The following is a 72,089-nucleotide window of genomic DNA, read 5'->3' on the forward strand; positions in this document are numbered from 1 at the left end:
GAATGCTGTCTAAATATTCATGTCCAGGGGTGCCTGGCTGGCTCAGTCAATTGAATGTCCGACTCTTGATTTCAACTCAGGTCATGATCTCAGGGTCCTGGGATCGAGCCCCGCATTGGGCTCTGTGCTCAGTTGGGAGCGTGCTTGAGATTCTCTCTCCCTCTCCCATTCCTCCACACCACCCACTCTCTCTCTCTAAAATAATAAATAAATAAATCTTAAAAAAATATTCAAGTCCATCTAGACCAAAGTTCAGAAAGTCTTCTTATCTACCTGAGAACCCAAACTATATACCCTCACAAATAGCCTGGGCACTAAGAACTGGAACCATATTTCCTACTCACGTTAACATGACTTTGTATTATGCCCCTGTCTTCATTAGCCTGACTTTATTTTTCCAGAAGTCTCCTGTCCAGGCAAATGTTTAACACAGGATCTGCCCAAAAGGTCCTTCCCAACTCCTTAGTGGAAATCATCAACATTTTGTGCCCTAAGAGTCTTTGAATCTCTTGCCTCAAAATTCTCACCTTGCCATTTCCCTCAATTCTGGACTGTTGTATCATGATCCTTATCCAGTTCTAACAAATTCTCTCCTTTGGAAGACCCATCTCAAATCAAATGTCTAATTCTCAATAAATTCTTACCTTATTTATTCCCTTGGAAACACTGCCAAACCTTTGCAAGGTGATCACCCTTGCTCACCTCTTGTGTGGTGATAAACTCAGCTTTGTCTTATCAACAGGTTTTGTTGGAAATGTTCGGGGAGCCAGCTTTTGACATACTTCTGCTAGTTGCTTGCCCCTTAAGAAAGCATAATGAGCTCTATGGAGCTTCCAAAAAGCAGTTTTCCTGGTTTTGGGTGTGTGAGTCCTGAACCTAGAGCTCCCAAGGGGTGGCTCGGGAAATAATGTTTGGTAAAGCAAAGGGTTCCGTGGGTCTCTGTCACTTTCAGAAGCTTGTTCTCTACTCATTCACTCACTTACCAGACCCATATCTTTTTCCAATATCATAGTCAGGAATTTTAGTAAGAGACATGAATTCATCCAATTGCTTTATTGAAAATATGGGGTAGGGGTGCCTGGGTGGCTTAGTCGGTTAAGCGTCTGCCTTTGGCTCAGGTCATGATCCCAGGGTCCTTGGGTCAGGCTCTCATCAGGCTCTCCCTGCATCGGGCTCTCCCCGCTCACTGGGGAGCCTGCTTCTCCCTCTCCTGCTCCCCCTTGTGCTCTCTCTCTCCCTCTCTCTCTGTCAAATACATAATAAAATCTTTAGAAAAAAAAAAGAAAATATGGGGCAAAGGGATCTCTTGAAAACCAAAATCAAGAAATACAGCCTTAGGGACCTGAAAAATTACTGAAGAGGCATTCAGGCCATATCTCACTCCCTGTGACCACGTGGTCTTTGGATTTTTCTTCTCTTGGTGCATATGTTCCATCCTTCCTCCACCCTCTTTTAGTTCTGGGGCAATTGCCGGTAGTTTTATCTTGCCATGATGCTGACTTTGGCCCTGACCCTACATGACTTCAGGGGACCAGTGTCTACTGCGGTCTGGCTCTCCTCTCCGTGTTTTTGGTTCATATTCATGAGAACCTCTGATTAGTCATTGACCATCTAGTAGAGGCTGGCTGGAAAGGGATTGGGTCCAAAAATATCTGAACAGGGGTTTAGAGTCACCTCACCTTTCACCCTTAAGGCAAGGGTTGCAGGAAGCAGTGAATTATGAAAGTTTTATGGTTTGGTAGTCAAATTTGCTTGTGTAACAGAGATTCTACCTGTCGAAATATATGAATGTGCTTGTGTTCTCCTCACCCCTTGCATGGGACCTTCCCCAGAAGCACTGTAGCAGGAATCCAAAAATAAAGAATCAGTGTTCAGCTCTGACTTTAAAACAGGGTCTTAAATTTCAAAATGAAAGAATAGTCTTGAAAGGCAGCCTTCAGTGAGAGAAACAAAGGATTTGTCAATTCCAACAGCTCTTTTTACATGTCAAGAAGAGAAAGGGGAATGCATTGGAATTGGTGCCCTGAACAGAGTTTTATGTTCAACCATAGACAGAAACTGCTCAGGATATGCTGTAAAGAAAACCCTTACCAGCATTTGGGGGCAGGGCGCAAATGAGGGACTTGAGAAAAGTGAGGGAGAAGTTTGAGATCACAGGGAGGGTCCTGGCTCCCCTCCCCAGGAGAGGGACAACGAAGAGGCAAGGGGTGTAAAGTCCAGAGAGGAATATGGGGTCCCACCTTAGCAGGGCTTATCCCTTGTATCTCAGGGACAGCACAGAAGTTGCCAGATCCTTAGGGAAGTGCTGTGTTTAGCACGGAGCTGGAGCCTCATGGAACCACTTTGAAATAGTTCGGTAAAGCAAAGGATCTGAAAATGGCTGAGAAGCCAGGGGAAATGTCCAGGCTCTCTGTAAGGCCTTGGAAGCTGGGGCAGAGGGAAGAATGAAAAGAGGAGTCAGGGACGCCTGGGTGGCTCGGTCACCTAAGCATCTGCCTTCGGCTCAGGTCATGATCCCAGGGTCCTGGGATGGAGTCCCACATCGGGCTCCCTGCTCAGCGGGAAGCCTGCTTCTCCCTCTGCCGGCCGCTCCCCCTGCTTGTGCTGTCTCTCTCAAATAAAAAAAAAGTCTTAAAAAAAAAAACAAGAATAGTGGATTCAGAATGCGCCCGCAGCTGTGGGGGTTCACATGGTGCTCAAGATGCCAGCTGGGACTTGCTCTGCCTCCGTGAAAACCCGAGTGGGACCCACAGAGGCAGAGCCGGCCAGCCACATGACAGCAGGGGCCAGCAGGGGCCATGGGGACAGGATCTATATGAGCTTCCCCGGGCACTCACAAGGGACCTTTTGGAGAAGGGAAATGGCCCTGGAGGAAATTCGATCTTTGAATCAAGTGAACATTTATTCGGAGAAGACGGATTTAGACCAAAAGATCTGTTTTAAATTAGAAGAGATTGAGTCATCTTTAATTTGCAAGTTTAACTTTCTCTTTACAGTTAACAGGAATGGGGCTAAAGATCGTGATGTGAACAGTTCTAGCGACAAAATAGCTTTTGTAAAAAATACCTGAATCACTGTATATAAACTTAGCTCTAATCACAGTGTTGGGTGTACTAAACCCAGATCCATCCACCCATCATTATTCCAGTTATATAATGTGATAGGCAAGGAGTGTGTGTTTAACTTATTTGTTCCATCAGTATTTGTTGAACAAGTATTATTTACGAGTTATAGGGGTGTAGCATGGAATGAGGCAGGTGTGATCCCTAACTCAAACAACTGGATAATCTTTGGAGTAGAAGGAGGGGCGGGCTATTTTTCTGTCTGACTGTTTTGTCCTTGTTGTTCACTGTGGTCTGTGGCCACTTGCAGGTTTTTTTCTGCCCACACTATCTCATAAGTTAGTACAATTTATGTATTGGGCAATGTGGGCCGGCACAGAGTTAAAACTCTGATTTCAAATTCATTCCCTTTTCTCAAAGTTTCCCAACACTGACTGCTTTCTGAATCATTCCAACATGTATTACATGTATTTGTTGATTGGTCATTAATTATATACACAGCAGATATTTATTCTGTTCCACATTATAGGCGTTCTCTTAGTTGCCCCAGATGCAAAGATAGATGAGGCTCTTTCTGCCTTCAGTTGTTGACTGTCTATTTGGGGATATGAATAAATCAGTAGCCACCGACATGGAATGCAGCAAACTCTGCCTGAGTTGTGTGATGGGGAGAAGGCAGGTCTGCAGTGTATGTTGTGCAGGGTGAGCACTGCACAAGGGTGCCAGGTCAGGGAGACAGAGATCCGGCCTATGGGTTCTGGTGCAGGGCTGCATACACCGGGAGAAGGGTCGCATCTTTATCCATACAAGCTGCCATTTGCTCACCAAGTACTGTGGCCCTCCATCCACTGGACTGTGGTTATCAGAGGAAGGAAAACTCTTTCGAATTTGCATGAGGGTGCTGTAAAATTGATCAAGCAGTCATGAGAGAAGAGGAGGGGGGATATTTAAACTGAGTTTAAAAGACTGGATAGAAATTGCCCCAAAGGCAGAAGTAAAGGTGAGGTCTCTAGGCGGAGGGAGCAGCATGGCAGACGCACTGGGGAGGGAGAGCCCATGGCGTGTTTGAAGAACAACAATCAGTTCGGGAGACTTCTGGGCTATTAGAACACAAGGACGGAAGGAGGCCAATCATGGGGGCAGGTGTGCAGCGAAGTTCACCACGTGTCCTGCAGCTCTGGGAGCCTTTGAAGGATCTTAAGTATCACCTCAGATCAGGGATTCAGTGTGGATCCATCTTTCCTCACCAGGTGGCCCTTCTGTGCCCCACCAGCTTCCCTGTGTCCCCGACCTCTCCTCTTTTTTCCTGCCGGGGCCACACACTTTGGGATTTGATTATTGTCTGCCTTGTTTCCACCTGTCCACTTGTGGTGAAATCTTCTCCCTTGATCTCTCACCTCGCAGAATGCTTTGTGACAACGCAACCAATGCCTTCTACCCCTCAAGAAAATCTCTGTTAGCAGCCTTTCTCAAGGTGTGCTAGCCGTGTCATCTGTGCTAAGTGAGGCGATTTTAAGTAGCATGCTAACAAATGTTTGTCTTCGGATATATTTATTTTATAGTATTCTAAGTTTTATAAATACATTTATTTTCATGTGTAATAAGGAAAAACTACCACAGGCACATCAACTTCATGGTTTCACTGATGTGTCTGTTTAGGATGAGGCTAAAACAAAGTCTAAGTTAAAGAATGAGTCGATTGATTGATTTGAAAGATTTTATTTATTTATTTGAGAGAGGGAACACGAGGGGGGAGGGGCAGGGGGAGAGGGAGAAGCGGACTCTCTGCTGGGCCACAGGGCTCGATCCCAGGACCCAGAGACCATGACCTGAGCCGAAGGCAGATGCTTCACCGACTGAGCCACCCAGGCACCCCTGGAATGAGTCAATTTAAAGGAAACATATTCTGGGGGCGCGCGGACACGGGAAACGTCGTCGAGGTGGTGTGCACATGACGTATTTGAGACCTAGCTCGGGGTTATATCTGCCAGTGATGGCTTCACAAATAGCTATTGGGAAATGGACTTCTGTTAATTAGGTGAGCACTACGTATTTGGGATGGTTTGCCTAATAGGTAGCAGTCAGGATAGGAACTTGGAAGGAAGAAGGCAGGGTCGAGAAAGGGAAGGAAGGAGGGAGGAGGAGAAGGGTAGGGAAGAGCAAGGCCAGTGGTGGGCCTCACAGCCTGAAGACGTTTCAGGGGTCCCCTCTGCTGGGGTGAGGGATAGCAAGAGGGGCTCAGGATCGTGTGTTGTAAGGGGATCAACAGGTGGCCAGGAAAAGGTGGTGTTTCCTTCCTCACCAATGAGAAGGTCACCCAGGGCAAGGAGGTGGAGTTGTATGTTCATCTGGTGGTTTTGCCCACATCCAGCTCTGCTCTGATGGCGTGTTGTGTCCTCAGTGGGGACTGTTCCCTCGTCCTCTGCAACACACCCAGTAGTGGTGACCCATCCATCTTCCCTATGATGAGCGTATCTGTTCTTCCATTCACTTGTCCATTCATTTCCATTTATGAAACACCTTTTACATCCCAGATTCTGAATTCACTCTCACCATCCGGCGTGCATCTGTTTTAGTGCAAACTCTTTCCTCATTCTCCTTACACTCCCCGCTCCACCGCCTTCACTTCCCTGACTGACCCATGCCGCCTTTCATCTCAGGGCCTTTACAAAACTCCTCTCATCCCCCGCTCTTCTCTCTGAGCGAATTCCTACTCACCCTTCAACTAAAGAATCCTTCCCTGATCCTCAAAGACTGTCTTTGGCTCTTGAGGCAATTTAAACCTAAGGCTGCAGAGTTTTTGGCACTCGTCCCACAGAGAGGTGGGGACCGTGTCACCTCCCAGGGGAGTTTGGGTGCTCTTCTGACTGCTTCAACTGCTAGAATATGGTAGAAGTGAAATTGTGTGGCTTCTAAAACTAGGTCATAAAAGGTCATGCGACTCCCATCTTATTTGCTGGAACACTTGCTCTCGGAGCCCCGAGCTGCCGTGTGAGAAGCCAAGGACCCAAGGCCTCCATGCTGAGAAGCCACGGGTAGGTGCTTCCGTGGACAGGCTCGGCTGGGCCCAGCCTTCTAGCCAGCTCTGCAAAAGTGCCAGACATGTGACTGGGCTGTCGTGTACCCTCCAGACCAGCCCACGCACCAAATGTGTCCCCGTGAGTCCTCCACTGATGCTGTGATTAACAGTTGTGCAACAGACCCCTGTCTGCATGGGTGACCCACAAAACCATAAGCTATAATAAATGGTTGTCATTTCAAGCCACTGTGTTATGCAGGCCATAGATCTCTGCAACCACGCTTTCTATCGCTGCTTCCATAGCATTCTATTTTGTCCCCTCTGTAGAGGCTGATGGCACTGAGGTTTAATTTCCTAATATCTACCTGTCTGACCCAGTAGAAAATATCAGGGTAGGTAATGGTTTTGCTGACCATTATATTTCAAATATCTAGCATCAGTTCTGCAAAAAAATATGGGCAAATTATTTTTGAAAATTTGGGTTGAATTGAGTTAAATGGAAGGGAACAAAGCTGATTGCAGGTAAGGTGTCCATACAACTGTGTTTGCCTGGGACCTATTGCCCTAACATTAATTAATTTTTTTTTGCCCTAATGTTAATTATTGATAAAATCCTCTTTCACTCTAAAATTTAAAGGATAAATTATATGAACATCCTAATTAGAGGGGTCTATGTGGGACCAGGGAAGTTTCCTGACCATTATCCATAAGGTTCATTAAAGTTTAGATTTGGCTCTGGTTGGATAAGAATGTTGGGTTTTTATTTTTATTTTTTAAAGATTATTTATTTATTTATTTATTTAAAGCGTGTGTGGGGGGGGAGGGGCAGAGGGAGAGGGAGAGGGAGAGAGAGAATCTCAAGCACTGAGCGCAAGCCTGACACAGGGCTTGGCCCGACACGGGGCTTGATCTCATGACCCCGAGGTCATGATCTGAGCCAAAACCAAGAGCCGGCCACTCAACAGACTGAGCCACCCAGGTGCCCTAATAATGTTGGAATTTTAGATGGAACTTTGAAGAGGGACTGTTTTTACCCCCATTGCCACTATATTTTGACTATGTGCTCTATAATTAGATGTTGAAAATGCTAATGCATATTAATACTTGATTGATTTGATTACCCATCCTAATTACACTTTGATAGTTTTTGATAAATATATTGATTCATCTTATTTACTTCACAGAATTCTTTGTATAACTATGCTTTGATAATATCTGATTACATCTTAATATTTGATTGTTTTGAGTAGCTCTTATTTTAACCATTGGGAAGTTGGATCATATTAGCTAAGAGGTACCTGACCAGTAGTTATAAACAAATGTTGCAGTAAAACATGCCTGGGTGTGATATTCCCTGCTACTTACCACTGTGTGACATTTGGTTGGTCACTTAACCTCTCTGGCCTTTAGTTTCTTCATCTGTAAAATGGAAATAATAATAAAAGTTACTCAGAAGGGTGCCAGGTAGATAATATATATTAATAGGGTATCCTGGCTGGGTGCTAACTGACTAGATAATTCTAATGTGTAGGGGATATTCCCTACTCCCACCCACCTATCTATCTGCATCTGCATGAGCTGATATGGATTAAAGCTTTCTGTTGTTGATGTTGTTTCAGGAGGGGGTTCAGGGAGAGAGGAGGAGGAGTTTGGGGTAGGGTGCTGGTGAGGGGAGAAGAGAGGAGAAGAATAAAGGGGATGGTGTGGAGTGGTCTCCATCCCCCTATTCAGTCCACAGGGCACAGGTGTTCACATAAAGAGGGCTGGAAAAGGGCGAGTGGGGTGGAGATCCATGCCTGGCCATGGGGCTGCACTGGTTCCAGGGAGGGCTGGCTGTCTTGTCTAATTCACAAGAAGGGTCCTAAGAGCTACTCAGAGGAGCCATATGAGCCAGGGCCTTGTGCCCACTGGTTTGAGATTCAGTAGAAAGAGAGCAAACAGGCGAAGGACCTGTGTGCATGGAAGACATTATGTAACTCTGGCACAAGAAGAGCTGTTTTAGGGTCCAGGAAAATATCTCTCAATCTACCTCCCAATGCTGAAGCATTCTGCCCTGCATCCCAGGGTTCCTGCTGGAAGAGGGCTGAGCCTGGCAGATCAGTGTTCTTCTGAAGCTCAGAGTCATTGGTGAGTATGTGTACTGGGGGGGAGGGGAACGTGGAATGTGTGTGTGTGTGTGTGTCTGTCTGTGTGTGTGTGTGTAGGGAGGAGTGCCCTTTAATTACTGTAATAGCTAGAAATCATAGGTTCCAGGGACTCTGCCAACACTTTACATACGTCATTACTTTTAATGGTCACAACAACCATGTGACAATAACCAGTGGTGCTTTTTTTAAGATTCCAGTATAATTAGGGGCTCCTGGGTGGCTCAGTCGGTTAAGCGTCTGCTTTCAGCTCAGGTCATAATCCCAGGGTCCTGGGATCAAGCCCCACATCGGGCTCCTTGCTCAATGGGGAGCCTGCTTCTCTCTCTCCCTCTGTCTGCCACTCCCCTTGCTTGTTCGCTCACATGCTCTCTTTTTCTCTCTCTCTCTGTCAAATAAATAAATAAAATCTTTTTAAAATTTTATTTATTTGAGAGAGAGAAAGCACGAACGGGGAGGAGAGGGAGAAGCAGGCTCCCTGATGAGCAGAGGCCCAACGCCGGACTCGATCTCAGGACCCTGAGATCACAACCCGAGCTGAAGGTTGACACCCAACTGACTGAGCCACCCAGGTGCCCTAAATAAATAAAATCTTAAAAAAAAAAGATTCCAGTATAATTAACATACAGTGTTATATTTGTTTCAGGTGTACAATATTGTGATTTCAACAATTCTACACATCACAGTGCTCATCAAGATAAGTGTATTCTTAATCATCTACGTATTTCCCCCATCCCCCTACCTCCCCTCTGGTAACCATCAGTTTGTTCTCCAAAATCAAGAGTCTGTTTTTTGTTTGTCTCTTTTTTTCTTTGTTCATTTGTTTTTTGCTTAAAGTCCACATGTGAGTGAAATCATCTGGTTATTTGTCTTTCTTTGACTGACTTATTATTATACTGTCTAGGTCCATCCATGTGTTGCAAATGGCAAGATTTCATTCTTTTTTATGGCTGAGTAATATTCCATCACACACACACACACACACACACACACACACACACACACATCTTCTTTATCCATTTATCTATTGATGGACACCTGGGTTGCTTTCATAATTTGGCTATTGTAAATAATGCTGCAATACACATGGGGTACATGTATCTTTGCGAATGAACAACCATTAGTACGTTCATCTTCCTCATTTTCCAGTGGGAAACCGAAGCAAAGAAGGATTAAGTAACTTTCCCCAGTGTGACAGAGTGGCTGGCAGATCCAGGATTTGAATCCAGGCCTTTAGGTGCCAGAGCCAATGCTCTTGGCCATCATCCCAGTTACCTTCTCAACAGAGACACTGGCGTGCTTCCTGAGGACAGGTGAGCCTCCTCCCCCTACACGTGGGGTCCCTGGAAGGGGGAGAAGCTGAATTCCAGCATAAACCTGTGAACCGCAAACTCACTGAGATCTGGCCATCCCTGTTAATCTCTTCCCCCAGCCCAGGGACACTCTGCACTTGCCCAGGACCTGGCCCACGCTTAGAACTCAGTCCAGGGGTGTGTTTTTAGTGTTATGGATGATTGGCTTTGCAGCCCCTTTCTTCGTTACTACTTTTAGTGATGAGAACAGGGAAACCCCCTTAAGCAAACCAGCCCCCCTTTCACCTCATGTTGAGCCTGTCCTTTCCTCTGATCAGGCTGAGGTCTACAGGGCACTGGAAAGAGAACCTGGAGTGGGTGATTGGCATTGGGCATCGGAGAAGGCCGTTGGCTGCCCATTGCATGAAGTCACTGACTGCTTTCCAGAAGATCCAGAGGCCCTGGGAACGTGCAAAGCAATGACCAGACACAGTGCAGGTGCACGGGGCACCGGAAGGACCACCCCAGTGCTTCAAGGACAGTTTTACAGAATCCCATATGCATAACCACAAAGAAGCCAGCACCTATTTTCTCTTCCTCCACGAAAAACCAATTTTCCCATGTCCCTCGCATTGAGATGTTATCTTTCTTTTCCATTATTCTATTTTATAACTTTTTGAGTATAGCATAGTGTTATTTTTAATGTTCAGTATTTTCAAAATTAAAATGTTACTTTTTTTCTTACATAGGATGTTAAAAACTTTTTTGTCATGCATGGATTTAAAGGGGGAAAAAAAACCCTTGAAGGGAATATTGTAAAATGCGGGTGATGTGATTATGGGTTATTTTAATTTTCTTCTCTAGCCTTCTCAGTAAGCATGTTCTGCTTTTATAATATGAGAGGAAGTGGATTTTGTTTATATGTGTGGGTGGCTTTTTTTTGTTTTGTTTTTTTGAGATTAGCTGTCTGTTCCAGTGCAGTTTTATTCTATCTAGTGCAGACAACTTTTATTTCGAGTAGTAATGAGGTTTTTTGTTTCTACTTCATTTTACTCCCTGAAATTCCTCCACGACAGACCTGTGCAGCTGAGAGGGAGGTAAGTTAATGACCAAGAGCACAGACCCAGCCAACGTCTCATCGGAGAGGAGAACGGAAGGAACTTTGAACCGGGAGTCTGAAGGGTGGGTGAGTTCTGGTCCGATGCCACCAAACATCAAGTGCCTCAGTCTCCTTGCGTGGTCTGCTGCCCCTTCCAGGGTAACGTTCAGTGACTCTTTGATGCCTTCTGGAAATCATTGGGGAAACAGGGCGACAATTAGCCTGCAGCTCACTTTGTTGGATTCTAACAATTTAATTACCTGAAGATCCTGGTAGTTCAAACTAAGTGTAAGAATGGCTCTTTCCACTTCTGAGTAAAGGCAGAAAGTTCCAGTAGTGGCAATCTGACAGCATTTCCTGGAATTGGTAGTGGAGCTATGATATATTTGAGGCAGTGAAGGGCAAGGATGGGATATGGAGGAAGAAGGACAGTCTGGCACTTATGGGCAAAGGTGTAGAGGCGGAAGCAAGCCCATCACGGGCGGATGATGAATGGGAGACCAAAAGGCAAAACCACAAAAAGAAAGCTTGACGTGTCCCCAGTTGTGGAAAGCACAAAGTCTTGGGTGTCTCTCTTCTCATTCGTGGTGCCCTGCAGTAGCCACCCAATAGCACCCTCCATATATTCTGTGACAGTTACCCAATCACTTCTGTTTTTCTTTAATTTAGCTGTTAGTTTAAAGTAAATATTGATGTTTTCTAAGATATAAAACCAGTCACTCATCACAATGCCTTTCAACAAAACCAAATAGTTTGGTGCCCTCCGTTTACAGAGGTTTCTCCTAATTGGATAAAACGATGAGGTCTGGGCTTTCTCATTTGCCTGATTAATTACTGCCCTAAAACCCTTGAAAACAGACATGGTCTGTAAGCGGTATCTGTTGTTTAATCGAGGACAGATGTTTTGGGGCCCGGAGAGTTACTCTTAAGTGAAGTGAATCATTGAACTGTATGTTTTAAAAGCGACTGTCCCATGCCAGCAAAAAACAAAAACAAAAAAAAACAATTTTTACCAATATTCAAATTATGGTCATTGTAAATGTGGTTTGTCCTAAATCCACCAGCACCAAGAAGCAACACCAAGGTAATGGTAGTAAATGGCATCGCCATCCCACCAGGGGTCTAGGCTAAAACCCAGCAGTTTCCCACAACTTTTTCTTACCTGGGCTTCCCTCCCGGTCCCTGCTGTGTCCAAGTTCTGTGGTCAAGCTCACCTCCTAAGTATCTCTCCAGCTGTCTCCTTTTGTCTATTCCTACCATCATTGCCCAAGTTAGAGCAACTGTATCAGTTGATCCTGGGAGGAAACTAAATTCACCCCAGATGGTTTGAATAAACACTGTTCTGGGCGTGTGGTCAAGGCTAGGGGAACACACAAGGGCGATGAGGCCCCCAGAGAGCAGGGATACCGGTATGCATGTACCCCTCCTAGGCTGGGGACCATGGAGGACACTGTGTTCCGAAAGCCCGAGAGAGAGTGAGGGGGGAGGCTGCTGTGTCAGGGAGGGGATGTGGCAGAGAGCTGGGGCTGTGGAGTGCCATGATGGGGGTGGGGAGGTAAATACCTTCAACCTCTCCTCCCGTCCTCCAGTCCAGTTACACCTCCTCTTGGCCAAACCCAACTGAAGCCCAGTGGTGAGGGAGCCCCAGAGAAGCAGTCATCAGGGGCCAGGCTTCTCGAGCACAAAGCAGGGCAGAGACAGGTGCAGAGTGCGGAGCTGGAGGCTCGAATGAAGGATCACCAGCACAGTAGCCAGCGCCCCACACTTGAGCTCCTGCGACAGCCTCTTCAAGGGGCCTCCCTGCTTGCAGGCTTCTTTTCCTCTCCTAATGGCTCTCCAGAAAGTGACAAGAATGGCTTCTGAAGGCAGAAATCACTGAGTCGCTCCCGCGCTTGCGGCCCTCCAGTGACTCCCCCTGGCTCTCAGGATAACATTAAGAGTCCCCACCATGGTGCCACGGACGGAAGGGAATGTTTGTGCCTCCCCCCACCCATTCAAATGTTGAAACCTATCCCCGAGTGATGGTGGTTAGAAGTGGGCCTTTGGGAGGTGATCAGACCACGAGGGTGGAGCCCTCGTGCCTGGGCTAAGTGCCTCTGTCAGAAATCTCCCTCTTCCTCCTGTGTGTGTCCCCTTTACTCTCACACTGCCACCACACTCAAAACTCCTGACACCAGATGTGTGTTTCCCCCACACCCAACAATTCTGCAGCACCAGCTGGGTGTCCTGCAATTCAGCTCAATCCTGACACCTAACCCTCACCCTAACCCTGACCCTGAGGTAGCATCCGTTCCCACAGGTTAAGGGTTCAGTCTTAAGGGACTGCCTCTCCCCACCCCCCCCCCGCCCCCCAGACACCAGTAGTCAGCCCAGGTTGTTAACTGTACTTCTGACCGCTCGTTGTAAATCAAGGTTCCCACGACCCCCTCCTTCCTTGGGTCTGATTAATTTGCTAGAATAGCTCACAGAGCTCAGAGAAACATTTTCCTTATTAGATCACTGGTTTAGTATGAACGGATGTTAACACCAGGACAGACAGATATAAGAGTCGAGTAAGCTTTGTGGGAAAGGGCGCAGAGCCCCCCTCTTGCCCGAGCTCATCACTCTCTGAAACTCCAGGTCTTCGGCCACACAGAAGCTCTCCAAACCCTGTCCTTTTTGGGTTGTTGTGGAAGCTTCATTACCTAGGCACAATTGATTAAGTCATTGGCCATTGGTGACTGAATTCAACCTCCAGCCCCTCTCCCTTCCCTGAGGTTGGGGTGGGACTAAAAGTTCCAACTCTCTAACCACATGGTTGGTTCCCTTGGTGACCAGCCCCCACCTTTAGGTTACATAGGGGTTTTCCAAAAGTCACCTCATAATGAAAGACACCTCTGTGACTTTGTCATTTTGGAAATTCCAAGGGCTTTCCAAACTCTGTGCCAGGACCTGGGATGAAGACAAATACGTATTTCTTCTTATTAATCACCATATCAAAATGCCCTCATATGGGAGGCCCCTGAGAGTTCACTGTCTCCTTCTACCATGTGAGGACATAGTGAAAAGAGTCTTCTATGAACTAGGAAGCGGGCTTTCACCAGGCCCCGAATCTGCTGCTACCTTGATCTTGAACTTAGCCTTCATAATTGTCAGAAATAAATTCCTGTTTATAAGCCACCCAGTGTGAAATATTCTGTTAGAGTAGCCTGAATGGATTAATATACACAGCTTACAATGTCCTGTGAGGCACTTTTTTATTTACGTCCCTACCCCCCTCACTGTATGCAGTTCTGAGACCATGAAATGTTCTCTCTCAACACCCAGCCTTTGTCTACACTACCCTCTCCTATGATAGTCTTTGATTCCATTGTGCCTTACTCTCCATGGCTCAATTCTGTTCCAGTTGTTTTGTTTGTTTGTTTGTTTGTTTTTCCAGACTATCCGGGGTTCTTCCTACTTTTTTTGAGTTTTTAAAAATAGACCTTATTTTTTAGAAGAGGTTTAGGTTTGCAGAAAACTTGAACAGGAAGTTCAGAGAGTTCTCCATCGACTTCCTTTCTACTCCCTTCCAGTTTCACCCATTAGTAACATCTTATACTAGCATGGTACATTTGTTACCATTGATCAACCAATATTGGTATGTTATTATAAACTAAAGTCCATAGTTTACATTAGGGTTCACTTTTATGTTGTATGTTCTAGGTTTTGACAAATGCATGATGTCATGTACCCACCATTACAGTATTGCACAGAATAGTTTCACTGCCCTAAAAATCCCCTATGCTCCACCTTTTCCTCCCTCCTTCTCTCCCCCTGAACCTCTGGCACTCCTGGTCTTTATACTGTCTCCGTAAGTTTTGCTTTTACCAGAACATCATCTAGCTGGAGTCATGCAGTATGCAGACTTTGCAGGTTGGCTGCTTTCATTTAATGATTTGCATGTAAGTTTCCTGCATGTTTCTTCGTGGCTTGATAGCTTATTTCATTATAGGGGCTGTACCACAGTCTGCTTAGCCATTCACATAAGGAAGGACATCTTGGTTGCTTCCAAGTTTGGACAGTTATGGAAAAAGCTGCTGTAAACATCTGTATACAAATTTTTGTGTGGCTATCACTTATTTGGATAAACACCAAGGAGTGCGATAGCTAGATTATCCAGTAGGACTATGTTCAGCTTTGTAAGAAATTGGCAAACTGTTTCCCAAAGTGGCTGTACCGTTTTGCATTCCCACCAACAATGAAAGAGAATTCCTATTGCTCCACATCCTCACCAGCATTTGGTGTTGTCAGTGTTTTGGTTTTTATTCATTATGATGGGTGTGTAGTGGTATCTTATTATGGTTTTAATTTGCATTTCCTTAATGACAAATGATCTTGAGCATTTTTGCATATGCTTATTTGCTATTTCTGCTCCTGTTTGAATTGTCAGCTTCTTTGGTGCCTCCTGCAGGAAGGCTTCTTTCCTCCATTGTGTGTTCGCCTTCACTGTATAACAAGCCACTCTACAACTCAGCAGCTTCAGACAGCAAACATGCACCTGCTGGTCATGTGGGGTTCAGCTGATTTAGGCTGGGTCGGGCTGGGTGGTTGTGCGTCAGGTTGCAGTGGCTAGAGCTGTTCTGCTTTCCCCTGTAGCCTTATGCATCTGCTGGAGCGGCTCTGCTCCACGTTTTACAACTGCTTTTGGACTAGTGGTAAAGCCAGCATATATTTTCATGGCAAAGGCAGAGGTATAAGAAGGTGAGTGGAAACGTGTGAAATTTCTTAGAGCCTAGGCTCACTGGTATATAGCCAAAGGAAATCACATGGCCAAGCCCAAAGTCAAAAGCCAGGATAAGGCCCTAGCAAGGGTAAGGATGCATGGGGGAGGAGTAAAGAATTGGGAAACCATTGGGACACACGTACCACAGTCTATCCTTTTGGTCAGAATTACTCACTTTCCTTCAACATGTAAAATATCCTTAGCCCTATTCCAGAGCTTCAAAGAGTGTCATTCAATCACGACATTGCTCAAGATCAAGATGTCAATCTAGATTTGGTCCAGACATACCAGAGACTTATAGACAAAAATGACAAGTTATCTTCTATACCTCTCATGGACCCAACTCACAGAGGTGGGAAAACGGGACGAAAATAATGAAAATAAATACTTCCATTTGAAACACTCCTATTTCTGCCCACATCTTATTGGCCATATCAAGTCACATGATCAAGTCCAAAGTCAAAGGGCACCCATAATGAAGCCATGGCAAGGGAGAGAGAAAGAATTGGGGACAATACTTGAGCCCAATGCAAATGGCAGCGGAAGAACGGTTGTCCTTCATTTCTATCATCTCTCTTGTCACTCTGAAAAGGGCTTGAGAAAATATGTCCTTTTTGGCATCTGAGCAAATTTCTCAGAATGCTTCCAACCTGGAGAAAGTTGGGGGCTCACAGGTCATTTTACATTTCACACAGTTGCAGTCCTTTTTTGGTCAAGGCTAGAAGTGCTTTTGCCAATAATACTCTCAAAAAACCTTTCTGAGTTTACAAATAAAAACAAGCAACAGGGGCACCCAGGTGGCCCAGTCAGCTAAGTGTCCTACTCTCGATCTCAGCTCAGGTCTTTATCTCAGGGTCATGAGTTCAAGGTTAGTCCTACCCCAAAAAACAAAACAGAACAAGCAACAAACGAAAAAGTGGAAAGGAAGCACACTTTCTCTTAGAAAGGTGAGGTTTATCTTTGGTAATAAATTTTCTCAAATGACTAAATAAAAGAATGTTGAAGATATGGTCAAAAAGACCAACTAAGATTTTATTCCATGAATATTTCCTTATGCATCGTTTTAGGGGTTTCAGTAATTCAAGTTTTGGACCAAAAAATATATTTAATAAACTAATTTATAACAAATATTATCTTAGTAGTAGTATGTTGAAGTTGATATTTTAATTTCCCCCAGATCTTACCAAAAATGTCAGATTAAACAAGGTGAAAACATTTATGTAATTAGTATAATTTGTGTAATTAGTGGTTAACATATAAATCCAAGAAAGTCTCTTTAGAAGATGTCACAAGCACTGAGAAAATGAAGGACTAATGTCTGGGTATAAGCTTTATGCAAGTCTGATGGTTCCTAATTGTTTTCATTTAAGAAAATTGCAATAGGATTTAATTGGGTTTTCAGTTGATAGAACTTTTACATTTAGCTTTGATAAATGCTTACTCTGTGATTTTAGCATTTACCCCAGAAGTTCAAAGCATTGAATGACATGGCTCCAACCAAATTCCTTCCAGTCCCATTAAATATCGTTTAAGGGCACAATTTCTCAGCACATAGATCTGTTATAAACAAGAAAATAAAAGGAATATAATGGGTAAAACATCCTTATGAGTTTTTTAAATGTATTTTATTTTAGTCTGCCCATGTGTCAAAATTCATCTGGGACATGCTTCTCTATCCCCATCACTGTTTTTCTCTCTGTCTGTCTCTCTCCATAGTTGCTGTCAATCCAGGCACATCGGGCTGTTGTGGGATGAGGCCTTTACATCTTCTAGGAACCAGGTGGTCTGGCTGAGAGGACCTCCTCATAGACCAGGGTGACTCAAACATGCAGCGTCAGCATCACCTGGGAGCCTGTTCAAACTACAAGTTCTTGGGCCCCTCACAGATCTCTTGACTCAGAATCTCAGGGGGTGGGGCCAAAGTATCTGTGTGAGCAAGCCCTCCAGGTGATTCTGAAACACGTGTTAACGTTTGAGAACACTGTACTGGATGCCACCTTGTTTCTTTGAGGGTTTGGTTACGACCTCGAGGACTTGGCCTCACTGGCAGTGCCCAGCATAGGTCTTGGTTTCTAAGCCATATCTTGCTGGCCATACCCTTGACTTGATCTTTGTCTCCAGGTTGTATCTTATTTGAGAATCTTTTACTGGCTGGAAAGTCTGGGAATAAAAAATAATCTTATCTCCCAAACCAGGTGGTTCTAGATTCTCTGTGTGCCCTCTAAATTCTGCTGACAACCTGACCAGGTCTTCCCTGAGTAGATGCAGCAGAAAGCAACCAGCTTCCAGTTGTGATCTCCTGGCAGTCTTGCCCAGGTCTCGGGCTCATTAGATACATGTTCTATCTTCCAAATTAACTCCAGTGTAACCAACCATTCCAAAAATTCGTGAGTGGCTTAACACAATAATTATTTATTATTGCTCACATGCCCATGGGTTGACTGAGGTTCAGCTGATAGGCTGGGTCCACTGGGTGGCTCTCTCTCTCTCTGCAGGCAGATGGAAGTAGGTAGGTAATGCTTCTTAAGTCCTGGGTTTTCAACTGCCATACTATCATTTCTACCCACATGCCACTGGCCAAAGCAAGTCACATGGTCAAACCCAAAGCCAAGGGCAACTGTGACGAAATCATGACAAGAGAACAAATACAGGGAAGGGTAAGGAGCTGCGGACAGTACTCCAATCTGGCACCCCCCCCCCCCCCCAGGATAAAAGTGGGAATCTCTCCTATGTGCTGCCATAGCTTAAAGAATTTATCCTTTCAGAGCCTTTGTGTGATTGTTTTTTGTTTCCTTCTACCACCAATTAGACTAGGTTCCAGAAGAGCAGGGGTCATGTCACCATTATGCTTTTAGAGCCCAGACAGTGCCTGGCACATAGTAAATGCTCAGTAAGTACTTGTGGACCAAGCAAATGACTAGATAAATGGATGAGTGTTTTCCTGCTGGGCAGCTGGCCAAGTGAGATCTGCAGGGACTGAGAACAAAGTGCTGATTTGGAACCTTGTCTGGCCATTTAATTTGAACCTTCAAGATTGTCATCAGTATGTCTTCTTAGGAAAATAAAAGCTTACCTTTGCGTTTGAATTTCAGAGGAGTAAAGTGATGCTTGGCATTTGGGAGACACCACGGACCAAAAAAGGGTAATAAAAAGAAAAAAAATGGAAGCAAAGGGAAATTGTTGAGTGGGAAGAGCTGATGAAATACCTGTGTGGGTTTTCATGCTGCTTTCTCTCTTTTTCTCAAACTTTTTCTTTCAGAAAGGATGAGTGGAGGAGTTCTAAGTAGTTGTCCCCGGGGTGCGCAGCCTGTCACTGCCTGTGTTTGTAGTCAGAGCCAAGAATCAATGGGGGAGGAGGCTCTTGGTGTAGCCAAACCGCCCTGTGAAATCTTTTTGGGGGGCTGTATGACCATCTCGGGGAGCCATGTGGGACGGACTGATGTCTCCTGAACCTGTTCACGCCGTCCTTCTGTCTGGCGGGGGGCTGCGGATAACGGGGGCAACATTGCAAAATCTCTCCCCTTCCTGACCCACTCTTCTCCCCTCTACTCTGGCACACTTTTTTTAGCCTTGCAAACATGTTGCAGTGCTTGGGGCTGAAAGGAGAGAGAAATATTTAAATTCCACCTGACTTTAAGGTTGTTGAAAGGAGGATGACTCCCTCTCTCTGGACAGCCTAAACCTTCTCTACTTTTCCAGACAGCCCTTTACTTTGGCTAAGTCTCATGATTTTGCTCATGCTGTGTCACCCCTACCCGCCTGCCCTTATTGCCCACGTTCAAGGGGCCTCACCCCGTCCAGCCTGCATGCAGGGAAGCATCCTAAGGAGCACAGGCAAGGGGAGGACACTCATGTGGATTCAGACGCCAGCTACTTACTAAAGGTGTCACCTGGGAGGATATTTAACCTCTCTGAGCTCTCACTTTCTCATTTATAAACTGGGGAGAAGCAGAGTGTTGTTGGGGATGGGGGGCGGTTTAGACACAGGATATAGAGCACAGAAGATGCTCAGTGACATGTAAATATTGAGGTTATAGGGTGTGTTAATTAACTTCATGGTGGGAAGCCATTCACAATGTGTACCTATATCAAATCATCATCATATTGTACAAGTTAAGGATCTTACGATTTTATTTGTCAATTATACCTCAGTTAGGCAGGGGGAGGGAAGTGCTCAGTGTACAACTTATTAAAAAAGAGACCCATTTAAGGGCTTCACCTTCTTCAGACTTCTCAGGCAGAATTTGTTCTCTCTCTCTCTCTTTTTTTTTTTTTTAAGATTTTATTTATTTGAGAGACAGAGTGAGAGAGAGAGAGAGAGCATAAGTAGGCAGAGGGAGAAGCAGGCACCCCGCGGAGCAGGGAGCCTGACGTGGGTCTTGATCCCAGGACCCTGGGATCATGACCTGAGCTGAAGGCAGACGCTTAGCCACCCAGGCACTCCAGAATTTGCTCTCGTGTATGATCTTCTGTTATTCTATGGATTTATTCTTGCTTCCCCCACCAAATTAAATTCCACAGTGAATAGAAATCATTTATTTTATTTCTTTTGTATCCCTTATAGTGTTTGGTGTATGGTAGGTGTTGATTAACTATATAATGCACCAAGATTAAATCTCTGTTTTAAAAATCCTACCTATTTTATCTTATTTATTTATTTTATTTTTTAAAAACTTACCTATTTTAAATGTTGTACAAAATGTTCTATTTTGTGTTCAGTTTCCAGGTATTTGAGGATACAGGATAGAGTTTCAAAGATCTCTTTTAAGATGTCTTACAGTGACATGTGACATTGGGATTAAGAAAAATATTTAAGGAGCCTGGGATTCTGACAGAGTTTGTTTACTCAACACATTTTTTAAAAAAGATTTTGTTTATTTATTTGACAGAGAGACACAGCGAGAGAGGGAACACAAGCAGGGGGAATGGGAGAGGGAGAAGCAGGCTTCCCGCCGAGAAGGGAGCCCGATGTGGGGCTTGATCCCAGGACCCTGGGATCACGACCTGAGCCGAAGGCAGACGCTTAACGACTGAGCCATCCAGGCACGCCTATTTGACACATTTTTATTGAATGCCTACTGTATGCCAGGCTGGCTGTGCCAGGTACTGAAACCTGATGAACAAGACAGAAAAATAAAAATCAAGCAAACAGGCAAAAACCACTCTGCCTACATGGAGCCCCATGTTCTAGTGGTTACTCGTATTGGAAGATAGCACAACATCTCTTGGACTTGAATTGAGAAAGAAGCACTGAGAGATCGAGTTTCTGAAAGTAAAGGATTTTTAAATCTAGACTTATTTGACTACCCCTCTGGTCTTTGCATGGTATCGTGTATGATAATGCAGGCACAGGAGGGATGGGGTTTAAGAAAGCCTTGAGTGCTCTGTTGGTGGGGACGTACAAAGGTGTAGCTACTGTGGAAAAACACTATGGTAGTCCATCAAAAAATTAAACAGAATTGCTGTATGAGTCAGCCATTCTGCTTCTGGATATATGACCAAGAGAATTGAAAGCAGGGACTTGAACAGACATTTGCACACTGCTGTTCATAGCAGTATTGTTCACCGTAACCAGAAGGTGGAAGCAATTGTAATGTCTATCGATGACGAATCAACCATGAATGAATGGAAGAACAAAATGTAGCATACATGTTCAATGGAATATTATTCAACCTTTGTAAGGAAGGTAATTCTGACACCTTGCTAATTCTTGCTACCACATGGATGAACCTGGAGGATATTATTCTAAGTGAAATGAACCAGGCACAAGAAGACAAATACATATGATTATTCTCATATGAGGTACTTAGAGTCATCAAATTCATGGAAACAGAAAGCAGAATGGTGGTTTGCCAAGGGCTGAGAGGGAGAGAAGAATGGGGGGTTATCATTTACTGGGTACCAGGTTTTTGCTGGGAAGGAGGAAAAGAATTCTGGAGATGGATGATGGTGATGGTTGCACAATAATGTGAATGTATTTAATGCCATAGAATTGTACACTTAGAAATGGTTAAAATAGTCAATTTTAGGCTCTGTGTTTTACCACAATTAAAAAAAAAAAAACATCTTGAGGAAGAGCTCTGGGAGATAAGTCCTTTAAACCAGGAATTCTGGGGGTAGTAATCTGCCCTTTTCTTTCCCCTGTGCATGAGCGGCTCAGGTCGTACACAGATCTGGGGTCACGCCTGAGAAGATTCATTCTGGGCCCTGGTGATTGCTGTCAAACTTAATTTGAAGAAATTCTTTGCCTCACAACCTATGCCCGTTCACAAGCGGAAATGGGTTTTCTTTTCCCTCCTGAATTTCAGCACCGTTGGAACCAGTTCTCGGTTTGTAGACTCCCATCTCCACAGTGGAGCAGTGTTCAAGGTGGGAGGGTGATGAGAAGGAGTTAATCTAAGGCAGTGACCTTTTTCTGCAAAAGTGTAGAAAGGCTCATTTGCCACCTGCTTGGGATAAGGCTTCCCAGGGGCTCCACACAGGGGCCCCAGAACCTACCCCCCCATCCCAGGCAGTCCCTGAAACCATAGCTTCCAAGGCCACCGGGGTTTGAGTCTCTTGAGTTTTCCCTCAGGATAAGATGCGCTTTGTGGGGCTTAGAATGAGGGGGTGCTTGGGAGGAGCCAACCCCTTGGAATATCCCAGCAGTGTTGAGAGATGTGAATTGACTGCTTGACCCACAGAAGAGGCAGGCTTCACCTGGGCTGCATTTCACGAGGCTGAGAAGGTTGGTGAAAGAGCTTCTGCTTCTGTGGATGCCAATTCTGGACTATGCCCTTGAGGACTGTCTAGGACTGAAGAGGGTTCTTGACAACAGATTGACGTACTCCAAGAGTTAAAAGATACATTACTGTAGCCACTTGTCCCAGGTCGAGTGCTTTATAAATGTTACCCTGTATAATCCTCCTAACTTTTATGACGTATCATTGCAGACATGAGGAAGCTGAGGCACAGAGAGGTTCAGTAACTTGCTGAAGGTGACCCAGCCTGTAAGAAATGGAGCCAGGCTACCAGGTGTCAAATCTATCTCTGGCTCTGTCTGGAGAAGACGTGCAACCTTTGGTGCCGTCTGACATGTCTGCTAGGCTTTACAGAGCAGCCACAGCTTGAGCACTGGAGACTCACTCGTTCTAAGTCTTCCTTCTGAGAAGAGGGGAGCCAGCACATTCTATATTGGGTCAGCCTTTGGGGGAGCAAACACCTAAGCTTCTTGGAGTCGATCGATTGTATCTGCAGGGACGCGTGGTGTGGAGACAAGCACAAACCTGAAACACCATACCCCAGATGGCAAATCCATGATGAATGCCCATGAAAGAGACCATCTGCTCAAAGGGATTCCTCTTTTTTTTTTTTTTTTTTGCAGGAGTGGAATGATCTGATGGAAAGAACAAAGTTTTAGAGACAGAGGTCCGGCTGTGTGACCTTGAGTAAGTCACTTTATCTTCATGAGCCTAGTTTCCTTATTGCAAAATGGAGCCAATACTACCTTCTCATAGGGTGTTTATATGGAATGAATGAGGTAATATAGGGCTGGTGGGATGATCAGTCAGTGGGGAGAGGTGACATTCCTAGAGGATGTCCAGGATGGAGGTTGGGAATCTGGCGCTGTGCTCTGGGATGGGAACCCTGTAAGAGCAGGAGATGTGTTTCCTAGCTGGGTGGAGCAGCTGAAAGATCAGGGACTTGGGAGTCAGCCCCTTCTGGGTTCAGCTCCTAGCTCTGTTGCCTGCTGGCTCTGTGACCTTGGAAAACCACCCAAGTTTTCTAAATTCAGTTTTCTCATTAATACAATCAGCATATTGATACACATCTTCAGGACTGTCAGTTTTTATAAAATAATAAATGTAGAGGGCGTTAAAAAATGCTGCTTGTCCCCCAATCCCATAGTTTATAGCTTCATCTGTAAAACAGCAGTGATAATATCCATTTCTGAAGGTTTATAGCAGAAAAACATCATCCCAGTGTTTATTGCACCTGTAATGGTTATTTTTCGCCGTAAACCTTGTCAAATCACCATAACTGCAAAAGGAGGGACGGAATCATGGTGACTGGACCTCATTCGGGAGGCACTCTAGTAGCCAGACAAGGGGGAAATTCTTCAATTTCTCTTCTGTCAAAGTCATTCCTGTGTGTCACTGGTGCATGTCTAACCTTTGTGTTGGGATTTGGGGACCTGGGTTTTGGGGAGGACAGAGCTGAGGAAGTCTTTCTTCTCTTCTCTCCCTTCTTTCTGTCTATAAAATCACGTCTTGACATCATCCTCCAGTTGTGACCCAACAGTGGGGCACTTTCGTTCCAATAATAGAGGGAATCTCTAGTGAGTCCACGAATGAGCTTTAAGTGGGGTGCTTGGACCCCTGAAACTATTTTACATTTCTTCCATTAGAGGGGCCAGAGCATTCGTGAAGCTCCACAATACTCCCACCCCCCTCAAATGTTAGGAAACTCTGATGGGAGAGGAGATGGATGCAGAAATGCTACCACATTTGGGAACTAAACACAATCTATTTGTGAAGGGATGGGAGGCAGATTTCATTCGAACTTTTCTCACTCTCTTTAACACAGAAGTTGTAGCAGTAAAAAAGATCTAAATCTTTTGTGCAGTTTCTTTCCCCCCAAGTATTTATTTTTGCCCACAGGGGAGGAAGTCCTGTGTCTTTGCCCAGTGGACCCCCATCTCTGGATCTGCCCGCAGGTAAACTCACGTTTCCTAGAAGGTCTTTGTCCTTGAAACCCTTACCTCGGTGATGAATGTTGTCATGAAGAGTCCACAGCCACAAAGAAGCACCCCGGGACTCTGAGTTCTTGAGGTCTCCCTGCCTCTGTGAGATGGGTACTGGTTAGTGACTCTGGGTGGCTGTTAACTTCCCTGTGAACTACTGCAAAAGCCTTGCCCAACACGTACGAACTCCAGATGCCAGAAATCTAGTTGCGTCACTTACAGAGATTTCTTCTAAGTCAGCTTCTCGAGGGTCCTAATTTGCGGCTTTTAAAGTCATTTGGCCCAAAACAAGCATCATAGACCTATTGGCCCTCTTTGGCATTTGTTTTCTATAAATCCAGTCCAGCTTAGGTGAACCTCGACTTGGACTGGAAAGAGAATTTGTTTAGTTATGCTGGGCTGTAGGCACTAAATTGGGCCACGTTGTCACTTCTCTTTGGTAATATAAACAAGCGTACAGACTGCTCAGCTCTTGTCAGGGACTGTAATCGGTCAAGTCTGCTTGCTGAGCTATAACTCAGAAGGAAAAAGTCCGATAACTTAGTCTGAGCTTCACCTTCCATGAGCCATCAGTTCATACATCACCCGTGACATAAAAAGGGCTTCATTCCCACTCGAGTGAGCCCCAGAAGGGTTTTCCTGGTGTTAAGTTCTTAAAAATAGCATCTGTGCTTAGGACATTATTCTCCAAAATTTTACACAAGTGCCAATGATTCTACTAAATCAGCCTCGCAGCCTAATTCCTCAGGGTTCCTTCTGTTTATTTAGGCCAGAGTGAATATTGAGGAAAGTCATATTTTGCAGGTCAATATTTTATTGCTCCATCCAGCCTACAAGGTGTTCTACATCTTGAACACTGGTCAACAGAGGCTCTGAGGATATAGGTTCACCTGCTGGGCATTTAGAACAGCAATCACTCAGCACATATTTACTGAACATCTACTCTGTGCCAGGCACAGGCTCTGACACAGGGACTAAAGGGGAGAAGAGGATGAGGGAGCCTCTGGGTCTTCTGCAACACATATTCATATGGAGACGATAAACCAAGTACCTGGAATAAACCGATCGATCGCAGGACTGTGAAGGAACTAACTAGGATGATGTAATATAAAATAATGAAGATGGGGATAATCAGGGAAGGTGTCTCTGAGACAAGACATTCCAGCTGACCCTGCGGGAGGAGAAGAGATCCGCTGGGCTTGAGGGAGAAGGGAGCCAGCAAAGGACCCTTTCCTCAGCTCAGTATTGCAGGACCGCAACCGCTCAGGGCTTCTTGCTAGAAACCCGAACTTCTGTCTCACTGAAAATATTGCTTGAAACCAGCTAGTTGTGATGTTTGGAGATTCAAAACATTATCCTGAGTACTGGAGCTGTTTTAGAGAAGAATCCCCTTCCGCCGACCCCCTGCTGGAGCCTGGGGGTTGTTCTGCCTGCAGGGAGAGTGAACCTAGATCACCCCCCTGCCTGGTTCACCGCAGTCCTGGGAGAACACCAAGAACGAACTTTGTTGATCCACAGGCTCCCAGTGGAGAAATTACTTCCTGGTTGTAAATTAGTCACCGGGGGGAGTTGGTTTTCCTTCCAGAGGTCAGGCGTGCTATTTAGCACCGTGATTCCCAACTTAGGGAGAACCAACCGGGATGCCCTAATGTCGTTTGTTAGAGTTCATGATTACCTCATTCTCTGAAAGTGCTATGAGGCTTGTGCTTGTTTTGAACATTTAACTGGATATAAAATTCATTTCACTTTGAGGAGTTTTGAGAAATTGATGAAACCCCAGGTGTTGGAAAACCGTTGCTAGGAATTGAATAATGAATGTAATGATCTGTTCAGGATTCTGAACCAGAAAGAAGAATAGCTAGTTTCTTAAGATGCGTATGTAGCTCAGGAAGGGAGGTAATCTAATGATCTGAAACAAGGTAAACTTGGAAGAAAAAAAAATAAGTGTGAGGCTTATATATCCATTTGAGTACAACGGTGGGTGATGTGCCTTAGCTTTGGGAAGTACCCACAGTTCCTGGGATCACACCACCACCCACAGAGAAATCCCAGAGCTGCTCTCCTCTGATGGCCACGGTGACGCTGGACCCCATTCTTCCTTCCACGGCCCTGGAGACTCTCCCACTCCTTCGTGAAGCCCATCACAACATGCCCTGAGAGATGCTCGGTGAAATTTTTTACTTACTCACTGTTATGGGTTGAATTGCATTCCCTAAACGTTTGAAGTCTTAATTCCCAGTGCTTGTGAATATGACCTTATTTAGAAAATAGGATTTTTGCAAATGATCGATCAAGTTAAGGTCATCGGTTAGGCCCTAATCCAATGTGACTGTGTCCTTATGAGAAGAGGAAATTTGGGCAGAGAGACATGCATGCACAGAGTGATCACAATGTGAGGATACAGGGAGAATGCCATTCACAAGCCAAGAAATACCTGAGGCCACCAGAGGCTGGGTGATGGGCATTAAGGAGGGCACTTGATGTAATGAGCACTGGGTGTTATATGCAACTGATGAACCACTAAATTCTACCCCTGAAACTAACAATATAGTATATGTTAACTAAATTGAATTTAAATTAAAAAATAAAAATAAATAAATAAAAGTGATATTGCCATGGGGGAAAAAAAAAAAGAAGAAACTGGGTGAGAGGCTTGGAGCAGATTCTCTCCCACAGCCCTTAGAAGGAGCCAACATGGCCGATGCCTTAATTTCAGACTTCCAGCCTCCAGAACTCTAAAACAATACATTGCTGTTGGTTAAGCCACTCAGTATTGTGTTACTTTAGCCCTGGGAAACTAATACACTCACCATGGGTTTTCTCAATACGAAGTAAACACATACACGATACAAGGAACTTCTCAGGCCCTTTGGCTTCTGAGGGGCCCAGAACTCAAAAGTCTTTGTCATTCCTGCCATCATGGTCATTGTCACTATTTATTCTGAGCCAAGCCCTGTATTAAATGCTTTATTTCCAGTATTTAATTTATTCCTTAAAAGGGTATCAATATATCCACTTTACAGGAGGGTACTCTGAGATCACTCATCTGATCAATGATGGGACTGGGGTCTTAGCTACTATAGAGGGGGGCCCAGGACGTGGCTTACGGGCCTCTGAAGGACTGGGAGTAATTATTCATACTAAAATACACTTCCTTATATGTAGAGGAGTCTTTGGTGGTGGCCTAGGAATCTATACACCAAAGACACGATCATGTTTTTGAGAAAATATGTTCTGGATTTCATATAACTGACTTGCTAATGAATCTTTGAAACATGTTCCTTAGTTAGTTGTTTACAAGTTACCCGGATCACTAAATTGAAGTATTGCTTTCCTTACAACAGTTATCCAGAAGTTTTAAAAATATGCAGAGGTGTGCTATGTTTTTTGCTAAATAATGTCAGCAGATTTAAAATGTATCTTGTCCTGCTGGATGAAGCGAAGTGCTCATGGGCTATTTGGTTATGGATTAGCAGGCTGGGGGGCGGGAGATGACAAATGCTGTATGTTTGGCACAGGTGCTGACTTTTACACATTAAAAATAGGGATGACGAGAGAGAAATCCTCAAAAAATCGAATAACCAGCCTTTTGAGACTGATGAAGATGGCCCTCTCCATTCCTTTTTCTCCCCATGAATATTTGATTCAAAATAAGGAGCATAATCATGATATATAAATATACAGAATTAGTTTTTTCTAACTTAAAAACCCCATATATGGAATTACTGCAGAAAATTATAATCACAAGGTTGGCATATACTTTGATTATTATAAAAGTTACATAATAGATAATCAAAAGAGACTTATAATCTAGTTTTCTTGGTCAACATATTTTCTGTGGTACTGTATTAATCAGATCTTAGTCACATACAAATGTGAGAAGCTTATGTCAAACTGGCTTAAAAAGGGGACAGTGAGGGATTAATCAAGTCACCTAATTGAAAAGTCTAGTGCAATTTCTATTGCTTAGTAAGGATAGATTTATGGACCTAGAACATAGCCAGTCTCACCCGTTGCTAATAAATATGTGGCGTGAATGTAAATCTAAATTTCATAGTTCTCTGTACATTACCTTTGGATTGTAACAGTTTGAAATTACCCAATGTCAGCAGAAGAATGGCAGCATGAAGATACACTGTCCACATTGTGTAATTTTTTTTATTACCACTAATGTGTTGGTTGATTTTGAATGCCAGGAGAGATATTTTTTTAATTTGAAAAATTTAAAATTTGCTCATAATGTTTATTTTATCTTTAGGTGTTAAAAAGAATGGAAAATGGACACAAAGTTAACTGGATCACTGTAACCCTTCCAAATAAAATATATATGATATCCCCAGACAGTACTTGACCTTCATCGTGTGCCTGAAAATGGCCAGCTTTGATGGAGTTGTGTTTGAACTGCACAGTTCTTTGCAGGTATTTATCAGGCCTGTTGGGCTCTTGTGAGTAAGGGAATGTTTTTATCAGTCCTACCTCTTAGACTTCTGAATGTCCCATTAAGGTGATATGGGTATGTCCCTACAGGTTGAGATGAGGCGTAGCTTCCATGCTCTGGATTAAAAGGTGGATAGGTATGAGTTAATAGGTACTTTTGCTGTTTGATGGCAGAGAAATGTCTTTGTCAGGTGAAGATATTTTTCTTGTTTCAGAATCATGGAACTTGAGAGAGCCAAATTCTACAGACTCCATGTGACAAATATTGTGGTCAGGGCTGATGAAAACTTCACTGGTTGGTTAGGAGACAGTGGGTTGCCATGGAAAGAGCACAGGAATGACAATCTGGGTTTTAGTTCCTATTCTGACATCATCTTGGAGGCTTTTCTGGAAGGATGGTGATGCCGTTCACCAGGGCAGAAGGTATAGGAGGAGCAACAGGGGGGAGTTACGCAGTCCCACACCCAAACTTCCATCTCATTTCTATTTGAGGTTGGAGTTGTGTTTCTGGATTGTCACAGCACTAAGATACTTTATCAGTCCCTTCAGAAGTGGTAGGAACAAAACTCTCTCCCTCTCATATTGTGCTCAGTCAGGTGGTAACCAGAGGAGAGCTGCTTGGGCCCCAAAGTGTTACTACTCCCTCAATAATTACGGTCCCACAGACAATAACACTGGGGTGAATGCCCATTTGTGGGTGGCTGTGGTGGGTTTCAGTATCAGCTTATTCAGAGGCCTCCAATCACTTAGGCTGTGGCATTCTGAGTGAGGTTTTCAGAATAGAAACCACATGGTCTCTGTAGGACTGAGACCAGTTTATTGTTTTGCATTTTCCTGCTCATGAGGACAGGGATTTAGAATCTGAATTCATTTTCCACCAGGAAGCTCAACAATGCTTAGGAAATCTGTGTAGGCACATAAATGTATGTTAAGAAAAAATGTTGTCCATCTTCATTCACCATCAAGCAACCGAGTCCCTAGTGAAAATGGTCAAATTGTAAGAGAGAATTCCCAAATCCACTGTGGGGACCACCATTGGCCCAAAGTCCAGCAAAAATATCCTCTTACATTTGTTTTCAGCCTCAGAAATCCCTCAAATTTGGCAAATAAAAATTCTGATGAGAAGGGTCAGTAGACTCCTACGGGAGAAGAGGCCCCTTCAACGCAGTGTGGTTTTCCAGGTTTTCTCATCCGACTGTCTACTCGCTTGCCCTGGCTGAACACATCCTACAGCATTTTGTGGAGTCGACAGTGATTATAATGCCATGAAAGTTCAAGCTGGATTGACGGAGTGAAGACAGAGACATCACAGTCTTCAACAGGACACAGGGAGTTAATGAGAGGCATATGCAAAGACCAGGAATGTCGCTTCTCACTGAAAAGATCGCACAAATCTCTCTTATTTCTTCTCTCTAGAACATTAAGTATGATGGTGACCAGGGCTGTAACCCGTGTGTGGGTTTTTTGTTGTTGTTGCTGTTGTTCTTTTTTCTATTCTTGTTTCATGGCCCTATTACATTTCTAAAGGGTGCTCAGTAAACAAAGTCCCAGGGTGGCAGAAGAATACAGGTGCAATCCCATTTACAGATGGAAGCCAGGAGTTTGAGCCCTAACTACCACGTGTTAACTGTGTGACTTTGAGCAAGTCATCAAACTCTGCCCCCCAAAGGAGGGTGATGGTTTCAAACATCCCATGTGGTGGTTGTATCAAATGAGGTGATGGATGAGAAAGGGCTTTGTAAAATGGAAAACACTGAACAAATACTATTTGCTACTACTGGTCAATTCAGCGGGGAAATGGTTCTATGCACTTAACTCCCATTGGCTTTCTCCGTCCCTCCTTTGGGATAACTAACTTCTAGGAGCCCCAGCAAGATGTGCCCCAGCGTAGAAATAATCTCACCATCGCCTACCATAGGAACACTAGGGAAGCACTCGGGCACGCGAGGACACATTTGTAGTAACATTTCTGGGCTTTCTATCAAGTTGAGAACTCACGTCAAAAGGCCTATGCTTGACCAAACTATTTTTTTTCTCATTCTTCGCAGCACCTAAAAAGGATCATATAGTCCTAATTAGGCCTAGAGAGGCCCACAAAAGAAATGTGTTTCCAAGAGCTTTGGATTTATGAACTAAAAACTGTAGGCTACTGTGTATTTTAATATATGCAGAGAGACAATTAAGATAACTTTAGTTATGGTTTTGGAAAACAGTGTGGGCAGCATTCAGCTGAGCATATAGCCGTTCTCTGTCAAAAACCAAACTGGAATGACATTTTTGGAATCCACTCACTCTGTTAAAAGCAACCAACCATCTGAAAACACTCAATGAATTGGAATAAAGTTGTATAAAGTTTTGTGATCCTCAGGAGAGGAACAAAAATTTGGAAGAAGGTTCAGCTGCCAAACTGCAGGAACAGACAATCCACAAAGAAGGGAGTTAAATGGACTACGATGTGTGAAAGAACGTTCACCCTCACTGAACAAAGACATGTCAGTTGAAAAAACAACAAAATGCCTTTAACAGAGATAAAAATAAGTTCCAGTACTCAGTGTCTGCCAGGTTCTGTAAAAACGGGCACTCTTGTATCCTGTGGGTGGGAATGTAAATTAGTACGATCTTTTTGGATTGCAATTTGGCAAGATCCAAAGTGAAACTTAACTTCCTAACTCTGCTTCAAGAAATTTGTTCTCAGAAATTTATAGATTGAAAAAAATTATGAATGAAGGTGTTCACTGCAGTCTTACTCAGAAGGAAGACTTCTTCTTCCTTACTAAGGAAACTGGATAAACCTACATTGGAAAAAGCCAAATGTCCAATAATAGGGGAATGGTTAAATTACTTAGGGGTAGAACCATCTGCTTTGGACTGCATGCTTGTATTCCACTCAATTCTTAGGTTGAAACCCTAGCCCCAGTAGGATGGTATTAGGAGGTGGGGCTCTGGGGAGTTAATTAGCTCATGACAGTGGAGTCCCTTTGATGGGATTAGGGCCCTTGTTAGAGAGGAGGAGAGTTAGCTCTCTCTCTCTCTCTCTCTACCACATGAGGATACAAGGTGAAGACATCAGCCTAGAAACCGGGAAGAAGGCCTTCATCAGAACCCAGCCACATGGGGATCTTGATCTTGGAATCCCAAACTCCAGAACTGTGAGAAATACATGTTTGTTGTTTAAGCCACTGCACCCCAGTCTATGGTATTCTGTTATAGCAGCCCAAATAGACTAAGACACCATCCATACATAAAATGTTAGGCAGTCTTTAAATTTTATTATTTTGACATTTACTTGATAACATGGGGAATATTGGTTGATAATATTCACTATAATACAGAAAGATTAAAAACCTGCATGCAGTGTGTAATACCTATCTGGGAACTCTATGTATAAAAAGAAGAATGAAAGAGAATATAATAAAACATTAACAGGAGTTTCCACTGTTAGAGGAGGTCATGCATGGCTTCTATCTTTTATCTTTATATATTTTTCAAATTATATATAATTAGCATAGATAAATTGTTATTTTTCATAGTCAATAAAAGTGCTGTATTAAATAGAGTAAATATTTGGTGTCCTCTCAAAACTGTCAGATGAGCTAGCTTGAATTGAAAATGGAGGCCCCACCTGCCCAGCAAAGAAGGTCAGCCCGATCTCCGCCTGTTTCTCTGAGAAGGATTCCAGCTGGATCAGGAGATGTGTCATCACAGTGAATACACAGGACTTTTAGTTCTGTTAGCCATCAAAATCCTATGGAGTAAGTACAACAAGAATTAAAAAGGAAGAGGGTGAAAAAAAACCCTTATAATTTTCTATTCTTTTTCAGGATTTTCCCTCCTCCCCTTCACTGTAAATTCTGTTAAGTTTTATCTTTACATTCTGCCCAATTGATATTCTGAAGACGAAGATAAAGAGAGTTAGGCATTTAGAACTTTCTTGACAAAGTTAATTAAAATGGCCTGGGAAAGACATAACTGAGATTTCTTTTTATCTAAGATGGAGATGAAAAACCCATGTGTTTCTAGGGTTTAATTGCACATTTGTGAACCTATTGTTTCTGGTTTTGCTGACAAAAAAAAAAAAAGAGCTTTCTCCTTTAGACCAAGTAGAAGATGACTCAAATCTTGTCCAGTTCCCCCGGAAAATAGGCTAGAAATCACAATGCAGAATCAAGAAGAAAAGAGCTGGTTGCCAGTGGTGCTGGATGTTTCCTGCTTGTCCCTTTATGTGCACTTTGCAGCCCTCACCCTGTTCTCTGTCCAGGAGAACTGGCCTTTCTGGACTGGATCGCTGGCCCATGCCCTGGGAATTCCAGTTGGGTTTGGCCAATGAGGCAGGAGAAGGGAAAAGATCTTGCAGTATTTACTCCCCTGGCTCACAGCCACTTCTGACAGCTATCGCTCTCTTTCGGGTTCCAATGGCTACTTTCTTGCTCTCCCCTCTAAGAAGTAGGTCATAGCAACTTCCAGTTGGTTCTAGCCCGTGGGTGTTTTACCATCACTTGTTGGTTTCCCTTAAACTTGCCTGAGCATTTGTAAATAGTGCCTTTATCCAATTCTCTTTTATCTCCTTTTTTGAATTGGCCATCTCTTTCCTGCCAGAATGCTGAGCTTTAAATTTTCTCCTGAGACACTGCAGCTTCATTCTGTGTCATGATTATCCATGAGGATATTCTTTTTTTCTTTTTAAGATTTTATTTATTTATTTATTTGAGAGAGAGAGTGGGAGTGGGAGGGAGAGGAAGAGAGAATCTGAAGCAGATTCTGTGCTGAGTGCAGAGCCTGATGTGGGGCTCGATCCCACAACCATGAAATCATGACCTGAGCCAAAACCAAGAGTCAGATGCTTAACCGACTGAGCCACCCAAGTACCCCTCCATGAGAATATTCTGATAGCACATTTGACAAGCCTGCTTTTCATAATTATATGGTTAGTAGAAGAGTTTGTGAACATCTCACACTGTGACAATGGTCAGCCTCAAGCCCTCTGGATTTAAAATAGTGGATCTTAGCAACTGGGTTTCACAAAACACTGGTGAGTCAAAACAGAGGTATGCTGGAGTAATTTATTAGTAATAATGAAGAACTAAGTTTTGTGTATTAAAGAAATAATAAGAGTAGACATGTTATTTTAAAAATTGTGCCATTTTTATTCACAGACATTCCAGTATGCTTTCTCAAGGCTCAGGGAAAGGAGACAGAAAGTGCCAGCAAATGTACATGACGTTGCCTGTATCCTTATCTACTACATTGCCAGTCCATAGGAATGACCCTGGGAATATGCCCCTTATCTTACATGTAGGGGTAAAAAAAAGATGGGAAACTATTGTTGGATCACATAGCAATTCATTAAGGAATTCCTTTGACTCAGTAGCTCTACTGTTTGTAATCCAACTTTTTCATCAGTTTGTGTTGTATAAAGTCACTAATATTTTAATTATTATTCACCAATAAGTACCTTAGATGCATTACCTTATTTAATCCTCATACCTATTCACATCTTACCAAGTAAGAGTTCACCAGTGGGCTGAAAGGGAGATGGGCTTTGAAGCACATGGCTTATCTTGACCAAGGAGCTCTGGTTTGGGTCTCTTGGTGCAAATGTGAGCTGGGTGAAACTCAGCACTGCTTCCTGCCAAGGCTGTGACTAATAGATCTCAAATGGGGAATAGAACAAAAAAATTCAAATCTCTTTGTCTGGTCAATTTCATTCAATTAAATTGCTAGATCTGGCGGATACTGAGATGAATGAAATATAGTTCTGCCCTCCAGGAATCTGAAGCCTTGTTAGTAGACAGAGATATAAACAAATAAGAGAGAGCTGTAATAAAACATGATTCAAATGCTAATAGAAGTATGTGTAAAATTTAATAGGAAAACAAACGAGGGAGCAATTACATGTTTGGGATGTAGAGGAGTGTCATGAAAAATTATGTAACAAAGGTGACGGTTAAGCTTGACCTTGAAGGGTGTGTAGGAGTTCAGCAGTGAAACTGGTAGAGAAAGAGGTGAAAGTGCCCAGCAAGGGTCTTCCTTCTCATTCCTGCCAAAGGCTCAGAGTCTCCAATTGCCTTAGGTCTCCAGTTGTTTTTTCAACATTGGATTTCCTATGACTTGTCTAGATTTCTCACTCAGTCCTCTTTGGGTCTAAGGAATTAAAGTACCATTGAAAGAGAAACTTTGGGAGAAAGGAGAGCTGGCTGGTCTGGAGTAAAATCTAGCCATTGATCTTGGTCTCAGTAGGACCATGTACCAACCTGAGAAAACCATCTAGAGACCCCAAGTCTGAAATCTGACCAAAATGGACAGTGTGAGATGTGAACCAGAATTCACAGGGCCTGCCTTTCACTTTGTTTTACAGATAGTCTTGGAGACAACTATCTATCAGAGACTCCTGTGGCCACATGGAGTTTGGATCATGAAAGTATTAGGGAAATATTAAGAAAGGAGAATTTATAGAAGGGATTTATCAACTCAGTACTATTACTCATGAGTATACTGTATTATATCAGACCCAGAAGAGGAAAGAGGATTTAGAAGATTGTCCAAGACGTCATGAAAATTGATAGAGTTTACTTGACTGAGAAAAGCAGACGAGTTAAATCTAGTTTTAGATTTTTAAATATATGAGAGCCCTGCAACTCTTATCTTTGCCCCCAGGCAGATGTGAATTCTCTCTTGCTAAGACCTGAAGACCTTATTCACCACTGTCTTATGTCATCTTGTCTTAAACCCTAGACCTACTATTGTTTCTTGTTCTCCCAACGTAGTCGATGGACATACTCTCAAATCATGCCAATGAGACTAATGGACTGGCAAAGGGAAATGAAGAGTGGAGGAGAAGAATATGTCACTCTTTATTTAGAACCCCAAATCAAGTGCCTGGATCAGCTTGGCTTCAAAAAGTAACAGGATGTAACAACAAAAAAAGACATAACACTTAGACATAAATGTGCAGATTTTATAAGGGGAAAAAAAAACAACTTTAAAACACTCTTGAAAGACATAAAAGTAAACTTGAACAAATGGAAAGAAATCCCTGTTCTTGGATAGGATGACTCGTATCCTAAGTGTCATAGATACCAGGTCTTCCTAAGTTAATATGATCCCAACAAAAATACCAGTAAAGCCTTTTTCTGGAACCATGCAAGTTAATAATAAAGTTCATACAGAAAAACAAAACAAGACATGCAAGAGTAGTTGAGAAAACACTGGGGGGAAAAGAGCCTACCAGATATTACAATGTACTTTATTATAAAGCCTCTGAAATTAAAACAGCGTGACACTGGCACATAGGTAGATAATCAGACTATTGGAATAGGATAGAAAGTCAAGGAATAGACCCAAATATATGTGGAAATATAACACATGATAAAGGTAGTATCTCCAATGACTAGGGCAAAAATGGACTTTTAAATAAACGTCGTAAAGACCATGGGTTAGCAGTATACAAGAATAAACTCCAGATGGATCAAGAATGAACCCCCCCCCACCTCCAGTTTTAGGAGAAAATATGGGTAACTGTCTCTATAATGTAGGTATGAGGAGATCCTTTCTAAATGTAACTCAAAACTCAGATGCAACAAAAGAAAAGACTGATAATTTAAACTGCCTATAAATAAATATACTTGCATGGTAAAATTAAAAAAAGGTCATGACAAAGTCATAAGATAATTGGGAGAAAACATTTGGAGCATATATCACAGTTAAAGGGCCAATCCTCCTAATATATGAAAAGTAAACAGATGTGGGAGGTGAGAATGCTTCTCCAGGTTTTTCCTGGCTTATTGGGGAGCCTTCAACCTGGGTTTTCTATAGAGATCCCAGTAATGAGTTTGCTGTTGGGTTGATCTGATTTAACATTTCATGGTTACTTTGTTGTTATTTTTACTAACTTGTACTTTCACTCCCTGGGACCTGCTTGATTTATAAGTGCTTTCTCAGATCACATTCTGTGCTGGGCTCTGCACCTGGTGTTTTTCCTGGGCCAGCAGTGATGATTGGTTTGCTGGGCTCTCCATTCACTGAGGGTTCCTAGTGAGATCCGCCCCTGTGTGGGTGGTAGGAGGCTCAGGGAAAGGCATTCGATTGAGGGGATCTTTTAGCAGAGATGAATACCCTCCAAAATATACTTAGTTTACAGTCTTGGGGATTTCCAGGTGTTATTAGACACAGAGGTCCCTTTCTTGTGTCCCAACAGGAATGGATATGTTTTCAAAGGAGGAGGGTAAAATAAATAAGTTTAGGTTATACATATCTAAATCAAATCTTCATTTCCATTGTTGTTACTTGAGTAATCATAGTTGAATGCACACAGACTAAATTTCACTGTCATTGAGGTAATTAAAGTGTCATGGATGGACAGCAGGAAGATAATGGTATTCTGGAATGAGAATGTTCTGGAAAATTAAAGGAATTGTGCCCAAACTGCCCCACCCCCACCCGCTCAAGATGCTGAGGAACAACTTGAACCAGAGATTCATGTTCACATCAGGACGGACGAATGCATTTCCTGGAAGTGTAGTCTTGTAGATCTTTGGTCTAGATTCTGAGCTAGACCCACAACTGACCTGCTAATAAGACTACAATAGCAATTTGCATTAGTAGAAGCTTTCTTTTCTTCATTTGTTTGTTTGTTTTGTTTTGTTTTTTGGAGAGGGAGAGAGGGTGGAGGGTGGGGCTTGGGGAAGAGCAGAGGGAGAGGGAGAGAGAAAATCTTAGGTAGGCTCCTTGCCCAGCGGGGAGCCCGATGTGGGGCTTGATCTCTCAACCCTGAGATCATGACCTGAGCCGAAATCAAGAGCTGGACACTTAACCGACTGAGCCACCCAGGGACCCCGATGGCTTTCTGTTTTCGAGAGCATTTTCACATCATTGATCTCATTTGATCTTCATGTGGCAGGGGCAGATAAACTGTCTCCATTTTGCAGGTGGGATCACTGAGGCTGAGAAAGGCTAAGAGATGTGAAGAGACAGCCCAATGGATGACTCTGGATTAAGAATCAGGGCACCTGAGATGGATTCCAACTTGGCCATTCACCACCTGCGGTGTCCTGAGCAGCTCGGTTATATGGTTTCTGAGCCCCCACTCCAGCTTCAATTAAATGAGAGGTTTGTAAAAGATGGTCCTTGAGGGCCCTCCCAGGGTTACTGTTGCAGGATTTTATCACTTGCTGGACTTCACCAGGAGCTGGTTAGTGGATGTGAAACAGTACATGACACCCCTGAGCTGCAAAGTTCTCCCCTTTCCTTTTACCCCACAAGTGCAGAACCAAGAACCCACTTGGGATGGGGGTAAGCTTTTTCCTTCTGCAGACTACAGATGGAAGGCATAAGGGCTCCTGCGTGATTACAGGAAATTTTTAAAGTTTATTATATTTTCTTGTAATTTTTCAATGCCGCCTATGTATTTTTTATTAATATTTTCTGGCTTTATTGTGCTCACTTCGGCAGCACATATACTAAAATTGGAACGATAAGGAGAAGGTTAGCCTGGCTCCTGCACAAGGTTGGCATGCAAACATTTTCTGGCTTTATTGAAGTACAATTTGCATACCATAAAATCCATCCATTGCAAGCGTATAATTCAATGCTTCTTAGTAAATTTATGGACTTGTGCAGCCGTCACCATAATCCAGGTTTGGAACTTCTCTTTTATCTTAAAACATTCCTTTATGCTTACTTACATCAGTCTCTACTCCCTTCTCCAGGCCCAGGCAACCCCTGATATGCCTTCTGTATCTATAAATATGCCTTTTCTGGACAGTTCACATAAATAGAATCATTCCCTATGTAGCCTTTTCCATCTGGCTTGTTTAACTTAGCATCATGTTTTTAAAGTTCATCTACGTTGTAGTACATGTCTGTATTTCATTCCTTTTTTATGGCTGAATAATATTCCATGGTATGGGTATACCATATTTTGTTTATCTGGCCATTGGTTGGATAGTTGGGTTCTTTTCACATTTTCACTATGATGAGTAATGTTGCTATGGACCTTTGTGGATGAGTCTTTTTGTTTTGTTTTGTTTTGTTTGTTTTTAAAGATTTTATTTATTTATTTGACAGAGAGAGACACAGCGAGAGAGGGAACACAAGCAGGGGGAGTGGGAGAGGGAGAAGCAGGCTTCCCGCCGAGCAGGGAGCCCGATGTGGGGCTCAATCTCAGGACCCTGGGATCATGACCTGAGCCGAAGGCAGACGCTTAACGACTGAGCTGCCCAGGCGCCCTGTGGATGAGTCTTTGTGTGGACATATGTTTTTTATTTCACTTGGGTAAATTCCTTGGAGTAGAAATGCAGGTTTGTTTTCTCAAGTTTTTATGCAGTACTTGAACCTCTACTTTTAATCTTTATACTTGAATAAAAGATTCATAGAAAATGTCTGGGAGAGTAAATGTGTAAGTAGTTTTAATGGGCTTTCTTAATGCCTGGTAGCTATTACGAAAGTGTAATCTGTCTTGAAGTAACATAATCATACAGACTAGCAGTCGTGGTGGTTTGTGCCCTTCTGAACTTTATTGAAGCCTGCACCCCCAGGACCTCAGAATGTGACTGTATTTGGAGATAGGGCCTTTAGAGAGGTGATTAAGTTTAAATAAGGTAATCAGGGTGGGACCCTAACCCAATATGATTGGTGTCCTTCTAAGAAGAGGAAGAGCCCCCAGGGGAGCCTGCGCATAGAGCAAAGACCAAGTGAGGACACAGCGAGAATGGGGCCATCTTTGAGACAAAGAGAGAGGCCTCCAGAGAAACCAACCCTGCCCTCACCTTGATCTTGGACTTCCAGCCTCCAGAACTGTGAGAAAATAAATTTCTGTTGCTTAAGCCCCCCAGTCTGTGGTACTTTGTTACGGCGGCCACAAACGAATACATGTGCCTATATTTTAAGAAATTTGCTTTCCAATGCCTTTGGGAGGCTGTTTCTGTCATACCAATTCCCTTCACACAGAGTATTCTCTAGTGAAACCAAACACTCTGTTGTCTTTCGTGTACTCCTTCCACAGCCGGCTTTTATTCTGTAAAATCATGTGGGGGGCTCTTCCATGCCTTCCTCTAGGTCATGGTCACATCTCCAGTTGCTCCCCAGGCAGCCCAAAGCCACCTCCTCTGTGAACACTTCCTCCCATTTGGAAGCAGTTCTCCTCAGAAGGCCCCTCTATTTCATGCTGTATTTCTGTGGCATGCACTCTATCTACCCTGTCTGCCAACTATTGTGTACATTCTATCCCTTGTGCTAGAGTAAAAGCTCCTTGTGGGCAGGGAAGTGGTGTTTGCATTTACTGTCCTTCTGACCTTAGCTCTGGCTCAATGTCTGACACAGTCAGAATTGTTTTAATTAATTAAGCCTGATAACTCCAACTACCAAAATGTTTATGAAGTTTCAGAAATTTGTGAATACCTAAAATATTGGCTAGTGAAGTATGAGTAGAACAAGACAGGCTACAAATGTGGGAATAGCAAAGCGCATATGTTGGAGTCTCTGCTAGTGACCTTCGGCCAAGTCACTCACCCGCACCAAACCTCAACTGCCTTATTGCCGAGAGAAAGGGTTGATCTAGTGAAGGTCTGTTTTTTTTTTTCTTTTTAAAGATTTTATTTATTTGGGAGAGAGAGAGAGAGAGAGAGCATGAGCAGAGGGAGGGGCAGAGGGAGAGGGAGAGGCAGGCTCCCAGCTGAGCAAGGAACCCAACGTGGGGCTTGATCCCAGGACCCTGAGATTATGACCTGAGCCGAAAGCAGATGCTTAGCCCACTGAGCCACCCAGGTGCTCCACAAAGGCCTCTTTTATGGTGAACATTTTATACCCCTCCAGCTCTTGGTGAATTCTTCAGGATTCCTCTCTTCGAAGTGCCTCCCTGGTTATGTGGCTGGCTGAAGAAGTTCAAGGTCTACATTACACTGCGACTCAATTAAAATGAACTTAAAGTGAATTTTGAGTTTCTCTTTTCCGTGTAGAACTTTTCCAACTATATGGAATTTAGAACTGTTAGTTATTACCTTTTGGGGGCCCAAACCCTGAAGAGGGAAAGAAGGTAAAGGAACCTATATCACCCTCCTTTTGACAATGGACAATTGAAAGAAATACACACACACACACACACACACACACACACACACACACACACAACTAGCTTGGAACTTCAGAGCATCATGTTCAAATCAGACCCCACCAGGAAAATAGTTTGTGTGGGAATTACACCATAAAATAGAGTAAAACACAAAAATTCCCCAGATGATAAGAGAAGAAGAGCTTGTGTGGTAAACAGCCCCAGAAGGGGCAAATCCTTCTGTGCAAATTGTCTCTGACTTCCTTGGCCCAACTTTTCACGTCTCCTTTGGGTTTCTTTAACTTCTTCCTTCACTCTCCCTACTCCACGGTCTCCAAGGATTTGTAGATCTTTATTTCTTTAGGCTGAGTGCAGACAAAAATTCTTTCCTTTTCCTTCCTTCACTTAGCAAATTTTGGAGACAAATAAAAAATTAAGAGAAAGGGTGGGGAGATGGAGGAAGGAAGTACCACAGGGGTGAGTATTCAGTATAGGGTCTCTGATCCCAAGGCAATTACATTCCTACCCTGGGCTGGCCAGCCCCACTGCCAAGCCCATGGACCCATGATCTTTTTCTCCCTTCTCCTGTCTTCTGCTGGTCTTTAACCACGAGTCTACACCATCTCCCTGCTTAAGAATGAATCCACCTAATTACCCCGTGCCATCAGTGGCAAAGGAAGACCAATTATGTGGCCTTTTGGAAGTTCCCGGATCCTTAGGAATCTTCCACCAATTTTTTTTTCTTTTGCTTCTTGAGCATTGATAATTGATGCCACTAAAACCCAATCTCTTTCAGTTCTTTCTCAGCTCCACATCTAATGTAGATGTTCTAGTCTGCAAATGGTGGGAAAGAGCAGATTTCCAGCCGTGGTAGTCATGGCAAGACATGATTTCCTTTCTCCCTTGCCCTGTCTCTGATGGTAAGGGTCTCTCTGGTAGAGTAATGAGTGTGGGACTTCTTTTAGTAAAATAGTGGATTGAGGTTAAAATAAATAGATAGCCAGTATTAGGTGGAAAAAAAAATTGACTTGCTTGGAAGAAAATGCTAGTGGTTTTCCCAGTTTTCCAAGTGTCTCCGGATCCCTCTCAGGCCTTCTAAATCAGAAACTCTGGGGATACAACAATCTGTTTTAATAAGCCCTCCAGATGATTCCGACACACGCTTTGAGCCACGGGGTTACACAATATCGAGTCTCCAATTCTTCTCTTTTTTCATAATAGTAAAACACTCAAAGCAGCAATGTGCCCAGATCAGGGGTAACATTTCTTATCATCCTTGCATATAGAATTGGCCATGAGATGCAAACAGTAGTCATTGGGTGAGGCTTCTGGGAGATCTCATTAAAGGGGGCTGCCTCCACTGGCAGGAATACCCTTGTTGCCTTTGGCGCCCCCCCCTTCTTTGTACTTTTTGCCAACAGCCATCTTGGACCATGAGGTGACCATGAAAATGGAAGTGACCAACTAGGGATAATGGAACAGAGGGATTGAAGGAGCAGTGGCCCCTGGTAGCGAGGTGTTGCCATATCAGCTTTGGACTGCTCTCCTTCATCTTTAGAAGAGAAAGAGAAATTATCATGTGTAAGCCATGTGGGTTGTCTGCTATAAGCAGTTGAATCCAATCCTAATACATTTTGTGTTATTTTGAATTACATTTGTATTAGTCCTCTGAAAAAAATATTAAGAGCTAAAAGACTTCTCCAGCAACACAGGGTAAAGAAGGGATATTATTCTCCAGGATGAGGCATGGACCTTGGAAGAAAGGATTCGGAGGAGAAAAGATGGAACAGACACTGGGGAAATAAAGGGAGGTGGGGCAGGGGTCATTCTCAGATGCTCACCCAAGATGGGCTCTTCACGGACTGATAATTGACTTCATAAATAGAAGGATTATTTCTCACCATCCTCTGGACTGTATATTTTGCATGCTTATAATGAGAAATTCCTCCCAGTAATGGATGATACTTACAAATATAACTAAAGGGTCATACACTTTTAGAATATCTGAGTTTTCTTGTGCTCCTCTTATCATACGCTTCTACGCTGGAGATTGTGACAGGAATATAAAGATGAATGTTGTAAAGTCTTTGCCTTGGAGATACTCAAGATTTAAAAAAAAAAATACAGAAGCTCAGTAAGAGGAAAGTCATTGTCTTTTGTAGCTGTTCAGAGACTTCGCCTCAAGAATATTTAATGTTAATTTTATTTTTTATCCTGGGCTAAAGCAGTGCCCTATCTTGCCAAGGTTGGCACAATGCTTCCGGGGTTTTGCCTGCATAGGTTGGGGGTCATTTTATAAGGGTGGTTACCAAACGTGGCTAGTTTTGAGCCCTCCGTATTGGACACCTGATTCATTTGAGATCCAAGTTAACTCCCTTCATTAAGAAAATAATTCAGGGATTGCTTCACTTTGTCCTTCTAAGTGTTCCTTGGGGTGACTTCCTCTGGACTTGGCCTTAGAAATAGCCCACCCAACCCACTTGGCTGGTGCACCCTCCTTAGAGGTCTCCCTGAACAGAATTCAGAATCAATGTAGCAAAGGGCTTCTCAGAACAGTTTGGCGCACCAGGCCTCTCTGGAGAGGGTGGTCACTCATTCATTTGTTCGTTCACTAAAGGCATGTTTATTGAGTGCCTATTATGTACCAGGTGTTCTCCCTAGAGCACTGAATTCAATTGGCAAGTCCCAGCCCTTCGCTTGGAGCTCAGTGCCAGAGCCAGCAAACAGACCAAAAGAAAACCAAGGACAAACAGTAAACTCAAGGAACTGAAAATAAATGAGACAATTACAAATTGTGACATGAGCCAAGAAGGAAACAAATAGGATCCTGATAGAGAAAACCCAGGTTGGGGGCACAGACCATTGATGGCCGTCAGGAAGACTTCTCACAGGAGGCAAAATTTGAACTAAAGCCTAAAGATTGAGAAGAAGGCCTCCAAGCTGGACACCAGTGGTGAGGTTTCCAGGTTTCCAGGTGGAAGGAACAGCATGCTCAAAGGCGGGGAAAGTGTTGTCAAATCCCAGTAAGTGGAAGAAAGCCAGTGAGGTGGGGCTTCGGGGAATGCTTTGCTCCCTTGTGCCTTGGAGGCCCGCAGGATTAAACAGTGCCTTCAATTGCCTGAGGGTCAGGAGTTGGGACCAGTGTCGCTTTCTCTCCCTACCTGTACTTTTTCCTTTGCATTTTGTTTCAGATACACTTACTAAAAATCATGAAAGCATTTGCACGTGCACACAGAGGGACATAAAGGATGAAAAGAAAATGAGAGATGAGGAGAGAAGGAGGGAAAGAATAACTGGAAGTGGAGGGACATAGGACTTCTCTGTCTTAGAGAAACCACAAAACACAGCCCTTTGAAGGTACACTCAAAGTTTCAAATCTTATTTTATTTTCTTAAAGCCCAGTTTGTAAAGTAGGCAATTAAAGTATTCAAATTAAAAAGCCAAGGTAAATCACAATTATGAGCCCTTAATCTACTTAGATTCCCCCCCCCCGCAAAATGTACAATTGCATTTCATGTCAACTTCCACTGAAATCAGAGCAACAAAATTATTTTCCATGGAATGAAGGCAGGGAGGGGTCTTGTCACAAAATGTCCCCTCAGCCAGAGTTCTGAGAAGATCACGAATCGGACAGTATGATTATTCATATGGGCATAAGTTCAGAGAGGAGTTTTCAAATGAATTACAACAGAAGAAAAGACAAGCCATCAGGAAAAGGACAAGCCATCAGGAAAAGGCTATCTATTACTCTGAGCAGGGCAAGATGTCAGTCATGTGATTTGTCAGATCTGTACGCAGACAGCACAGGTCTTCATTGGAGATTACACAGGGGGTGGGGGGGCAGCTCAGATTGGCAGGGACAGGGGGAAAGGCCATATAGGGCAGGGGAGGATTTCACCCAGGTCAGGAGGAAAGAGTGGAGGGGGATGGGGTGTGGGGGCGTAGGGCTTTCTAATCCTCTCCGGCTACTGACCAACCAGATGCACATAGAGGGGAGAGAAATCGCGAGCTTTCCCTTTCCCTGACCAATCAATCTTGTGGTTGAAGGCATTAGATAGCTGGGCTCAGGAAGGATCAGCGTAGTCAGTTGAGCATCAGAGCTTCCCCAGCTTCTGTCTCTATGTGCCTTTTCACCAGCAATAAATTAGAATTTGGCCATCGGAGTCCAGTCACCTAATACATTTCAAGACCACCTTGACTTAATTTCCAAATTGCCCTTAAATCAAACCAAATTCTCAAAAAGCTGCCAACTTAGGCTGTGCTGTCTTCTAACTGTTTTAATTAAACTCATCCAATTAAATTTCTCATCACTGTAGAGCATGTGTTCTGGGAATCAGATTTAATTTGATTTATTAAAATAATGAATCTGCTTTTGAGTGAAATTGTTATCTGTTTCATTTTAAATTATTATTACAAATTATATCTGCTTCATCTCTTTGTCGGTAGATGGTTCACTTTGAGGTCTGACCAGGAGAGGGCTTTTCCCTTCATTTTTTCCTCAGAAGGAAAGGCTATGTAGCACCCTGCTCCAGCTTCCTCGGGGGACGCCTGAATGCAGGCCAAGGTAAGAAGCGAAGCGGCGGCAGCGAGGGCAGGGATGGTGGAGGAGAGCCAAATAGACCTAAGGGACTCTGGGGGGAGGAAGAGAGTGAGGGAAACCAGCGAGGAGGACCAAGGTTAAACTCAAGGGAAACAGGAGACAACTCTTCCACCATCTTCTGAATTTTGTGTTTAGCGTGAGTGTCTCATAGTAAGATTTTTTGTCCACGAATGAACTAGACCCTCCCAGCCTTCCAGCCATTAGGAAGACACTGGGTCATACGCCAACTCCTAGAGCCAGGAGGGGGGAGGGGTGTCTATTGTCAGGTCAACCCATCGCTTCCCTCCATGTGTTGGCCTCCTCTCCTCCTTCATTTGGCCCTTTTTAGCTCAGCAGCTCCAGGGGGAAGAAGCTTCACTCTCTCAATATCCATGTTATAATCTCGGGGAAGGATTCTGATTGGCCTTCCTTGGGTAATCCAGAAACGATAGCTCCCAGAGTCCACTGACCCCGTGAGGAAACTGGTCTGGCTAGTATGGAAGGTTGTGGGGAATAAAGTGGGCTGTACTGCTCAGCACCAGCTCGTGGAGGCTAAGGAGTGTTAGCTGTTAATGGTGCGCCACAGGAAGCCATGGGGAGAGAAAGAGGGAGGCCCTGAGGAAACGATACCAAGGGAGCTCATTTTGGGATAAGTATTTAGGTTTTATTAGAGGGAGAAATAATTGGAGGTCCATATGCAACAAATGAACCTGGACCCATACTTCTCACTTAATACAAACATTAACTCAAAATGGATCATAGACCTAAATGTAAAACCTAAAACTGTAAAACTGCCAGAAGAAAACATAGAAAAACACCTTTGTGACCTTGCATTGTACAAAGATTTCTTAGCTATAACACCAAAAACAAGATCCATAAAAGAAAAAATTGGGGGACAAGAAGAGCAGCATGTTTTTCTTTCGTTGTGTTTTGTTCCTTCTCATTATGAATAATTTGATACAATCCTCACCCTCAAGTTTGATGGCGCTCTCTGTGCTTGGAGAGCAGCAATGGTATCGATCATCACTGTATCTTCAGGGCCTGGTACCAAAAAGGGCACATCATAGACATGCACTAAATCCGGGTTAAATACATGAATACGTGAAATGTGGGATGATCACAGGATAGCCGCGAGGGAATTCTCTAAACAGAAACACGAATCAGAATTCAGATGAGAGAACTGAACAGAGCGATAATGGGATCATTTAGGATAGAGGTGATGGGAAAGGCTGCAGGAGGCCATGCCTTCCCAAGGGAGGAGTCTGGGCACAGAGCAGAGAAGGCCCTTGGGGTGGTCTAGTATTAGAGGATGGGAGGATTAAGGGGGGGTGGTCTGTGGAGGAGACAGAGAAAGCATGATTGAAGAGGGAGGAGGGGAGTTTGGACCATGGAGGGTCATGCCAACCAAGGGAGGAAGAGTTTTCAAAGAGTGAAGGGTCGGTTGTATCAGCTGCAGAAGAGAGGTCAAAAAGAATGAGATTGGGGGAAGAAACCTAGAATTTCTTTCAAAAGGACGTCATTGGTGAACTTAGAGATGCTTTCTACCACGTGTAAAATTTTCATTAATATCCAATAGAAAACATATCAAAATAGCTGAGACAAGAGAGAAATTAATAAACTGTAGAGGCAGGTGTCTGTCGAGTTAAGGCACCAAACATAACTGAGAGCAAACTTTGGTCTTTAGTGTCATTGTCAAGAAAATGTCATATGAAACTCAATGTGCAACCATCATTTTAAAAATAGAAACCATCAGACACTGTCACCTCCCTCAAATACTTTGTATTTTTTTTTCTTTTTTCATTCTTTTCCCCTTGGGAACAAAGAAAGTAGCTACAGAGAACTCTAGCAGAGAAAATATATGCTTCCATCTAAGCCAAGTATTGGGAGGAAGAGGCCATCTAGACTAGGTTAACAGTGTATTAATTCACAGCAGTAACAGCCTTCACTAATAAGAAGTGGATATCAAGAAAAGTCTCTGACTTGAACTAGTGCTCAGATGACAAGTTGAGAGTGCAGTACACAACTTGTTAGTGAAAGTGAACTTGGGGTTCCACTTTAAAGGAGGATTATTTACTTTGGTAATTAACCAAAGAGTGCTTATGGAGTGCAAGGGATTAATTTATTTGATAGAGAGTAAAAAGCCAATTAATTTCGCCGAGCTTTGTGATAGATGCTAAAGGAAGGATAAGAAAGCCCTCTGTTTGCAGGCAAACTGCTCCCAAACTGTCTTAGTGAGTGGCTAACTTCAGATTTACGGCCAGAAGACTCTGAGAAAGGACTCTGTTGAAACAACAGTAAGAAATTGTACGGGCCTAATAAATACCGTAGGGAGAAAGGAGTTAGAAATAGTAATAGTTTAAAGTTCAATTGTAACAAAATTATTAGTAACTTAATAGTAATAGAGAGGGAAACAAAACAGTAACTCCTTAAAAAGGATTGACCAGAGTATCCCAAAAGAGCAATATAACATGCCCATTTGTTTTTTGGTTTCTTATCGTTATAAATGATGGACTATCAAAGCAATAGCAAACCCATTAATCAAGACTGTAAACAATTAAAATCTTTTTCCAGATCCGGGAAAGCATCAGAATGATCAAGACAGTGCCAAAAAAAGGAACATAAATTTCAGCCAGCTCTTTGGATCTGGGAAGTGTTTAGGCTACCCAGCCAAAAAGTCAGAGAGCAAAAAGTCTAAACTAAGCTGATAACAACTGATCATTAATTAGAACTGAAGCCAACTATCTCAGTCTAGAGAAATATCTTGGCTACTCAGCTAAGGGCCAGAAAGCCAAAGGTCCAAGTTGGGTTCATGATAATTAATCATAGGCAAAGCCACTGCCCAGAAAAACCCCTATTAACGAAGGGGCGCTTTTGAGAAGAAGCAGCCCTAAGGGAAACTGGCAGGGACAGTCCTGCATAGAGTGAGGCTAGGGGACCCCGTCCACTCTGCTCACAGGCTCCACTTAAGGCTGAACCCCTGGAATTAATAATCATGTCTAACAAATTCTAGCATTAAAAGACAAACTGAGCAGCTGATAACTCATCTTCACTGCAAAGATCTTTTTTTTGAAGTGAGATTCAAATCTTTGAACTGCATTGAAATAGGAAGGTACAGGTAGGAGAGCAAGGGAGCAATAACGGAGATTATTTATATCAAAGGTGTCCAAAGGGAAATTAAATGTCGATAGCACCAAAAGTCAGTCACCAAATGGAAATATGCAAAAATGACAGTGTATGAGTGTGTGTAGGGGGGCCACTGTGTAAGCTTAGCTTAGAGGGGATTTAAGAATTGGATGTCATTTATAAGTTCATGCATGCTGATGTTTAAATTCATTTCTGCACCTGTAAGAAAGCATTTTTCCTACAAGTACCTTTTCATGCACACATTCACTTTCCTTATAATATATTTCGTGGTTTCTCAACTGCATGTTATTTTTACATTTTAATATCTCTGGAGTCAGAATGTATCTTACAGTCAATGACATGTGACAATTTAATTGGAACTGTTTTCACTTTCTTATTGGTACCCGGACAATGACATTTCTTACAACTGATGCCATTTAGATGTGATGTAGTTCACAGCTAGCCCCTTGCAATGCTTGGTCCCCATGCAGCAGATGGGTGATGTGGCCGCACATACCCCACTTCCTGCTGCAGAGGAGGACCCCAACCCTTACTCTTGAGTCTGAGATACAGAAGTCTGCGGGCTGCCTGAGGGTCACTGATGCATGCACAGCTAAGCAGTTCCAAGAAACTGCATGTGTCTAATACAGAGGGAACAGGGACGTTCTGGGTGTGCTCTGGGATCTTTGCACACAGTGCAATTTGTGGGCTCGCCAGCTTATTCTGTACGGAGCACAGGTTGTTCCTGGGAACATAGGAGGTTTGGGGCTGCACTTGGATCGTTCCCTCCCGCTATACAATGATATTGTGCTAAGGACTCATTCAAGCCTCAATAACACCATAAAGTTGGCATTGTAGTATCCTCCCCATTTCACAGATGAGGAAACTGAAGCTCCAACAGGGTGGGTAGCCTGCCAAAGATCATACTGCTAATAACTGTGGAGGTCAGTACTTGAATGCAGGTCCATGTGGCTTCAGAGCCCATGCGCTTGACCATTATATCACGCTGACTCTAGCAAGACAGTCTTTGGCCAAGAAATCGTGTTGGTGATTTATAAGGACTGTGTAAGAGAGGAGGAGGGACATGAGAATGGCGAAAATTGATTTTAAGCAGAAAGAGTAGGTACAAATAAGGAAAGCACTCGCCCTCAAGCTTTGATTCCATCTCTAATTGCGTGTTTTCATTCCACGAAAGTGGCTTTGTGAATGGTGCGGCTGGTGGTGCTGAACACAATGTTTCTAGATCCAGGTATTCAGACCCCAGGAAGCTAAATAAGTAAGCTGTTAGTCCCTGGGATTCAGACAGCGTGGAAAAGTACCACTTTTCTACCACTAAAAGATACAAGTTTTATTCCTGGAAAAGTTGATTAAAATTCTCAGTGTCTTAATCGTCCAAAGAAGGAATCACTCAAACACTATATTCAAATCTGGGCTCCACGCGTGGATGTATGTGGAGCCTCTGTGTGTGTGTGTGTGTGTGTGTGTGCGCGCGTGCGCGCGCACGCGCGCGTGAGTGTGTTCAGAGGTACATACCATTTCAAGAGCTATAAAATATAATTACTCGGGTAAGCTTTAAACATGTGTGATATTTCACAAATACCACTCTGATATATCTAGGTCATGTTTACATATTTTAAGACACATTAGGGTAATTTCCACTGGAAAAAAATGTGTATTTTTTCCCCAATTCTATGCAAATGGTAATTTTGAATGTGTAAGTACATTTTTGGTTAAAGAGAACATCACTGTCACTTAATATATTACTGGAGATATACACAGATGTTGTTTATGTTTGTGCTTTATGTAAATTGCCTTTCAGTGGAGAAGAAATGTATACATAAGATTTAAACTTGCTATGTTTTACATATTCAGTTTGTGTAGTTTGTTTATATTCCCAGAAAGCAAATATAGGAAAGCAATTGAAACCAGCATATTGCATCAAACTTTCTGCAAGTTTTAAATGAAATGTCCTGAAATTGTTAACCTTTACAAATGCTGAGAAATGACAATTCAGGAAGAGTGTGTCTTCCGCTGCACTCCACGTAAACCAGTTTCAGTGGTTAACTGGTCTTTTCACTGTTCCCTGAATGCGGTCATTCCCACCATCGATTCTTTGTTCATGGTATCTCTTCAGATCCCATTTCTTTTTTTAAAAGTCTTTTTAAGTAATCTCTATGCCCAACGTGGGACATGAACTTAAAATCCCAAGATCAAGAGTTGCATGCTTTACCCACTAAGCCAGCCAGGGGCCCCCAGAGAGTGTCACTCTTAACATCAGTCAACAACTGGTGAGAGGGAGAAGCAGGAATGCCCACTCCTCAACAGATGCTGGAGGCAGCCAAAGAAACATTCCCCCCAGCTTCTAGAAGGAGCTAGTCTAAGGGCTGGCTAGCTGCACAACAGCTGAGGTGCTGATCTTTAAAGAGTACTAAAATGGCGCCTGGGAGGCTCAGTTGGTTAAGCATCCAAATCTGGATTTTGGCTCAGGTCATGATCTCAGGGTCCTGGGATTGAGCCCTGCATCGGGCTCTGCACTCATCGGGGAGTTGGCTTGAAGATTTTCTCTCTCCCCTTCCCCCTGCCCACACGCTTGCTTGCGCTCTCTCTCTCAAATAAATAAATAAATCTTTTTTTTTAAATAAAAGGTACTAAAATATCAGAGGGAAAAAAAAATCAGAAATAAGTTGCCAAATAACTCAGGTTTCCAAATAGGACTTTATACCTAACTAGAAAAATCTAAATTTATTCTCTTCCCTCAGAAGCAGATACTTCTCTAGACTAGAAATAACAGAACACTCTGCTGATCCTGTCTAACCCAGCCAAATCAATATAAGAGAAGCACCTAAAGGGCACCAGATGCTTAGCCCATCACCCACATGACACAGATTGACTTGCCTCTTCCTCAGAGATAGAAGCAAGGTCCTCCGCCACCAGCGCTTCCCCATTTCTCGCTCTCTCTCTCTCTCTCTCTTTTTTTTGTTCTGTGAAGAGTCTATATGGTTATGCAATGGTTAAGAGTACAGACATCGGGGCGCCTGGGTGGCTCAGTCGTTAAGCGTCTGCCTTCGGCTCAGGTCATGATCCCAGGGTCCTGGGATCGAGCTCCACATCGGGCTCCCTGCTCCGTGGGAAGACTGCTTCTCCCTCTCCCACTCCCCCTGCTTGTGTTCCCTCTCTCGCTGTCTCTCCCTCTGTCAAATAAATAAATAAAATCTTAAAAAAAAAAAAAAAGAGTACAGACATCACGGGCACCTGGGTGGCTCAGTTGGTTAAGCCTCCAACTCTTGATTTCGGCTCATGTCATGATCACAGGGTTGTGAGATTGAGCCCTGCGTTGGGCTCTGCACTCAGCCAGAGTCGGCTTGGGATTCTCTCCGTTTCTCTCTGCTCTCTCTTTCTCAAATAAATAAAATATATATATATATATAAAGCTTTCAGATGTCCGAAGCCACACTGCCTGAGCTGAAATCCCAGCTCTGCCACTTACTAGCTTTGTGACCTTGGGCAATTTACTTGGTCTCTCTGTGCCTCAGTTTTTTTCTAAGACTACTTGCTAATATGCTTACTGTGAGGGTTAACTGAATAAAAAGATGTCAAACACTTAGACTCTGCCTCGCACATAAAGATGCTATGTGTTAATTACTATTATTGTTGATATCTCTACCTCCAGGATAGAACTCGGGGGAAGGGGGGCAAGCATCCATTTAGATAGGAAGTGTTTAAAGATCTTTCATTTGCTTCCAACATTTAGTGGATTTTTATTCAAATTAGTTTTTTTCACAGTACTTGCTTTCAAGGATTTTATGATCTTATAAACTCATCGTAAAAAATAATGGAAAATAAAAAGCACAATATAATCTGGTGCCAAAACAGGACAAGAGAAAAGATGCACTGTGTTCTTAGGATCAGAGTAATGCGACTCCGTGTTATATCAATGACATATATGAAATAGTAAGTTTTATTAAAAATCGTCTCAGAAGAGTATTTCATGACATGGAAGAATGTTCATAGTTCATGGTTTAGAGTAACAAACAAGTTATGAAACAGAATGTATGGCAAGATCCAATCTGAGTTTTAAAATGAATAGAAATAGATTTTTAAAAGACTGGATGGACAATGTCAAAAGGCTTATAGCAATTATCTTGGCTGATATTCTTTCTTGTTGGTACTTAAGCTATTTTTCAACATTTTTTTAATTGGCATGACGTTACTTCTAAATCAGAGGGGAATATCATCAATAAATGTATTATTCTTTTGAAAAGGGATCTTAGAGCTTGTCTTATTTTAATGCCTCTCACCTGTGGCAATATTGTTCTCCCACCCACCCCAGGATACTGGCAAGTACTGGTGGGGATGTCATATTGACTGGGATCCCTATTGGTATTTAGGGCCAGGGATGCTAAGTGTATTAGAGTCCTTCACATCAAAACATTATCCCACCCAAAATGCCAAGGCAGCCCTATTGACAAAATTGCATCTAGCCCATTTATTTTGCAGTCAAGGACACTGAGGTCCGGAGAAGTAAGGTGCCCAAAGTAACAAAGCATGTTAGTTCTAAGTCAAAACAAAGGTCTAGCTCCTCTGGTTTGCAGTTCAGAGCTTTTTCCATTTTCCTACTTCATGGAAAAGGTGGGATTTGAGATGGGTTAGAAGAATGGGTAAGGTAGTATAGTAGGCTGAATAATGGCCACCCAAAGATCTCAGGTCTGAAAACCTGGAACCTGCAAATATTCTCCTATACCCTTTAAAGATCAGCACTTCAGCTGTTGTGCAGCTAGCCAGCCCTTAGACTAGCTCCTTCTAGAAGCTGGGGAGGGGGGTGTTTCTTTGGCTGCCTTCAGCATCTGTTGAGGAGTGGGCATTCCTGCTTCTCCCTCTCACCAGTTGTTGACTGATGTTAAGAGTGACATGCTCTGGGGGCACCTGGGTGGCTTAGTGGGTAAAGCATGCAACTCTTGATCTTGGGATTGTAAGTTCAAGTCCCACGTTGGGCATAGAGATTAGAAAGAAGAAGAAGGAAGAAGAAGAAGAAGAAGGAGAAGGAGAAGGAGAAGGAGAAGAAGAAAGAAAGAAGAAGAGCTCATGGGTGGCTCAGATGTTTGAGCGTCTACCTTTGGCTCGGGTCATGATCCCGGGGTCCTGGAATTGGGTCCCGCGTTGGGCTCCCTGCTCCTTGGGGAGCCTGCTTCTCCCTCTGCCTCTCTCTCTCTCTCTCTATCTCTGTCTGTCATGAATAAATAAAAAAAATCTTAAAAAAAAAAAAAAAAAAAAGAGTGACACTCTCCAAACTAGGGAAATGGATGGTGGATTGTCAGGCCAAATATTACTTAAATGCCAATAAAATGCTTCAAAATGGGAATAATTTTAAAAATGTTATTTGTGTTGTTAAAATGTCATTCATGAATAATTATTCCTTCAGTGATGGCATAGTTCTTTGTTTTCAGGGGCCACATTAAATAAGTAGATGAACAAAAGATCTCTAGCATCTCTTTTGGCTTCTTTCTTAGAATTTCCATCTCTGCTTACATTGCCCATCTGTTCTTGCATGAAGTCTACTTTATCCATTAGAGCCCTTAGCGTATTAATCAAAGTTGTTTTCAATTCCTAGTCATAATTCCAGTATTTCTGCTATGACTGGTCTTCATGCTTGCTCTGTCTTTTCACCTTGTATTTGTTGCCTTTTGGTACGCCTTGTAATTTTTTCTTGATGGATGGGCCAAAAGGAACTGCTGTAAATAGGCTTTCAGCAAGGTGTGGTGAGGTGTGGGGGAGGGGAAGTATTTTTCAATCCGCTGAGGAGATCTCAACGTTTCCTGACTGTGAACTTCATGAGTGTCCCTCAGTTGTTGTTTCTTTAGATGGGACAAGATGGCTAGAGTTGGCTGGCATCAAATATTTCCCTTTCTCAGGTCAGTTGGGCTCTGGTTACCTAGTTTCCACTGAGGGGGGCTTGTTAAGGAGGACAGAGTACTGTGGCCTTCTTCAAAATGGTTCCTTTTCTCCTCCCCCCACCCCACCAGAAGTCCAAGGGGATTTTTCTCTGATATTTGTTGTGGGAGTCTGGTTGAGCTCCAGGAGGTCACAATATTGTGGAGGTCTCCCCATCACTGGGTGTCCCTGGAGTTTTTAACTCTCAGACGTGGTTCCCCTGAGCTTCCAGCAATTTGCCAATCACAATTCCGGTGTTCCCACCCAGCCCTCAGCCCTTCCTCCTACAGTGGTTCCCCCTCAGGAGTCTGCTGTGTTAGCCTCAACTCCCTATATATGCCTTTGGTTTCTCCGGTCCCAGGGGCAACATTTTGCTGTGTTTCCCCCTCTCTATGGGTCCACTAAGGGTTGTTGATTTTTGAGTCTGTCCAGTTTTTACTTGTTGTTACCAGAGAGTGGCTACTTCCAAGCTCCTTACAAATGGGACCAGAAAGTGTAAGTCTCTAGAGGAACAAGAGAAACATTTCAAGTTCTGTCCTCATGGAAATTATTCCCTAGAGGGAAAGCTAGACAAATACCAAACAAACATAGGCTGGCCTCTCAGGGAGTGATGATGGCTATTAGGAAGAAAACCAAAGTGGTGGCAAGAACACAGGGAGAATTAGGGGTGAGAGGAGGAGGGTGGCTATTTGGATAGGATGGCGGGTGGTGTGTGAGCAGAGCCTGGAATGAAGCAAGCCACAGAGATATCTGAGGAGGACCTGCCTGCTGTGGGAACCTCCTGAGCGTGAGGTGATTGGAAAAGGCAGTGGGACTAGAAAGGCACGGGCTCGGAACAGAGCCATTAGACGAGACTGGAGGTAGAGACAGGAGCCCAATCCTCTAGGAGCTGAACATGCAGTAAAGGGGAGGACAGGAAGACAGTGATGGATTTTGAGTAAGGAAGAGATAATGATTTGATTTTCATTTTTTATACACTTGTTGTAGTGCCCCGTGGAGGATAGACTGTCGGAGGGGTTGGCGGCGGGGGGGTGGGGGGCTGGAGAGCACCACAGCACAGTGATGATCGAGGCTTGACTGGGGGACAGTGGAAGGGGCCAAACATGGTCAAATTCTGAAAATAATATTAAAAGTAGATTTGATGGAATGGTTGTGGAGTGTGAGAGAAAGAAGGAAATCAAAGAAGACTTCTAGTTTTTCACCCCTCAAGAGCAGGTACAGTGCGGAGGGATGCCAAAACAAAATCAAATACTAAATTTGGTTTGCCTGTTAGGTATCTAAGTAAAATGTTGAATTAGCTTCTGGATATATCAGTCAGGGGAGAGTTCCATGCTGCAAATCTAATTTGGGGCATATAGATGTGATTTACATCCATGAAATAAACATAATCATCCAGAGCTGTGCTTTCCAATATGGTAGCTACTAGTAACCATATGTGGCTATTGAGCGCTTGAAACATAGCTAGCAGGACTGAGGAATTGAATTTTATTTAACGTTAATCAATTTAAATGTAAATGTAAAGGCTGACACATGATTCAGTTATTGGAAAACTTGAAGTGTGTTTGGAAAACATAGGTATAGTTTTCAACTGCAAATATTATAAAATCAGGCATTTCCTATGAAATGGAAACCAGGCATTTCCTATGAAAATGTAGCATCTGAATTAAGATGTATGGTAAGTGTAAAATATATACCATATTTCAAAGACCTGGTACCCCAAATGTAAAATAACTCATTAATAGTTTTAATATTGGTTACATGTTGAAATGATAATACTTTAGATATATTGACGTAAGTGTGCCATGAAAATTAATTTCACCTATTTCTTTTGCCTTTTTCAAAATGTGGCTCCTAGAAGACCAAACATTATATATGTGGCTTGCATAACATTTCTATTGGATAGTGTTTAGCTAGTAAAAAAGGAAGTATCTGAGGACTGAACCCTTGGGGTACCCTACTATTTAGAGATTTTGGAAAGAGAGATAATCCTATGAAGAAGCCTCAAAAAAAGCAGCCTCATAGGGAGACCAACCAGGAGAGTGCGGTGTTCTAGAAACCAGGTGAAAAAAAATGTGTTAAGAAAGTGGAAGCAAACAACTGTGTCAGAGGCTGCTGAGAGGTTAGGTATGAGGTAGACTGAGAAGTGGCCATTGTATTTAGCAACATAGAGATTGTTAGTGAACTTGATGGTTTCAGTGTGTGCGTGTGTGTGTGTGCGAAGGGGGCACAAAAGGCTGATTGAGGTAGATTATAAAAAAAGTCAATTATAGACTACTCGTTTCAGGGGAACAGAATAATAGAGGTGTTGGGGAATAGGGGTTTAAGGGAAGGGGTTTTTTAATCCAATGGGAAATATATTATTATACTAGTTTTTTATTCTCTATTAAGCTTTTGACCTAATAAATCATCTTGCAAATATCCATTAGCTAGTAGGATGATTCTAAATTTATTTAATCAGAGTTAAGGAATGCTAAGAATTTCAAATAAATACCTGTGTCTTACTTGGCCCATGAAATCATTGTGTACAAAGAGGTCTAGGATTACCAAATATCTTTCTAGGATTACTAAAATGACTAACACAATGGATTGTACACAGTTCCCTAAAATATAAAACTGTGACATCATTTGTGTTGCAGTAGAAGGGTGTGTGGAATTCTAGGACTTTAGAATAGAACACAGGTTCCAAACTTGTATTACATTTTGATTGATCATCATCTCTTATTTTAATTCCCATAGTAAGTCGTGTAGATTTTGGCACATAATTAGTGCTTAGTATAATTGAATGAATGAGTGAAGATAATCTCAGCATCCTGAAATACTAAAGAGACTAGCAATACCCAAGAATTCACCAACAGATGGCACCATTCAACTCTTAATTTCAAGTGCCGGATGGGGGCGGGGGAAATGGAATCCCCGGGAATATATTTTGCTACTTCAAAGTTCATAATTGAATTATTAAAGCATATTCCCATATATTTATTTATTGCAAATGTCTATGTTCCTACTCTAAATTGATCCTTTCTTTAGCTCAGATCTTGAAAGATAAGGAAATGAGATTGACTTGTAGATAAGAGAGAAAATCTCTATAGGTTATCACTATCAAAATATTTGTGAACATTAAGAAGTCAAGTTCTGCTAATCCATTTCCCCTAAGAGATTAATATCCTCCGATGGCAGTAAAACCAAGGACGTTTTGCCTGCATCTAGGGCACTGGAAGAACACTCCAGAGAACAAATGTTACATTTTGTAGTTCCACTGTGCTTGGCCCGAAAGTGACAAAAGACTAAACACACCCTGCGCTTTAGAAATGCAAAACAAAACGAACAAAACCCTCTCCCATATAGTCTGCACATCCAAAGTGTAAAACAGTCAAGTGCCATATGTAAACAGTGTTCCCACCGTGACCCCTGATTACTTTTATTTTCTGCAGAGTCGGTTGTCATTTTCATAATTTCCTAGGCTCCTTATTTCACCTGCAGGCCTGAGAAGTGAAGGGTTATATTCTAAGACAACCGAGTTGTGAGGAGCCAGGCCTGGCAGCTTGGGTGAGTGTGGAGCCCTGGTCACACACAAGACAGATAGACAACAGCAGCTAGACAATCCTCACAGCGTCATTTACCTAAAATCTGAGAAGAGTGGCTACGGCCACAATTATATTTTTAGACTTTATCAAGAAGTCTCATTCTCAGATAAATGCGAGTGGCCAAAGGTAGGAAAGCAGGTGCCTTCAAACTGAGCGGGTCTTGCTATTGTGGAGCAAGGCAGCAGATGCCCACGGTGCCCAGCACGCCCAGCTCTCTAAGGAGGGAGCTCTGTGAGCCTGGTGGCTAAAGTTTCAAGAGGAGCCTCTCTGGGCTAACCTGGACCTCCCTGGAAGATCAGTAAGATCCACCCAGGTTCTGGTATATTTGATATGGCCCATACCTTGCCAAGAGGGGTATCACTACGTTTCCTGAGAATAACACCACTATGAACTTAAGAAATGTATATGCATAAATGACTAAATCTTTAAATGACACATCAGTTACTTTTCTCCATGTTTCCTTCCACCTGAGCACTCCTCGATTGCCTTTGTGGGTTTCTTTATCCTTCTTTAATCAACGCTGACCCCAGGGCTTGGCAACTCCTTCCCTGACTCGATTACCACCCGGAGGATGAAGGGTGAACATTGCAGACCTCTTTGAGCTCCTGACTCCTCCCTCTGCCTTCTGAACCTCTCTACCTGAATGTCCCATTAGTATCTCAAACACAATAGTGGGGGAAGAAAACACCTCATTATTCTCTTCCCAAACCTGCTAACCTTAGGCATTCATCGTGTGTGTGTGTGTGTGTGTGTGTGTGTGAAAGTTTTTCAGTATATTTGATACTTAAATAAAAACATGACTTATGTAAGTTATGAAGCATAATTATAAAACAGATATTCATGAAACCTTCATATAACTGAGGAATTAGCATTCCACCACCATCACTGCATCTGTGTAGAACTTTATGGTCTCAACCTTCTGAGGCCTGCTCATAGTCTATTAATTTCCCATTGCTGCTACAACAAACTGGCACAAATTTAGTAGCTTAAAACAACATAAATCTATTACCTTACAGGTGGGGAGATCAGAAGTGTAAAATGGGTCAGCAGGGCTCTATGCCTTCTGGGGGCTCCAGGGAAAAAGCTGTTCCCTTGCCTTTTCCAGCTTTTCGAGGCTGCCTGCCTGCCTTGGTTCATTGCTCCTTCCTCCATCTTCAAGTTACCGCAGAGTAACGTCTTCAAATCTCTCTGTCTCTGTCTGACCTTGGCTTCCATCATCACATCTCTTCTCTGACAATCTTGCCTCTCTCTTTAAGGACCCCTGTGATTGCTGTGGATCCGCCATATAATCCAGGATAATCTTCTCCTCTCGAGATCTTTAATTTACTTGCATCTTTTGCCATGCAAGGTATCATATTCACAGCTTCTGGGGATTAGGACATGGGCATCTTTGGGAGGGGCATTATTTTGCATATTACATGTAGGTAACCACTATTCTTGTGTTATTTCTTTAAGATGACATTACCAAATTTGTACATATCCCTAGAATTTTTAAATTAAATTTTGTTTGGTTTTGAAGATCATAAAAAGTATTCATAGTCTTCAATTTTTTAATTTAATGTTATGATTCTAAGATCCACCTATGTTACGTGTAGTTCATTTATTTATATTGCTTTATAATGAATTCTGTTAATATCCCTAAAATATTTATCCACTCTACAGTTGATGAAAATAGTGCTGCTATGAACAGCCTTGGTTCCTGGAACAAGAATGTGCATGGGTTTCTTGAGTGTCCTATCTCAGAGTGGAATTTCTGAATTATAGAGTACATTATAGGGTATGTTAAAAATAGCTGCAGTTTACTTTTGAACTTAATTTACATTTCCACCGTGTATCAGTGCTACCATTTCTCTGTATCTTTGTTATGCAGGCAATGTGGCGGGTATGAAAGAACATTTCATCGTTGTTTCAATTTGAATCTTTCTAATTACTTATAAGAGAGAATATCATGGGGCGCCTGGGTGGCTCAGTCGTTAAGCATCTGCCTTCAGCTGGGGTCATGATCCCAGGGTCCTGGGATTGAGCCCCACATTGGGCTCTCTCCTCGGTGGGAAGCCTGCTTCTCCCTCTCCCACTCCCCCTGTTTGTGTTCCCTCTCTCGCTGTGTCTCTGTCAATAAATAAATAAAATCTTTTTTTATAAAAGGGTGAATATCATTTCATATGCTTTTGGCCAATTGTCAACTCTCTTCTGAGAAAGGCTCCTTCGTGAAATGTGTTCATTTTTCCACTTGTAGGACTTCTTTATATATTGTGTAGATTAATCCCTCGTTCATTGATTGTATTTCCAATAAATTCTGCCAGGTTATAGCTTGTCTTTTTTCCCCCTACCTTCTTTATGGTGTTGGTGATAACACAAAGGATGAGCTGCTCAAATCAGACTCTCAGAAATGAGAAGTCTCACACAGTGTTAGACTTTTTTTTTTAAGCTTTATTAATAATTTAAAGGATGCAAGTAATTTTGAATAGGTGAAGCAGGGGGAGGTCTGGGACCATTAATATCATTCTTTAGATCCTTTCTAGGCAATGTGTGAGATTCACATCACTTGAACGCAAGGAGGTCATTTTGAAAATGTCTCCATCTGTGCATCATCAATCCATAGATCTTGTTTGTTTGCCATGATCTATTTTAGACAATCAGATATATCCTGCTAAAAGCATTCCATGAATAAAGATCTTTCCATTCACAAATTCCATTAATTCATTTGCCAAGGTGTCTACCATTAGTATGTTTACAAGGAGACTAGACTGTGTTCTTTCTTTCCTGGTGTCATTGCTCCTCATTCCCTAACTGGAGAGAGTGAATTACACACCTGCTGTTTAACCATTTATTTCCCGGTGTCTTTATTAATGTGTATGGTGTGAGGTAAAGATCCAATGCATTTTTTGTATGGATAACCAGTAACAATCTCAGTAACATTTATTGAATTTCATGAAGTTTTTTTCATAGACTGTAATTTATATGAGATTCAAGTCTTTGGAATATGTGGTAATTGGAGATTTAATTTATGAATTAGTATGCAGTCAAGTTTTGAAATATTCTGTATGTGTTGGGGAAGATTGTGTAATGTGTAACTGTTAGAGAAAGGGTTCTATAACTGCCTAATAATTCAAGCTGGTTAATTGTGTAGTTTTCAAATTTTTACTTTGCAAATTTTCACAAAGATTTATTGTGTTCTTAACTTATGAACAATTAAAGTAGATGTGTTAAAATCTCCCAATATTTTATCTGCCAATATTCTTCTGTAGTTCTTCTCTATGCATGTGAAGGTTTCATTATTGAGTGTATACAAAGTTTAGAATTATCCTGTATCACTGGTGAACTTATAATGTATTGACCCTCCCATTTCCTAATAATGCTTTTGTCTCTAAGTTTTTCTTGTCCGATAGTAATATAACTATGCCAACCTTTTCAAAGTTAATATTTGTCTGGCCTTTTAAAAAAAATCTTTTTATTTTCAACATTTCTAAGTCCTTATGTTTTAAGTGTGTCTCTTGTAAAGAGCCTATAATTAGTTTTTTTTTGTCTCCCAGGGGGGAAGAAAAACAAACTTTCACTGTTTTACTCAGTTTATATTTATTGTGATTACTGACATATGTGAACTTGTTTTTATCATTAATTTTTTCTCCCTTTCTTTTAGAAGTTGATGACATCTTGTGTTTATTTTTATTTACTTCATTTTTTCCCACCTACTGGATTGAAAGTATGGATGCTTCTATTCTTTAGCCAGTACATTTGAAATATTATTCATATTTAACAAGTATGACTAACTAGGGATTAAGTTCATGTCTTAGCCTTTTTTCTGAACAATACAATTATTTTAGGACATTTTAATTTCATTCACTCAGTTTTTCTCTTTCTGGAAATGTCTTGTTTTTCCTTATTCTTGAAATATAGTTTTTTTTGCTGGCTATACAACTTTAGATTAATTGGCATTTTTCTCAGTATCTTTGAGATTTTATTTTACTGTCGTTTGGCTTCCAATATTGCTCTTGAGAAGTTGGTTGTAAGTCTAATTGTCTTTTCTTTTTTGTAGGTAATTTGCCTTTTCTCACTGCCTGCTTTTAAGCTTTTCTCTTTTTCTTTGGTGTTCTGCAGTACCATTACTATGTGTGTAGGTGTGGATTTCTTTTTATTTGTTCTGTTTGGTACATGTCATGCTTTCTGTATATGTGGACTTACATCTTCCATTGTCTTTCTGGAAAACTCTCAGCTTTTATGTCTTTAAAAATTGCTTCTCCTTCATTATGGCTAGCATTTTATTCTGGGACTCAAAATAGGTGTATGTAAGACCTCTTGGTATATTTTAAAATCTCTTACTCCTTTGTTCATATTCATAGCTCTCTGTGTTTCACTCTAAAAATGTTTTGAAATACATCTTTCAGTTTACTAGTTCTCTCTCATTTCACTTGTGTCTGATCTACTGTTTAACACATCCATTGTATTTTATGTATGATAATTTTTACTGTAAAAAAGTTGTATTTGATGATTTCTTAAGTCTAGCTCGCAATTTTAATAGATGCTACTCTCCTTAATTGCTTATTTTTTTTATTCCATCTTCTTTCTTTTGAACCCAACATACACATTTTTAAAATATTGTTTCTGATAATTCCAAATTCTGAAGGCTTAGGGCGTCTAAATGTATATTTGGTTGTGTCTGATGACTCTCACTTATGGCATTTCCCCCCATAATGTTTAATTTTGATTGTGAGTTCATATTTGTTTGAAGGCAGTTTTCTGATAAGATATGCATTTGCTTCTTCTAGTTACTGGGGGATCTCAAGTACCTGGGACAACTTGATCCTTCCAGTTTTTTCCAGCCTAACATGAGAGGTTCCAGTTCAGCTCACATGCCTTGCAACTAACCCAAAGCTTGGACTCACCAAGACAGGGCTTGAGGGCAAATTTTGACTCTGCTCCAGAGGCCAATCATTTTCAACCCGTAGCATTTAGTGTGAGTTGAATATCACACAAGTGTGAATGAAAGAAATCTCCAAAGTCAATTTTGGAATAATTGTATATTCCAATTTTATAATTATAATTATATAATTGGAATATTATAGGATTCCAAAGGAGTATAAGGAGTATAATCAGTATACTCCTGAAAAAAACTTTTTAATTGCAGAAAGAAATATCCAAGGATGAAAGCTTAATTCACTTGTGATCTTTGGCATCTGAGCTTTTTAATTTAAAAAAAAAAAAGAAACTGCAATGACATTCACTCCAATACTAAGAAGTTTAGACTGTCAGCTAGGCTAAGGTGTGCATAATGTTCAGGGTGTAGGGGCTGCTTGAGAAGCCTAATTCTCTAGCTTTCTGCAAATCTGCCAAGTGACTATGGGGGCCTGGGCTCCCCAGGAAGAAGTTAATCAATATATTAAATCTCAAACTATGTTGGGGGAATTGAGTGAAAATGAAAATCTATTTATTGAGAAAATGAATCAACCCGAATTTTTGTATCACATAAAAAAAACAACCAAATGATTAATTAAATAGTTCTCTATTGTTTTCATTGTACAGCAGTCTTATAGTACATAGACCACCCAGCAGATGGATTTAGACTCTGGAGTCAGTGAGAACATTGGACAAGTTTCTTAAATTTGGAGTCTTCCCATAGGGTTGATGTTAACACGTGTCAGACACTCACCATAACACCTGACACAAAGTAGCAACTTAAAAATTATTCACAAAGACCCTCCACAATAAATTCATAAAATGAATTGTCATTTTGTGACCTGTATTCAGGGATTTTCTTTCATTTTTTTTTTAACCTAGAGGAACAAATTAACTCAAAGCAAATAAGTTCATGTTTTAGCTACAAAAAAGAGATCACAAAGTTAACTTTAATGAATCCAATGTTCACTAATAATCACCATTGTATATGAAGTTCACCTAAACAGAGTGTTTCTTGTGTGAATAAGTTATTTTTCCTTCTTATAATGAAACCTCTAAGGTTTAGCTATACCATCAAGATGTTAGAATATTTTCATTCAATTAACTTAAATTATGTAATGTGAAAATGAATGATAGCCAGAAGGCTGATGTCAGCGTAATTCTGGTGAGAAATTATATTTCACACATTGGTTTATTTAGTTAGAATTTTCTTTGGGTAATAAAAATCGTGTTACATAGAAATTAGTTGTATCTAACCTCACACATACTGTCATAAATGACTCTGGCAAATCCTATACTCTAAGTGACAGTGACAAATCTCCCAGAAGGCAATTTTACAGTAAAATAGGGCTATCCCAGACCCACTCAGGATGAGGTGTTCTTTGTAGCTGAATGTTCCGAATACTTATTTAAAATAACAAAACATTGAACATTTCAACTATTTGGATTGGAACATTTTCTAATTATATCATACACTTCTTTTTTTTTTTTTAATTCTTATTTATTTGAGAGAGAGAGAAGCAAGCATAAGTGGGGGAGGGGGCTGGCAGAGGGAGAAGGAGAAGCAGACTCCCCACTGAGCAGGGAGCTGGATGTAGCGCTTGATCCCAGGACCCTGGGATCATGACCCGAGCCAAAGGCAGACGCTTAACTGACTGAGTCACCCAGGCGTTTCCCCTTATTTTTTTCTTGAACAGATTTTATATGGATTATGATGTAAACTTTTCTTTTTTTTTTTATTTTTTATTTTTTTTAAAGATTTTATTTATTTATTTGAGAGAGAGAGAATGAGAGAGAGCGAGTACATGAGAAGGGGGAGGGTCAGAGGGAGAAGCAGACTCCCTGCCGAGCAGGGAGGCCGATGCGGGACTCGATCCAGGGACTCCAGGATCATGACCTGAGCCGAAGGCAGTCGCCCAACCAACTGAGCCACCCAGGCGCCCTGATGTAAACTTTTCTTAATGACCCATGATGCATCCTTGTGGCCTGGATGTTAAGGAATCAGACCTAGATCTTGGTATTTGAATTATTCCTTCACTCCTGGGTTCACTTTTTATCTTATGAATTTGCCAAAAGCCCTAGGCATAATAATTCTAATGACCTGTGACAAGACATTGTTCTGGCAGGAATAACATCTAGATCAGCAAAGATGGTGGTTTCAGCAGAATGATCTCGATCTTGCAAGATCTTTCTCCTCTTGCCATTTATGCAGTGTCCACCATGATCTGACCTCTGTCATCCAAAGTGGAGCCAGGAAAGGAATTCAGAGGACTGGTGAGGAGGCATCAAGAACTGTGACCCTTGTCTTCAACCATTTCTGTGGCTCAGTTGACTGTATTTTGCAAGTCTGGGAGGATGTCACTCAAAATGTCCAGATCATATACTCATTGTTTAGTGCAGGTGTGTGATAGCATTTCTCCTAAGTGCCAACAAGGAGGGAGGGGGCTGGTAAAGTCAGTAAGTTAAAACTGGGCCTTGGTTGCTGCCATTGCTACATTAACTTGCCTCATAAATGGGAAGAAAGAGGAAATTAAAATACCTAAATTTAAAAAGGGTATCTAGGATAAAGGTTGTCAGAGTATGGCTGGTGGGCCAAATCCAGCCCACTCCCTGTTGCATATGGCCCACAATTAAGAATGGCCTTTACCTTTTTAAATGGTTGAAAAAAATCAAAAGAAGAATATTTTGTGACAAGTGAAAATTGCATGAAATTCAAATTCCAGTGCCCTTAAATAAAATTTTTTTTGGAACACAGCCATGCCCATTTACTTATGTTCATCTATGGCTGTTTTTGTGCTACAACGTCAGAGTTGAATAGTTACGACAGAGACTATGCAAACTGTAAAGACTAAAATATTTACTATCTGGCTTTTTTACAAAAAGGTTGCTGGCTGCTGGTCTAGAAGAATAAATTTTCTTTGTCTTCTGCCTAGAAAATTCTTTTTTTGAACTGAGAAGTAGAGCTATTTCCGTGCTTACAAAGCTTATGAGCCCACCCACTCTTACAAATAATGGTGAGGAATTCTCCCCAAATCTCATGGTGGGAATACCAAGGATGTGTGTGTATGTGCATGTTTACGTGTACAGACACTATAAGTACTTAAAAGACCCAAATGTACTTCAAGTTGACCACCACATGTGATAATTATGAACATAAATTATTCTTATAAAAGGAGAATAAATATTAAATTATGTCAATAATTTAAACAAGAGATCTTAATTTTTGTAACTTTCCCCCTAAGCAGGCAAGGGCATCCATTTGTATCAAGGTGTTCAGAATTTGTTAAAACAAGAAAAAAAGAAAGAAAAGGTAATGCCCAGGTTTAGACTACCAAAATGTGATTTTTTTTAAGTCCCTAAAAAGACAAGGGTTTTGAAAATCTTGAGGATATTTTAAATTCCTTAAGCTCTCCTTTACTTATTAAGACCTATGCCTGTGCAATGTCAGGCTTGTGACAAGTCGTTGGTAGAAAGAATTCAGTAAATGATTTAAGGGAAGACTCTGACCCATGGGGAAAAGGAAAGCATGCCCTCAGGGGAGTGTGGGTAACACAGGGATACACATTTAAGAAAAGCAATTGGTTTCCTGTCTCGCATTTAGGTCTTTGATCCATTTTGAGTCTATTTTTGTGTGTGGTGTAAGAAAGTGGTCCAGTTTCATTCTTCTGCATGTGGCTGTCCAGTTTTCCCAACACCATTTGTTGAAGAGCCTGTCTTTTTTCCATTGGATATTCTTGTGTGAATAAGTTATTGCTTTTTCGAAGACTAGTTGACCGTAGAGTTGAAGGTCCATTTCTGGGTTCTCTCTTCTGTTCCATTGATCTATGTGTCTGTATTTGTGCCAGTACCATACTGTCTTGATGATTGTAATACAGCTTGAAGAATTGTGATACCTCCAGCTTTGGTTTTCTTTTCCAACATTACTCTGGCTATTTGGGGTCTTTTCTGATTCCATACAAATTTTAGGATTATTTGTTCCAGCTCTGTGAAAAATGCTGATGGTATTTTGATAAGGATTGCATTGAATGTTTAGATTGCTTTGGGTAGCATAGACATTTTAACAACATTTGTTCTTCCAATCCATGAACATGGAATGTTTTTCCATTGTTTTGTGTCTTCCTCAATTTCTTTCATAAGTGTTCTATAATTTTCAGAGTACAAATCTTTTACCTCTTTGGTTAGGTTTATTCCTAGGTATCTTATGGTTTTGGGTGTGACTGTAAATGGGAACCATCAAAATCCTAGAGGAGAACACAGGCAGCAATCTCTTCAACCTCAGCCACAGCAATTTCTTGCTAGACACGTCTCCAAAGGCAAGGCAAACAAAAGCAAAAATGAACCATTGGGACTTCATCAGGATAAAAAGCTTTTGCACAGCAAAGAAAACAATCAACAAAACTAAAAGGCAACCTACAGAATGGGAGAAGATTATCACAAGATAAAGGGCTAGTATCCAAAATCCATAAAGAACTTATCAAACTCGGGGGTGCCTGGGTGGCTCAGTCGTTAAGCATCTGCCTTCGGCTCAGGTCATGATCTCAGGGTCCTGGAATTGAGCCCCGCATTGGGCTCCCTGCTTGGCGGGAAGCCTGCTTCTCCCTCTCCCACTCCCCCTGCTTGTGTTCCCTCTCTCGCTGTGTCTCTCTCTGTCAAATAAATAAATAAAATCTTAAAAAAAAAAAAAAACTTATCAAACTCAATACTAAAAAACCAAAAAATCCAGTCAAGAAATGGGCAGAAGACATGAACAGACATTTCTCCAAAGATATACATATGGCCAAAAGACACATGAAAAATTGCTCAACATCACTCGGTATCGGGGAAATACAAATCAAAACCACAACGCGATATCACTTCACACCAGTTGGAATGGCTAAAATTAACAACTCAAGAAACAACAGATGGTGAGGGTGTGGAGAGAGGGAAACCCTCTTACACTGTTGGTGGGAATGCAAACTGGTGCAGCCACTCTGGAAAACAGTATGGAGGTTCCTCAAAAAGTTAAAGATAGAGCTACCCTATGGACCCAGCAATTGCACTATTAGGTGTTTACCCAAAGGATACAAACATAGTGATTCATAGGGGCACATGCACCCCAATGTTTATAGCAGCAATGTCCACAATAGCCAAACTATGGAAAGAGCCCAGATGTCTATCGACAGAGGAATGGATAAAGAAGATGTTGTGTATATACAATGGAATATTACTCAGCCATCAAAAAGAATGAAATCTTGCCATTTGCAATGACGTGGATGGAACTAGAGGGTATTATGCTAAGTGAAATAAGTCAGTGAGAGAAAGACAAATATCATATGATATCACTCATATGTGGAATTTAAGAAACAAAACAGATGAACATAGGGGAAGGGAAGGAAAAATACAACAAAAACAGAGAGGGAGACAAACCATAAGAGACTCTTAACTCTAGGTAACAAACTGAGGGTTGCTGGAGGGGAGGTGGGTGGTGGGATGGGATAATTGGGTGATGGGCATTAAGGAGGGCACTTGATGTAATGAGCATTGGGTGTTATATGCAACTGATGAATCACTAAATTCTACCCCTGAAACTAATAATACACTCTATGTTAACTAAGTTGAATTTAAATTAAAAAAAATTTTTAAAAGAAGCAATTGGTGAAACAAGTGTGTTCTGGTTACTCCTTTCCAAGCCTATTTGGGACTCTTGGGGGAGAGAATCATGAAGTGTGGTCTTGCTCCAGTGTGAGGAAGCCAGTTAAAATGGCAGTGAGGGGTAGACAGAGAGATTGAGTTAGCATTCTGGAACCTCTCTTGGCTCCTGTGTACTGTGGAAGGATCTAAAAGGTTCCTCATGCTGCATGGGGAAACATGGAAAATAGCCAATGTGCTGTCTGGACGGTTGCCATGTTGAGGGGGATTTACCCCATAGTGAAAGACCAGGGATCAACTGCTCAAGACAAGCTAGACCTGAGGCTGGGGTCCAGGGGAGGGTATTCACAGTAAAATATTCACTGGTGAGAGCCAAGATGGGGCCTGGGAGGGGAGGGTGATGGGCCTTTTCCAAGAGTAGAGAAAAATCCACATGCTTGCCAACCACAGACTTCTTCAATGGACTTATTCCAGAAATCAGGTCAGACCAGCAGCCCTGCGACAGGTAACAGTGAGGATCTGGAGACCAGTGTATGCATTCTAGACTCTCTCTCTCCCGCCGTCACAAGCTGAGGTAAGCTGTTTCTCTTCTTCACCCCTTAGGCCAAGAGAGGACCAGGGGGCAAAACAGCCCTGATAAAGAAATGAACTTCAACTAATTGAATAAATAACTCAAAGGAAGCAGCTTAAACTAGCCTAATACATCTTTGACTATTTTAATTCCATTCATGACTCACACCCATCCTTCCCCCATATGCACACCTAGAAAGGTCAGTTATGGAAAATAGGCAGCTACTTTTTCTAGAACACGTTCTTTTTTAGAACATAGGAATAGTAATGTGCTAAGTATTTTGACCCTTTTTGCTCCATTCAACATATTCAACGTTGTGATTGCAGTTTTGTTCTAAGCTTGACTTTCAAATGTTTTGACCAAGCCCTTCAGTAAAAAAGTTATTTCATACCACTATCCAGAACATATATACTTACACATATATCTGAAATCAAATGTCATCAAATCAAACTTACCTTATTTTTGTGATGTATTCTCTACTTTGTATCCTATTCTATCTTTAAATAAATACCATTCATGCATGTATCAGTAAATTAATTTCATGACCCACTCAATGTGTTCTGATTCACAACCTAAAATATACTGTCCTAAAGTCCTAATGAGGTGAATAAAACATTTGTTTTTTCACAGTATAGCTCCCGATGCTATGCTTTTGTATCATCCTATTTTGATAAACTTACCAACCAACCTCTCCTCTCCACTTTCAGGCAATATTTATTAAAGTTGCTTCCAAAACATTTACTGTAGCAGTCAGATTTGCTTTCAGTTATATGTGATCAGAACCTAACCCAAATTGGCTTAAGCCAAAAGTGAATGATCATCTCATGTAACAGGGAAGACCAGGATAGTGTGAGCTTCAAGCACAGTGGGATCCAGGGACTCCAACATCTTGGGTCTCTCTTTTATTCTTCTCTTGCCTCTGTGAGATGACTTTCTTCTCGGTTAGGCTTACTCTACAAGGCAGGGATTATGTCTCTGACTGCCTCAAGGAAACATCTCCAAAGTTCACAATTGAGAATGAAGGGATGCTCTCCTCAAATCTCATGGAAGGACTCTGATTGGCCACACTTGAGTCATATGCATCCCCCTGAACCAATCACAAAGTCCAGAGAGATAAGGAATTCTGATTGCATCGCTAAGATCTTCTGTCCATCCCTTGGCCAGGAGTGGAGCTCCATGACTGACAGTCTGTCCAGGTCCACATGGAATGGGGGAAAGTGGGGTACTATTATTAGAATGAGGGGAGGAATTCTGCTCAGGCCAAGAGAAATATCCTGGGAGATAGGAAGATATAGAAAGACAAGCCCTTGCATTTATTCTGAATCTTTTGCATAAGATTTATCTTATTTGTATTCCTTATAAGATAGCAAACAGTTTCTTCAAAAGTGAATTTTTATTTAAGTTAGTTTAATATTTTTATAATGATAAAGCATTTTTGTGGAAGTAGGTTCTCCCCACCATTTGTTTGTGCTACATATAATGTGACCGATTCATTTGAATATGACCATCTGATTTCCACATTTTTGTTAGATATAAAATTGAATTGAACTTTATTCAGAACTGTTCTTTTGGCATTTAAAAAAGTAAGACTTTGCCTTACCCACGATAAGACTTTTGTGATATCTGGGTATAATGAACATTCTCTGTTTTGTTTTTGTTTTAATCTAGTTGAAATGTTTTTTTCTAGCCTTTCCCCCACATTTTATGAAACCATTTTGTCAGAATTTCTAATGTAACAGAAATGCTACATGAGATGTAGTTATTGGTAGAGAAAATAGTAAAAGTGTTGCTATAATTGCTCTCACAATTTTGAATTTAAAACTTGACAAGTTTTTTTTTTAAATGATTTCTTGGTATTAAGTTTCCATACAATAATCTAGTACTTCTAGATTCAAGAAATTTAAAGAGATTGGATCTGCATGTTTTCCCCTCAGAGTGTGAGTTTTTAAAACTACCTTTTTTTCTTCCTTAAAAAAAGTACCGAAGACCATATTTTATTAATTATATAGATATCAGCAACAGAAAATAATAACATATGCCACATAGAAATCTTCAAAATTCCTCAAATACTTACTAAGCAGGAATTTGTATACATAATCTACTCTGTTGGTGTGTTCTAAACCACCCTTGTGCATTTTTTTTTTTAAATTTCCAGACACTTGTTTTTCAAATTTGCTTCTAATCTTCATAAGACTAAACTTGTACTCATGTGGTCATTTTCTAAAAGGGAATTTGTTATAGGTTAACTTGATTTAGTAAAAATAAAAAATAAATATAAACATTTTTATTTACACCAAAAATATCAGAGGTAGGCTGATTAGTCATTATAAAACTTACCATGGGATTCTTCTAAGTAGCCAATCAACAGAAGGTATATTAATTTATATAGATAGGCAGATAAGTAGCTAGGTAGCTAGCTAGCTTTGGGTGATTGAAACATGCTCATATTATGAAAAAAATCATTGCTAACAAAGATAAATACTACACGTTTATAATAAAAGTTACATTTTTTTTTTTTTTAAAGATTTTATTTATTTATTTGACAGAGAGAGACACAGCGAGAGAGGGAATACAAGCAGGGGGAGTGGGAGAGGGAGAAGCAGGCTTCCCGCGGAACAGGGAGCCCGATGCGGGGCTCGATCCCAGGACCCCGGGATCATGACCCGAGCCGAAGGCAGACGCTTAACGACTGAGCCACCCAGGCGCCCCAATAAAAGTTACATTTAAAAAAGGCCCTGTGTGGGGGCATAAAGCACTCTTATTTTATCTAAACATTTTTAATGTTTTATGGGACTTAGCATATTTTATCTATTTTTATTTTTTATTAGTTTCATGGGTAGAATTCAGTGATTCATCAGTTGCATATAACACCCAGTGCTCATTCCATCAAGTGCCCTCCTTAATGCCCATCACCCCATTACCCCATCTCCCCCCACCCCCTCCCCTCCAGCAACCCTGTTTGTTTCCTACAGTCCAGCGTCTCATGGTTTGCCTCCCTCCCAATTTTCATCTTATTTTATTTTTCCTTCCCTTCCCCTATGTTCATCTGTTTTGTTTCTTAAATTCCACATGAGTGAAATCATATGGTATTCGTCTTTCTCTGACTGGCTCATTTCACTTAGCATAATGCCCTCTAGTTGCATCCACGTCATTCATGAAGCACTCTTACCAATAAACTACATTTAGTCTCATACTTTGTGATTTTTTTATGCCTTCTTAGG

At 42.0% G+C, this 72,089-nt stretch overlaps 1 long non-coding RNA gene and 1 other non-coding gene across 2 annotated transcripts; both read left to right on the forward strand.

Annotated features, from left to right (window-relative positions):
- Positions 1-21,811: 21,811 nt before the first annotated feature.
- Positions 21,812-45,486, forward strand: LOC116629940. The gene is made up of 8 exons (XR_004298847.1): positions 21,812-22,787; positions 24,000-24,055; positions 28,341-28,501; positions 29,701-31,668; positions 32,108-32,271; positions 37,444-37,624; positions 43,754-43,919; positions 45,009-45,486. It is a non-coding gene; the product is annotated as an uncharacterized LOC116629940 (long non-coding RNA).
- LOC116630335 lies at positions 37,951-38,050 on the forward strand. The gene has a single exon (XR_004298935.1). It is a non-coding gene; the product is annotated as a U6 spliceosomal RNA (small nuclear RNA).
- Positions 45,487-72,089: the final 26,603 nt, after the last annotated feature.

This window comes from Phoca vitulina, unplaced genomic scaffold, assembly GCF_004348235.1.
Source record: "Phoca vitulina isolate PV1807 unplaced genomic scaffold, GSC_HSeal_1.0 scaffold3, whole genome shotgun sequence".
In the NCBI taxonomy this organism is placed as follows: domain Eukaryota; kingdom Metazoa; phylum Chordata; class Mammalia; order Carnivora; family Phocidae; genus Phoca; species Phoca vitulina.